Source organism: Peromyscus eremicus, chromosome X (genome assembly GCF_949786415.1).
Source record: "Peromyscus eremicus chromosome X, PerEre_H2_v1, whole genome shotgun sequence".
NCBI classification, from domain to species: Eukaryota; Metazoa; Chordata; class Mammalia; order Rodentia; family Cricetidae; genus Peromyscus; species Peromyscus eremicus.
In genome coordinates this window covers 119,717,333-119,789,421 of record NC_081439.1, presented here as the reverse complement: position 1 = coordinate 119,789,421, position 72,089 = coordinate 119,717,333, and positions in this window count along the sequence as shown.

The window sequence follows — 72,089 nt, the reverse complement described above, 5'->3', positions numbered from 1 at the left end:
TCAACTCTACCTCTGTGTTTGTACTTGACTATTTCAGAAGGGTTCCCAAGACTTGAGAGCATCAATATCACTTGGCACCTGCTTGAAGTCTACAATCCCAGCCCCAACACCAAACCCACAAATGAAGAAGAATCAGCTATTTTTTAAGGTCTTTGGGTGGTTTATATGTGCATTGAAATTTAAGAAACATTGGAATTTAGATGTAGTTCAATGGTAACGTACTTACCTACATATGTGAAATCCTGGCTTTGATTACCAACAGCACCAAATAACATTGAAAAGCTGTGTTAAGCTTAGATCTCTAGGGATATTACATCCAATATGCCTTTCTCTAATGTGTTTTTCTAATGGTTACCTTGCTAATCTCTCAAAGGTAGGACATATATAATTTCTTCTATGGAAACTCAATTGTGTCCCTGTTTCTTCCAAAAATAATGATACATATCTATTCCCAGTTATCTTTACTCTTGGTGTATTATGACATGATTGTAGCAACCATCAAATCAAAAAAATAGTAAATGGAAAAATAAAGTCAATGTAGATAAATATGTGGAAATACTTGCATATTAATTAGTTTTCTTAAGTGTATTGACATCCTAAACTCTTTCTGTGATACCTGGTTATTAGATCAAAATGCAATTCTGTTGAAATTGTATAGGTCTTGCTTCCACACACAGTACTGTTCATCCCAAATCCTGAATTTCTTCACTGGAAAATCAGTATGTTTTGATTTATTAAATGCTTTTATTATGAAAGTATCTGGTTATAAAGAACATAATTATGACTAACAATCTTGGAGTGAGTCTGTTTCCTTAGCTACTCTGCTAAATCCGTCCCATACTTTAAAATGTCATCTTCAACATAGCATTTTGTAAGGATTTTAGAAAGAGCTGTGACATATTTTAAATCATCAATTACTGCTGGAACATTAAAGGAAAGGGTAGCTGAGAGCTTTCTTCTGATTTTCTAGCATATTAACTGTACTCAGAAATGATCAGTTATGTCTCACAAATCTGTTCTACTTGTGGTTTATTATCTATTTTCCTCCTGGATTCAGATTCTGTGAATTCTGGAATCATTTTTGCAAAGCTATAACATTATTCCATTCATTTTAATATAATATATTAATTTTTGAGAATTTCACACAATATATTTTGACTGTATCCTCATCCCTCCTATGCCCTAATTTCTTTTATGTCCACCACAACCTCCATACCTTCTCACAATTTCATGTCCTTTTAGTTTTCTGTTGTTACTTTATTTTTTTTAAAAAAAAGTTATAATGCAATTATATCATTTCTCCTTCCCTTTCCTCCCTCCAAAGCCTCTCATATACCCTTCCTCACTCTTTCAAATTCAGGGCCTCTTTTTTCATTAGATGTTTCTGCATACAATTATGTATGGGTATACACACATACAACATATATGTATACATATATATATATATATATATATATATATATACATACACATAAATACAACCTGTTCAGTCTGTATAATGTTACCTGTATGCATATTTCCAGGGCTGACCATTTGACATTGGAAATTGGTGTGCTCTTCCCTGGGGAAGATTACTTTTACCACTCTCAGCATTCCCTCAATGCCTATAGTTCTTTATGTAGGATCGAGGTCTCATTTTAGTGGAATAATGACAATTTCATTCACCTGTTAGTCTATGATCAGTGTCAGTAAGCTTTTTGTCACAGTGACAAATACCTGAACAACAAAGGGTAGAAGGGTTTAGTTTGGCCTAGTTTCAGTCCAGGTGAACTTGTTCCATGTTTCCAGGCCTGTAATGTGGCAGTACATCATGGCAGAAGAATGTGATGGAGTAGAAATGTTCAAGTCATGCATACAGGAAACAGAGACACAGAAAGAGTATTTGTCTACGGGGTTTCTTTCCCTTTCATTCCATCATGGCATCTAACCCATTGGATAGTGCCAACCATATTCAGCACATTCAGTACAGGTTTTTCTGTTTTTGTCTTTTGTTAATCCTCTCAAAAAAATCATCTTTACAAACACAGCCAAGGGTATATTTTATTACTCCCTAGTGTTTCACAATCCAATCAAGTTGATAATTAAAAGCTGAGGATGCATGCAAATGAGTTAACATTATATGCCTTGCTCATTTTGTCTGTTGTGACAGCAAAAGACAACTACTGGTCAGACTAGGAAACCACCTTCAATAGAATGGGTGCATCAATAGAGTGTATGCTGGTAGAAAACATTGCTGCCTTAATTAGGATTTTATTGCTGTGAAGAGACACCATGTGCTGTGGGATGGTCTGTATGTCAAGTGTGTTGCTGATTGGTCAATAAATAAATCACTGATTGGCCAGTGGCCAGGCAGGAAGTATAGGCGGGACAAGGAGGAGAATAAAGCTGGGAAGTGGAAGGCTGAGTCAGAGAGACACTGCCCGTCGCCATGATGACAAACAGCATGTAAAGATGCCGGTAAGCCATGAGCCATGTGGCAAGGTATAGATTAATGGAAATGGATTAATTTAAGCTGTAAGAACAGTTAGCAAGAAGCCTGCCACAGCCATACAGTTTGTAAGCAATATAAGTCTCTGTGTTTACTTGGTTGGGTCTGAGCGGCTGTGGGACTGGCAGGTGAGAGAGATTTGTCCTGACCGTGGGCCAGGCAGGAAAACTCTAGCTACAACCATAACCATGGCAACTCTTATAAAGGAAAACACTCAATTGTGGCTGACTTACAGTTCAGAGGTTTAGTCCATTATCATCATGGTAGGAAGGATAGCAGCATGCAGGCAGACATGATGCTTGAGAGGCAGATGAGAGTTCTACATCTGGATCTGCAGGCAGCTGCAAGTGACAATGACACACTGGCAAGCCTGAGCACCTGAAACCTCAAAGCCCAGCTTCAGTGACACGTTTTCTCCATCAATACCACACCAACTCCAATAAGGACATACCTTCTAATAGTGCCACTCCCCATGGGCCTACGGGGGCCATTTTTTTCAAACCACCACTATTACCAAAACTAAATTCCCCCCACCTCATTCTTTTGATCATGTGTTTAAAATTTGAAGGCTTTTTTTTATAAGACTATGGCAAACAAAGAAAACTTCTTTCCTCAAATTTTAAATTTGGATTCAGTAAAATCAGCAGCTAACATAAACCATGGTTCTCTAAATTCTGGGGGAAAATAAGCAGATAAAAGGATATTAACTTTAATTCTCTACTTAGCAGTGTTTCTTCCCATTTTCTGTTGCTATAATTAGATAACTTATAAATAAAAGAAGTGGATTTGGACTCACAGTTATAGAGCTTGGGAAGTTCAAGATTCAGAAGCTTCATCTGCAAAGATCCTTATTTCTGTCAGGTGCTATATGCAGATTCCTATGGCAAAATAGTACATTATCAGGTGAGACAGCAAATAACAGAGACAGCTTGTTTTTTTTTATAACAAATCCACTTTGTCAACATTTGTGAATCCCCAATCCAATAATCTATGAATTCAATTTGCAACTTGTGAAATTTTAGTGTACACAAAAATTCAGAAGAAAAGTAAAGCTTCTTTTAGTTCATCACCAACAAAGAAGAAATTATCTCCTGATAATGTTAAAATACAAATTCCCAAAGTTCATCTGGGACAATTCCAATTCAATAACGTTGAATAAGTGTTAATGAAAATGATGAATGGGACTGAATTTGGGGTAACTGTGGAAGCCTTTTGAAGAAAGATTTTTGACCAAATTACTAAGTTAACAAAAAATAAGTGAAAAGTGAAGTGAAAAATAAAAGGAAAAGTATTAAGAGTTTAAAAATAAATACTTGCAAACAGAATACAGATATAAAACATCATCCCAAACCCAGATGCATAGATGCTAGCATAAAAACTTAATAACAGCAAGGGCACCATGTCTCAAGTAGAGTCCAGCAACTCTACCACAGCAGGCCCTGAGAACTGCAACTTAACATTAGCGCAAGACAAAGACCTTCAAATAGCCTTTATGAATATGATAGAGATTCTTAAGGAGGAAATGAATAAATCTCCTAAAAACATCTATGAAAACACAAACTGTGGGTAGAAATGAATAAAACATTTTTTTATTGTCGCTATCTGAAGAGTGGAGTGGTTGCTTTGATGGACACGGACCTAACCGTGTCTTTGGGAAGATTGTGAAAGAGTTTGGAGTTTTGAGCTGGGACAGCTGTTGAGTGCTCAGAGCTTGATGCCTGATGGGCTAGCTGTCCTGTGGGAGCTTGGAGCACATGAAAGTGGAGAGAAATACAGATAATGAGTGCCTGGCTTGTGAGGTCTTAGAGCAGTGGTTTTCAACCTTCCTAATGCTGTGACTTTTTAATACAGTTCCTCACTTGGGGTGAGCCCCAACCATAAAATTATTTTTGTTGCTACTTCATTACTGTAGTTTTGCTACTGCTATGAAACATAATGTACATATCTGTTATGCAGGATGGTCTTAGGCAACCCCCATGAAAGGGTCGTTCCATCCCCAAAGGGTTGTGACCCAGAATTGCTCTTTTAGAGGGAAGCAAAGACCATATCAGTGCTGTTTGTGTAATATTCTGGATTGAAAAGCCATCGAAGTGAAACCTTTTTGTTAGTGTGACAATAGATGCTGGTTAAGTGGAACTGAAAAGTCATTTGTGATTAATAAGAAACTATCATCACTGAAGTGAAATCTCCTGGGGAGTATTTCCATGAGGTTAGCACGTAGATACCACAGTCCGGTGCCAAGAGTACACATCAAGTTGACAGACAAACTTTCCAAATGATGTGTAAGACTCTCCAACATGGTACTGGCTTTGGAGGCATGAACAGGTCACGGAGAATATTTGGGCCTTGGCACTGTGTGTCAGGTTCAGAAGACAGACTGGAAGAGGCCACTGGCGAATGTGAAGCTCTAGTGTCAGTGAAGACTCCAGCATCTCAGAGATGGCAGGATCATAAGGATCTGTGAGGGGCAGTGGCAGATACGGAGTGGAGCTGTCCTGAACCTACAAGACAAATTGTGTGTACTGCAGATAGAAGAGCTGGAGAAATGGGGCTGCTCATGCTTTTTGTAGCCAGAAGATCATGAGTGAATTCCAGATGCTGGACATCCAACTATAGGTTTTGCTGGATATTGGGTGTTTTGCTTTGATCTGTAATGGTGTCCTGGTTCTTCCTTTCTGAAATAATATGTTTGTTTTGTGTTTTTATGGGGTTCCTGTGTGTTGTGTTCCTGAATGTTGTGTCTCTATGTCTATATGTGTTTCTTGTGCTTTTTTTTTTTTTGGCTCTTTTTCTTCTGTTTCCTTGGTTTTTACTATTCTGGATAGTTTGTTTTGATTTATCTTATTTTATTATTATTCTTTAGATGCCTGTTTTCTAAAGAGAGACAAAGGTTGAAGATGTGGATGGGACCAGATGTAGGGGAGATCTTGGAGGAGCTGAAGGAGGAGAAACTGCAATCAGAATATATTGTATGAAAAAAGAATCTATTTTCTTTTTTTTGATATTTTTTATTTTATACTTTAATTTTACTTATCAGCCACGGATTCCCTTGTCCTCCCCCCCCCCCGCCTTCCCCCCAGACCACCCTCCATTCCCATCTCCTCCAGGGCAAAGACTCCCCTGGGGATTGAGTTCAACCTGGTAGATTCAGTCCAGGCAGGTCCAGTCCCCTCCTCTCAGGCTGAGTTAAGTGTCCCTGCATAAGCCCCAGGGGGAAGAAGGGAAAGGGAGAGAACGCAGGGAGAGATAGCTGAAATTCAAGGCCACTTGGGAGGTCCTGTGGAAATCTAATACAGTAGAATCTAACCCAGATGCTATTTTTAATTGACAAGCACTTGCAAATGAAAAATTAAATCTTTATGGAGTCTCACTGAGGGAACAAATTACTCCTAAGGGTAGGCTGCATACCCAGCAGTGTATGGCCAACATCAAACGAATTCAAGAGCATCTTTGGAGGTTCCTTGTCTCATAATGCAGTGTCAGGGTTTTTCTTAATTTTATCTCATCTTTTACTTTTATTTTATTTTATTTTTCCCTCATTTTACCCTACAGGTCCTTTGGGTATATATTATGGCTTCCAGTTTAGTGGGTTTTTACAGGATTCCTGAGTGTGCAAATGAATGGGTTTCTGCATCTGCATGTTTCTTGTGCCTACCCAAATGTGTTAGTTTTTTATATTATACTGGACGATAGTATACTATATTGTATTGTATTGCATTGTATTATTACCCCTTAGAAGCCTGTTTGTTTTCTAATGAGAGACAGAAATGGGGTGGATTCAGATGGGAGGGAAGGGGAGAAGAAACTTGAAGAAGTGGAGGGAGGGAAAACTGTAATCAGGATATAGTACATGAGAAAAATTCAATAAAAGGAAAAAATGAGAAATTTGAAAAAGAGAAAAGACAACACTCAGAATATTCACACAATGTTCAATATGTTGTAAGTACTATATCATACATTTTTTTCATTTCCCTTTTTGAAATATGATGAGTGTGAATATGGAAACAGGAATTCGTAAAGTGTCACTGAGTGAAGGAGATTAACAGAATAAAATTGGAACAATAGGTTAAACTCTCAGTGTCACAATTACTAAACTCAGGACTTCTTCTTCATTCTCCCATCAAGCAACAAGAATCATGTAGGTTCCATTTCATTCAACCTACGACTAAATAATGATAACAAAAGTAGTGATGGCTAAGTTGCTTGGCAGAGGACCAGAAGAAACACAGTTAGCAGTGACCTATGTAGGATGCTCTTACGCTACCACAGGGTTGAAGGAACTGGGACAACCTTAAAAATTAAAAAAAAAAGTGTAAGATGATGTGTGATGTGTGCTCAGATAGCAAATACTCAGATCTAGCACTGATGCCAAGAAGATCTAGGCATCACATCTCACTCATACTACTCATGTCAGTAATGAACAAATGGAACCTTCTGAGAAGGGCAATATTTGAAAAACATTTTTGGAAAGGAGTGAGAGTTGTCTCTAAATCTATATGGAGAAATGTTATCTAGTTTTCAGTCCTACATAATCTTATTTATGGGGTTGAAATTTGTCCAATTTGTAAGAAGTCTGCATTTGCAAGGCTCACATAGGAATCCACACAATCTCAGTACAGTCCTCAAATGAGTATCCTGACAGATGATGTGTTATTATAAAGAGTCACACCTCAGCAGTCAACATGGCCCAGGGTAACAGAATCCCTTAGACACGTCAAACAGCAGAAACACAGCACTCCAATCAGCAAGATGATCAGCTGCCTCCTCACATTGTATCAAAAAATGTACCTAGCAGATAGCTGGTTGCTGTAAATAGACCAGCCCACCTGCTTTCATGAGCCATATATAGGAATGTGAGGAACTAAAACGCACAAGCTTACAAAAAGCACAAAGCTCCAGAGTTCAGCAGTTGCTTACAACATACTAATGTAAAAGGGAGTTTCTAAGAAAGAAATCTTGAATCCTATTAGTACTGAGAAAGAATTCCCCTACTGTTTCTCCTTATCCATTCTGTACTCCCAGATCCTTACTCAAATACAAAGATTTTGATACGGATAGTTGAAAATACTTAGGAAATAATATACTATTTGCAGGCCTGATACATTTCTAGAAACTACTTTTCCTTGTCCTTAGGAAAGTGGAATTGATTATGTCTTGTCTTGCTTTTTACTATATGAAGATTGTGTATATTTTTGCCAAGGCTCTTCATGATTAGCCATCGGACTTTGCTTTGCGGGAAGGTCGTTGTGTGGCATACATCAACATTTATATTGTCATAATTTTACAGAGAATTTTACCAATTCACTTCCCCCATTCAGATACTCTAAGCATCAAGATATAAATGTAAGGACAGGGGAATAAATTAAACTCCCCCAAATGTTGTATACCATCAGCCAATATGGAACTTCACTTCAAAAGTCTAAGCTTGTCAGTTTAAATCCAAACCTCAGAGAAGTAAAGGTTAATGCTGATATTTTAGATCATAAAAAAAAACAGTAAGAAATTGAACTTGACAAAGCATAAGGATACAAATAATACAGAGAATCATTCAAAATGTTAAAATGGTGAATGTCTTTTTGGACAAGACCTAAATAGCACAGAGTGGGGAAAGTGAGAAACCAAATATTGTATCAGATTTTGAAGTATCTGCACAGGAGAAGAAAGAGTAAAGCAACAACCTATACATCTGACAAAGGCTTAGCCAGAATACATAAAAAGTATTAAAAATCAATAATAAATAAATCAATTTATTTAAATATTGGCAGTATATACCCTGGCTATTCTTCAGTGAAATGTTATTCAATGCAATTATTTTTTACATTTTACTTAAGATGGGAAAGACTAAACAGACATCTCTTCTTACCCAAAAGCCTAAATGTAGCATCGGGGACTCAAGTTTGCTCCCAGCTCCCACACAGCAACTGACAACCATCTGTAGCTCCACCTCCAGAGGATATGACAGCCCTTCTGGCCTCCACAGGCACCAGGCATGCATGTGGCATACTTAATTGCTCAAGGTATTCACACACAAATACAAAATAAAAATCAATAAATTGTTTTTAAAATTATGAATATAACAAGTGCCATTGAGTATATGGAGAACAGAGGAAACTTGAACACTGTTGGAGGGAATGCACAGTCATTGTGGAATACAGTATGGGGATTCCTCAAGATTAAAAAGAGATCTATAATATGATCTAGCAGTCTCACTCTTAGATACATAGTGGAAGGAAATGAAGTCAGTATGTTGAAAAGACAACCACTCTCATGCTTCTACTATAGCAATATTCACAACAGTCAAAAATAAGATTAGCCTAGGTGTCCATCAACTAGTGAACAGATACAGACAACATGTTATACATAACCTGAGGATACTATTCAGTCTTAAAATCTTAAATCTTAGTTAGAGATGCAGCTCAACAGTAGATTGCTTACTTGCCAAGAATGGCCCTGGGCTCAACATACATTACCACAAGAAAAATAAATATAGAAATAGAGGGAGGAAGGAAAAATGTCTATACAAGTCATAAGGAATCATATAATTATTTACCTAAAACTGCATACAATACATTTAAGTCTATGTGTATACACATAATAGTTTAAATGATAGTCAACTTGCGCTGACAACACTCCTCTCCAGAGCCATAGATTATCTGATAAAACCCCCAATACCAGGCATGAGAAATCCCCTTTCAACTTGTTTGTCAGAGCTGTCCAAGAGACTCCCAAAGTAACACAGGCTATTGCTGTTTTACTTGGTTGCCTCTCAGAGGTTGAAGGCAAATCTCTATTGTTGAAGACACCATGCCTATCAGAGACAAGAAATACAGAACCCAACCTGGATCTGACCTAAAGCCATCTTCCTAAAGACTAGCTTTCATAGACCCAGAAAGTGTTATGAAAGTTTCCAAGGAAGGGAAACAACCAATAATCCTACCTGGAAATAATACCTATGGGCCAAAAGGCTGACTAGCATGGCACTATAACCCTAAGAGTAAAATGTTGACAAAAACCAACAGCGTGGAAGAGTTTGCATGCCTGGTACTGGAAACCTGCTCAAGTTCTCAGGACTAGTGAAGTCATGGATCCGAGAATCTATCACCATCATTTTATTAAAATAGCATAATTCCTAGCTGAATTCTAAATATTTATCCTTATATCTACTGATAAGTATAGCTCTCACCTGTCATCAAAGATACTTCTCTCTGAAACAAAGAGCATTTCAAAAAAAAAAAACATAACTGGTCAAGATGCAGGGAACAACTAATTGTGGAGTAAACAGGCCCAATTGATACATCTACAACTCAAGTACAAGTCTAAGACTCAGGAACATTACAGAAGAGAGATCAAAAGATTTTAAGAGCCAAAAAAACAAGGAAATTGTCTATGAGAATGCATCATCTATAAATGACAAGGAAACTATACCAAAGATACCTCAACACTACAGCTGTCTAAAGAAGACCAGAACAAGAACAGCACAAATAGACACACTAAAGTGGAGAAAGAAAATCTCATAGGTCTCCACCCCTAGACAAAGAACTATAGGTAATTAATGAATTCTGAGAGGAGAAATATTCTTCCCTACAGATGTGCTGCCTAATTGCAACTCTGAAATCATATACACAAAAGTAACACAAAATGGACTGAGCAGGTTATATTTGTATCTAACCATTTATATTTATAGAGACAGATTTATAGATTTGTATGTAATTTTATATGTATGTATATGTAACAATAACAAAGAAAAAGAAATCATGGTTTTAAGAGGGATCGAGGAGAGGTACAAGGAAAGGATGAGAGGGGAAAAATGATAGTTACATTTCAATTTTTAAAAAGCTTTGAAAAGAATATTAATATTTGTGACAACATGAGATCCTTATGGGAAACAAAGTAAGTCAAGCACAAAATGAAATGTTTCCACATGATCTACCTTATATGTGAAATTATCTAATGGAAGTTGAGAGCAGAAGGGTGTTATCAGAGGCTACAGATTCATGCCCCCCCATTTCACTGCTACTTCATGTTCTTAATATAACCTGTTCAGTCCAAATAATGTTACTTGTATGTGTGTTTTCCAGGCTGGCCATTTGGCACTGAACAATTGGTATCCTCTTCCCTGAAAAAGACTGCCTCTACACTCCCAGTTTTCATAAGTTGCCTGTAGTTCTTTATGTAGGATTGAGGTCTTAAGAGCTTTCCCTGTCCATGTTAGCATGTCTGTTGCTGTCCTGGTTCAGCTCACATTTGGGCAGTCACGTTGGTAAGATTTTATGGGTTTCTGACAATTCTAGGAGACACAATCTCACATCAAACTCCATGGTCCTCTGGCTCTTACAAGCTTTCTGCTCCCGCTTCTGCAATGTTCCCTGAGCCTTAGATGCAGGAGGTTTTGGGGTTTTTGTTGTTTTGTTTGCTTTTTGTATTTTGTATCCATTGAGACTGGACTCCACTACTCAGCATTTTGACTGGTTGTGGTTTTTTGTAGTGGTCTCTTCTGGTGCAAAGAAAAGTTTCCTGAATGAGGGGGTAGAATCTATATTTTTAATGTTATAACCATAAAAAATAAAGGTGTTCAAGGATATATATATATATATATATATATAATGTATACCACTGATATTTATTATTATATATACATAAAACGTTTCTCCTTTCCCTTTCCTCCCCCCAAATCCTGTCCTATACCCCTCCCCACTCTCCAGATTTATGGCCTCTTTTTTCACTAACAGCTATTGGGTGCATATTTGTATATGTATATGCATATATATTCCTAAATATAGCCTATTCAATCAATATGTTACTTGTGTATGATTTCACCTTTAAAAACTATAGATACTAAAGGAGATATATTTTTGACAAAGAAGCCAAAACAGTACCATGGAAAAAAGAAAGCATCTTCAACAAATGGTGCTGGCATAACTCGATGTCAACACGCAGAAGATTGCAAAAAGATCCATATCTGTCACCATGCACAAAACTCAAGTCCAAGTGGATCAAAGACCTCAACATAAATCCAGTTACACTAAACTTGATAGAAGAGAAAGTAGGAAGTAGTCTTGAATGCATCAGCAGAGGAGACCACTTCCTAAATATAACACCAGTAGCACAGACACTGAGAGCAACAATTAATAAATGGGATCTCCTGAAACTGAAAAGCTTCTGTAAGGCAAAGGACACTGCAAATAAGACAAAATGACAGCTTAAAGAATGGGAAAAGATGTTCACCAACCCCACATCTGACAGAGGGAAGATCTCCAAAATATATAAAGAACTCAAAAAGCTAGACTTCAAAATACTGAACAATCCAATTTAAAAATGGGCTACAGAGCTTAACAGAGAATTCTCAACAGAAGAATCTCAAATGGATGAAAGACATTTAAGGAATTGTTCAACATCCTTAGTCATCAGGGAAATGCAAATCAAAACAACTCTGAGATATCATCTTACATCTGTCAGAATGGCTAAGATTGTCAAAAACACTGAAGGCAGCTTATGTTGGAGAGGATGTGGAGCAAGGGGAACACTCCTCCACTGTTGGGGGGAATGCAAACTTGTACAGCCACTCTGGAAATCAGTATGGCAGTTTCTCAGAAAATTGGGAATAAGTCTTCCTCAAGACCCAGTTATACCACTCTTGGGCATATACCCAAGGAATGCTCAATCTTACCACAAGGACACATGCTCAGCTATGTTCATATCAGCATTATTCGTAATAGCAAGAACCTGGAAACAACCTAGATGCCGCTCAACTGAAGAATGGATAAAGAAAATGTGGCACGTATACACAATGGAGTACTACTCAGCAGTAAAAAACAATGACATCATGAAATTTGCAGGCAAATGGATGGAACTAGAAAATATCATCTTGAGTGAGGTAACCCAGACTCAGAAGGACAAACATAGTATGTACTCACTCATAAGTGGATACTAAATGGGAGGGAAGGGATGGCCAGACTCCAACCCACAGCTCCAGAGAGGCTAGCTAACAGGGAAAGACTCTAGGAGGGACACATAGATGGCTCAGCAAAGGAGAAGTGGATGAGATCTATATGAGTGGACTGGGAGTTGGGGTGGTGGTGGAGGGTGAGGAGTGGGGCATGAGAATATAGGGAAATGGGAGGGTAGAGCTGGAACAGGGACACAATGGGAGGGCAGGGAGGAAGATACCATGATAGATGAGGGCATCATGGGAATAGGAAGAGGCAGGGTTCTGGGGACACTCTCAGGAATCCATAAGGATGACCCCTCCTTGGAGTGCTGGCAGTGGTCTAGAGGGTGCCTGGACTGGTCTACTCTGGTGATCGGTCTAGTGAATAACCTAACTATCATCATACAATATATTTAGGACTAATGCACCATCTACGTGTCAGTGGAAGAGTTTCTAATGTGTATGCTTTAAATATTCATCCGTTGAATGAGAGGCTACATTTTTGTGGTGAGTGCATACTGTGTGAGCCTTTAGCAAGCACATACCTTCCTTGCTACATTCTCATCATACTGCTAGCTTTAGTTAATGCCACAAAAGCTAAAAATAAAACTGTTATGTAACCCAGATATATCACCCCTTGGCATACATGCCAAAGAATCTACACGGTCCAACAGTGATACCTGCACTTCCATGTTCACTGAGGCTCCAGTCACAATAGTTTTGCTTAATGACCATTCTGTAAAATTTCCTCCTAAATACTACTGTTTGTATCTGTAGATTAGTGCTACACCTGTCCTTCATCACAGAATCTTCTGACTGTAGTGGATAGTAGTTAATTAAAAAAAAAACATGACTGTCCAAAGAACCAAGTAAGTGTTAGTGTAGTGTTTGGCCCAAATGAAATAGTTATATTAGCCCCCATAAGGCTCAGAGAACATCTTAGCAGAGCGGACAAAAAGAATGCTAGATTCAGGGAGTGTGGAGATCTGCAGTAAAAAGACATCTTCTAGACATGGCATTGTTGCTGCGCTCATGAACTCACTGAAGCTATGGTTATCTGCACAAGTGTTGCATAAGACTGGACAATTCAGCATTTAATCATCTCTCCTAAGTGACTATTGGGAGTTAACAGTTGTCAGGAGGCAGGGCGGTGGTGGCACATACCTTTAATCCCACCACTTGGGAGGTAGAGCCAGGTGGATCTCTGTGAGTTGGAAGCCAGCCTGGGCTACAGAGCTAGATCCAGGACAGGCACCAAAACTACACAGAAAAGCCCTGTCTCAATAAACAAACAACAAAACAGTCATAAGGAAAGCATATGTAATACTTACTCTTCAGTGATATAGCCACTGATAATCTGCTACTGCCCCAATAATGTTCTTCCAGCCACATTTGGGCAAGAAACTTTAATTAACCTCAATGAGTCACATTTGTGATTCTTACATGAATAACCGTCAGACGCCATAGACCATTTCTGAATCAGGATTATTTTTCTTCTGATGCAAATTTTAGTTGTTTTATTATTATTATGTGTATGGGTGTTTTGTCTACATGTATGTGTGTGTATACCATCTGTGTTCTTAATGCCCATGGAGGTCCAAAGCAAGCATCAGATACCATAGAACTGGAGTTACAGATAGTAATTAATAACCGTGTAGGTGCTTGGATCCAAATAAGGGTCCTCTGCAAGAGCAACAAATGTGATTGACTACTGACCCATCTCTCCAGCCCATTGATGTTAGTTAGTTTGTTTGTTGTTTCTTTTTTCTTAAGATCTTCATATATTTTAGAAACTGATCTGTCAGATCTGGCAAAAAGTTTATCCCATTCTGCAGGCTACCTCTCACAGGACAGTTTCCTTTACAGTGCACAAGTTTTTAATTTCATAAGGTTCCATTTGTTGATTGTTGGCACTATTTCCTAAGCAATTAGAATCCATTGGATACTTCTAAAGCAATAGTCACACAGATGTCCCTGGTTAAACTAAATAGATCACAAAATGAAACAAAGAGTCTTAAGTCTAACAATGGGACTGATATAGATAAGGGAGAGTTGTTAGAAAGAGAAGTAGCAAAGGATGAAGGAGAGAGTAATAAGAATATATATCTACATATTTAAAACTGTCAACACAAACACACACACAAAAACCATAATAAAAATAAAAATAAAAAATCATCATGTAGCCAAAAAATCTTTTAACTGCTTTGCATCTTGCTTTTAAAAATCAGCATTAAGCTTCTCATTTTCAAGAGGTCCCATTGATTGATTGTTGCTCTCAGTGTCTGTGCTACTGGTGTTATATTTAGGAAGTGATCTCCTGTGCCAATGTGTTCAAGACTACTTCCTAATTTCTCTTCTATCAGGTTCAGAGTAACTGGATTTATGTTGAGGTCTTTGATCCACTTGGATTTAAGTTTTGTGCACGGTGACAGATATGGATCTATTTGCAGCCTTCTACATGTTGACATCGAGTTATGCCAGCACCATTTGTTGAAGATGCTTTCTTTGCTCCATTGTACACTTTTGGCTTCTTTGTCAAAAAATGTATGTTCATAGGTGTGCGGATTAATGTCAGGGTCTTCAATTTGATTCCATTGATCCACATGTCGGTTTTTATGCCAGTGCCAAGCTGTTTTTAATACTATAGCTCTATAGTAGAGCTTGAGGTCAGGGATCATGATGCCTCCAGAGTTTGTTTTATTGTACAGGATTCTTTTGGCTATCCTGGGTTTTTTGTTTTTCCATATGAAGTTGAGTATTGTTCTTTCCAGGTATGTGAAGAATTGTGTTGGTATTTTGATGGGGATTGCATTGAATCTGTAGATTGCTTTTGGTAAGATTGCCATTTTTACTACGTTAATCCTGCCTATCCATGAGCATGGGAGATCTTTCCATTTTCTGACATCTTCTTCAATTTCTTTTTTCAGGGACTTAAAGTTCTTGTCATATAGGTCCTTCACTTGCTTAGTTAGAGTTACCCCAAGGTATTTTATGTCATTTGTGGCTATAGCAAAGGGTGATGTATCTCTGATTTCCTTCTCAGCCTGTTCGTCAATTGTATATAAGAGGGCTACTGATTTTTTTTGAGTTAATCTTGTATCCTGCTATGTTGCTGAAAGTGTTTATAAGCTGTATCAGCTCCTTGGTCAAATTTTTGGGGTCACTCATGTATACTATCATGTCATCTGCAAATAGGGAAAGCTTGACTTCTTCCTTTCCAATTTGTATCCCCTTAATCTCCTTATGTTGTCTTATTGCTCTGGCTAGAACTTCAAGTACTATATTGAATAAGTATGGAGAGAGTGGACAGCCTTGCCTCGTTCCTGATTTTAGGGGAATTGCTTTGAGTTTCTCTCCATTTAATTTGATGTTGGCTGTTGGATTGCTGTAAATTGCCTTTCTTATGTTTAGGTATGTTCCCTGTATTCCTGATCTCTACAGGACCTTTATCATGAAGGGGTGTTGGATTTTGTCAAATGCCTTTTCAGCATCTAGTGAGATGATCATGTGTTTTTTTTCTTTCAGTTTGTTTATATGGTGTATTACATTGATGGACTTTCGTATGTTGAACCACCCTTGCATCCCTGGGATGAAGCCTACTTGATCATGGTTGATAATTGTTTTGATGTGTTCTTGAAGTCTGTTTGCCAGTATTTTATTGAGTATTTTTGCATCAATGTTCATGAGGGAGATCGGTCTGTAGTTCTCTTTCTTTGTTGCATCTTTGTTTGGCTTGGGAATCAGGGTAATTGTAGCCTCATAGAAGGAGTTTGGTAATGTCCCTTCTGTTTCTATTGTGTGGAAAAAGCACAGGGACAAATAGCCAAACTAGTGGAAACACATGAACTATGAACCAATAGCTAAGGAGCCCCCAACTGGATCAGGCCCTCTGGATAAGTGAGACAGTTGATTAACTTGAACTGTTTGAGAGGCCCCCAGGCTATGGGACCAGGACCTGTCCTTAGTGCATGAGTTGGCTGTTTGGAACTTGGGGCCTATGCAGGGATACTTTGCTCAACCTGGGCGAAGGGAGGAGGAAACTGGACCTGTCTAGACTGAATCTACCAGGCTGAGCTGAATCCTCAGGGGAGTCCTTGCCCTGGAGGAGATGGGAATGGTGGGTGGGCTGGGGGGAGAGCAGAGGGGGCTGGAGGAGAGAGGACAGGGGAATCCGTCGCTGATGCAAAATGTAAAATTAAATTAAATTATAAAATAAATTTTAAAAAATCAGCATTAAATCAAATGGACACACACACAATCTCTACTGTTAATGGGTTATCTACCACTATGATTCTTCAAAGAGACTTTTTCCAGAAATCAGAAAAAAGATAGATAAAGAGACATTAGATAATAGACACAGGATAGCTAAAGGATAGATGACAGAGATATGGAAGAGAAATGTAGGATAGCTGAGGATAGATGATAAATAGAGGAGCTAAACACAGGATGGCTACAGGATATCCAACAGAGAGATGGGACATAGACACAGGATAGCTAGAGGATAGGTGATAGAAAAATATAAGGTAGACATTAGATATTTGAGGACAGGTGATTGATAGCTAATAGAAAAATGATACATGGATGGTAGACAGACACAGAAAACTAGAGGATAAAAGAGATATAGATGGAAGATAGGCAAAGAAAAAATGAAAATGAGATCAAAGAAAGACACAGGAAAACTATAATTTATCTCAAACACAAATGGAAAATAAATAAATGGTAGCTGAAGATAAATGTTACATGGATAGTAGACACACCAGCTTGAGGATATGTGTGAGATAGATGGCAGACAGGCACAAGTTAGCTAGAGGATAAAGGATAGATAGATGAAAGACAGACACAGTATAACTAGTGGGCAGATGATAGATAATAGAGAGATAAAAGTTAGCTAGAGGATAATGATACATGGATAGTACAGAAACACAGGACAGCTAAAAGATAGATGACATAGAAGACAGACACAGCACAACTAGAGGATAGGTGATAGATAAATTGAAGACAGACACAGAAAGAGCTAAAGGATAAGACAGATAGATGGAAAATAGACAAAGGATAGACAGAGGAACAATGTAAATAGATGAAAGACTGACATACAATAGTTAGAGGTTTGATGAGAGATAGAAGAGAGGTAGCTAGAGGATAATAATGCATGGATGGTTAACAGACAGAATAACTAGAAGATATGGGACAGATAGAAGATAAACAGGATAGGTAAAGGAAAGATGATAATAATTAGATGTAATTATTGCTAGATGTTAGATGATAAATGGAAGAGAGATAAAGTGTAGCTACCTGATAATTGATATGTTGATGTTTGGCAGACATAGGACAGATAGTGGATGGAGAGTTGATAGATGACAGAGCAACACAGGATAGCTAGAGGATGGATGATAGATGGAAAACAGACATTGGATAGCTAGAGGATTGATAATAGGTAGATAACAGAGAGATATAGGGTAGCTAGAGGATAAATGATACCTGGATGGTACAGGGACACAGGACAGCTAGGGAAGAGGTGGTAGATAGATGGCATACAGGTACATGAGAGCTAGAAGATAGATGATAGATGAAAAGCAGACATGGGATAGCTAGAGGATTAATGGTAAAGCAATAATTGAGAGATACAGGAGAGCTAGAATATGAGTGATACATGGATGGTACAAAGAAACAAGATAGCTAGAAGATAAATGATAGACTGAAAGACAGACAGACAGACAGACAGATATATGACCAGAACAGGACAGCTGGAGGTTAGATGACAGATAAATGGAAGGCAGATATGGGATAACTAGAAGACTAATGGTAGATAACAGAGATACATATGGTAACTAAGAAATGATATGTGAGTATTACATAGACATAGGATATCTAGAAGATAGACAATAGATAAATAATAGACACAGCATAGGATCACTAGAATATAGATGATAGATTGAAGAGACACAGTATAGCTTGAGTACATAAGACAGAAAGATAGAAGAAACACAAAAGATATGTATAGGAAAGATGATAATTAGATGGAAGACAGGCGAAGAATGCTAGAGGATCGATCATATATAGATGGAAAATAGATGCAAAATAGAGATGTGATAATAGATAAAAGATGCAGGGTAGCTGTAAGGTACCAGTAAGCCATGAGCCATGTGGCAAAGTAAAGATTAATAGAAATGGGCTAAATATAAGAGTAAGAGCTAGACAATAACAGGCCTGAGCTAATGGCCAAGCAGTTTAAATAATATAAGAGTTTGTGTGTTTATTTTATAAGTGGGCTCTGAGACTGGCGGGACTTGGTGGTGGGAGCTGGAGAGAAATTCTCCAGCAACAAATGGCGTCCAACGTGGTGGCAAGAGTTTCCACCTAAAAACTTACAAAAAAGATTCTAAAACGGAACTAAAAACAGCTTCCTAATTGTCTCTCTCAAATAAGCGGCAGCTGCCGGTTTGAGCTACTGGCGGGTTCCTAGCGTGCGCTCTCGACCTGCAGTATGGTGGGAATGAGGCCTCTGCAAATAACACATTAAGCTATGTGGTGGATTTAGCCTTTGCTAGTACAAAACAAAAAAAAGAAGTTTCTGGGCTACATGCTACTTTGGTAAAAGTGTAGACCCACTATTTCTGAGAGTTACGGCTCCCAGAGCTGGCGGAAAGCGGACCGCCACCATGTTGGGAAGCTGAGGTGGGCGGAGCCAGCAGCCACAGCTGCTGCAGTTTAAGGCAAGAGATTCACAATAAGACAGATTCAGATGTAATAGTTTACAATGTATGTAAAAGATACGTAGGCTTGAAAGAGACAAAAAAAGTGATATATAGAGTTATAGAAACAAATACATAGTTTTAAAAAATAAAGTCTTTAAAGAGACAGTAAAGGAAGTATAAAAAATAAGCCACGTAAAGATGACTACCACACAGAGAATCTGGATTATGTTCTCTTTGATATTCGTAACTGCAGAAAAACATTTGATTGTAAAAGCTGTTGAGTTATGCCAAAATGTATATTTTAAAGGTACCTTGACTTCAAAATTTGGATATAAGGATATGTTGCTTTGGAAAAGAGTCTCTGCTCTTGTTTCCACAGAAAGCCAGAGACCATGGATTTGTTCCAGATTAAGATACATCATGTTTGACCAGCCAAGACCCCCTGAAAGGTCTCCAATGACACCATGGCCCAGATGATTCAACATCCAGAATGGTTTCAAGTCAACTGGCTCAGATATACAGCCTCACGGACTACTCCATGATCCTAAAATTTTCTTTCTGTCTCCAGAAGATACAGCGCCCCCCTCCAGCAGGAAGTAGTAAGAGAAGCTACGCCCAAATTCCCAAATATACCAAGCTGGCTTTAGAGATGGAATTGGCTCACTCCCCCTCTAAACCCAGACATATTGCTCAAAAAAAAAAAAAAATGGTTAAGAGATTCTTGTGTCCCAAATCAAAAGAGCCCTCTGGTGTGGGACAGAGAAAAAACAATATTTTTATTTAAATCAGGTTGATTATAAATACAATCTCTTTCTAAAACAAAAAGGGGGATAGTTTAGATATGATAGGATAAAAGGGTAGATTAATGAACCTACTTTTAAAGAGTAACAACTTGTTTAAAATGTTTTACATTGCTATAGATTTTAGTTTATTGATACAAATTTAAACTTAATTTTGTTATACTGTATATATATTTCTATTCTTGTTTGAGATATTATGTTTATGTAACTCATTTAAAATTGTAATGGATAATTAAAAAATAGATTAATAGTTAGTCATCTATGATAATATTTGTAGCCATGTTAGTTAAGTCTTCTAGGTATACATAGATATATTTCAGATAGATAGGTAGTCTTCAAACACTTCAAAGACCTACAAAATATGGCATTTAAAATGTTTTAAAAGTTTAGACTTTTTGGACAGTGAGACATGTCTGCTCCTGACAGCACCGATTTACTTCAGAGAGGAGGATGGGCATCGAAGACACTCCATATGGAGTTTATCTTCACCTTGACAAAAATAGCCATTTGGGCAAGAAACTGTTCTTGCCTGGACTGCTTGATCAACTGGACATGCAGGACCCATAGAAAGATGACCACTGAACTTTGCTTGACAAAACGGTCCTTCAGGTTCCTGCTTTGCAAAGAAAACTGCCAGACATTCTACAAGACACAAAAAAAAGTAAATAAGAGACTCTAGGCCTGTGGGCTGAAGACAGATGCCCCAACTTTACAAGAAAACTTTGCATGACTGTCCAGGCTCAGCTGTCTCTGTCTACCCTGCAAGACTCCCAAAAGTTGCTTGCATCCTTCTCCCATTTCTCAGGCAGTGTTATATCCTTCTGAGGTCTTTGATGTGGTTAAAGACTAGATACTTACAATTTTCCTTAGTTATAATAAAAGATAAGTTAGATATAAAACCTTAAACTTACAAATATAAGATAGATAGGATCTCTTCTTTAATATTGTAACTGTAATTCTTGCTTGATATTTGTTTTGTTATATGTAATTTTACTATGTTAAAGTTAAAACCTTCCTTTTTAAGAAAAGAAAAAGGGGAAGTGCTGTGGGATGGTCTGTATGTCAAGTGTGTTGCTGATTGGTCAGTAAATAAATCACTGATTGGCCATTGGCTAGGCAGAAAGTATAGGCGGGACAAGGAGAAGAATTCTGGGAAGTGGAAGGCTGAGAGAGAGACACTGCCAGCCGCCATCAGGACAAGGAAGATGTAAGGTACCAGTAAGCCATGAGCCATGTGGCAAAGTAAAGATTAATAGAAATGGGCTAAATATAAGAGTAAGAGCTAGACAATAACAGGCCTGAGCTAATGGCCAAGCAGTTTAAATAATATAAGAGTTTGTGTGTTTATTTTATAAGTGGGCTCTGAGACTGGCGGGACTTGGTGGTGGGAGCTGGAGAGAAATTCTCCAGCAACAGGTAGCTACCAAATAAAAGATGGTAGATAGACACAGGATAGATAAAAGTTAGACGAGGGAAGACAGATAGATGGAAGAGAATAAATAGGCAAAGGAATGAAGATGATTAGAAAGAAGATAACAGGGTAACTAGAATTTAAATGGACAAGTAGAAAAGAGATAAAAGGTATCTAAAAAAGAAAGGAAACATGGATGGTAGATAGACAGAGAACAGCTAGAGTATGGCAATAGATAGCTGTAAGACAGACACAGAATAGCTAGAGGTAGAAGATAGAGGGAAGATAAACAAAAGACTTATAAAGGAAAGATGATAATTAGATGGAAGATAGACATGAGATAGCTAGAAGTTTGATTGAAAATAAAGAGTTATACAGTGTAGCTAGTGAATAAATGATACATGAACCATAGACAGACAAGGCTAGCTAAAGGATAAATGATAGATGGAATACTGACACAGAATAGAGTATAGGAGACAGAGAGAAGAATAATGGAGAAACAATAGATAAATGTAAGATGATATATATTTAGATGGAAGATGGACAAAGGCTTGCTAGAAGTTATGTGAGTGATAGAGGGAAGAGAAATGTAGAGTAGATAGAGGATAAATCATACATGGATAGTAAACAGACACAGTAGAGCTACAGGATGTATGATAGATAGATGGACACAGAGACAGGAGAGCTACAGGATAGATGATATATAGAAGAGAGACCCAGAGTAGCTAGAGATCAGAAGACATTTAAATGGAAGACAGACACTGGATAACTTGGGGATAAACAACAGGTGGACTTAAGGAAAACACAGAATAACTAGAAACCAGAAAACAGAAAGATGGAAGATAGACAAATGATTTGTAAAGAAAATGTGATAATTAAATGGAATTAAATGGAATGTATAAACAGTATAGCTAGAAGTTAGACGATAGAAGGAAGTGAGATACAGGTAGCTCAGGATAATTGATACATTGGTATTAGACAAAATATTGCTAGAGAACAGATGATAGATTGATGGAAAGCAGACATAATATGGCTAGAGGGAAGATAATACTTAGATGGAAATTAGACATGAGATACCAAGAGGATTGATGATAGATAGCTAACTGAATGAAACAGAGTGGCTAGAAGACAGACATGGGATAATGAGAATATACATGACAGATGGAAGAGAGATGCAGGGCACCTAAAATAATTACGTGTGAATGGTAAACAGAACCTTGATAGCTAGAGGAGTGGTGGTAGATAGCTGAAAGACAGACACAGGACAGCTAGTTCATAGATCTTAGATGGAAAGTAGACATTGGTTACCTGGAAGATAGGTGACAGATATATGATGGTAGATACAGTATAACTAGAGGATAGATTAAAGATGGACAATAGACATATGATAAGTAAAGAAAAGATTATAGTGTGGAGGCCCACAAAGTTTTCCTAGTGAGATCTGAGCTTGCTTTACCCAGCAGGACTGCATTTAGAGGTTTGCTTGACCATGTGTGTGGTTACCAGGTGATTGGAAGGATCTACACTTGGCTGAGCTAGGGGGCAGTCTTTTGCTCCACCCCTTGGCATTCCTATAAAAGGCCCTTTAGAAGAGACAGAAGGGGCCAGTTGATAATGATCCAGGCCCTCCTGAGGCTATTCTGTGTTTCTATCTGTTTCTCTCGCTCTATCCTTCTATCTAAATATTTCTCACTTCTCCCTCTTCAAGAGTACCCTGGGGGAAAAATGCAAGGGGACCTCCCACAGACAAATGGGTAGGCCCCCAACATTATAGAAAGATAGACAGAGATACAGAGTAGCTAGATGATTATAGATGGTAGAACCAGGATAACTAAAGTATAGTTGATAGATGGAATGTAGATACAGGTTAGCTGGAGGATAAATGATAGAAAGATGGGAAATATCCCCAGCTGAGTTGTTAGATAGAAAGACAGGTAGATGGATAGATAGATAGATAGATAGATAGATAGATAGATAGATAGATAGATAAACAGACAGACAGACAGATGAGAAATTTGAGTAGCTAGAAGATGATAGATGTTAGAAAGACACAGAATATAGCTATAGGACAGATGATAGTTAAATAGGAGACAGATACAGGGAACCTAGAAGGTTGATGATAGAAGGCAGATAACCACAGGAGAACTATTGTATAGATGATAGATAGATGGAAGACAGACATGTGATAGCTATCAGATAGATGATACACAGATAGAAAATAGATACAGAATATGTAAAAGTGATAAACAGAAGCAAAAACAGGTTAACCAAATGAGATGAAATAGATTAAAAAATGGAAGAAAAGGAATGGAAAATACACATAGATCACTAGAGGATAAATAATAGGTAGAAGATATACACAGGATGGCGAATGAATAGGTGACAGACAGATGCAAGATAGTTCCAGAGTAGGCAGAGAATATTTGATTATAGATGGCATATAGACACAGGATGCCTAGAGGATAGACAATGGATGGATAAAAGATTGAAACAGAGCAGCAAGGGGATAGAAGATGTTTATGTGGAAGATAGACACAGGAAAGCTAAAGGATAGGTGATAGATACATTGAAGATAGACACAAGGTGACTATTGAATATATGATATACAGTTGCAAGATAGACACAGGATAGGTAGAACATTGTAACTGGAATTATCTCCAGTCCTGCCCAGGCCCACAGCCACTCAGACCCAAATAAACACACAGACACTTATATTATTTAAACTGTTTGGCCTAATGGCTCAGGCTTCTTTTTATCTAGATTTTATATCTTAAATTAACCATTTCTATAAATCTATACCTTGCCACATGGCTTGTGGCTTACCGGTATCTGTACATCTTGCTTCTCATGGCGGCGGCAGTGGCTGGCAGCGTCTCCTGACTCACCCTTCCACCTCCAAGAATTCTCCTCTCTGCTTATCCTGCCTACACTATACTTCCTGCCTGTCTACTGGCCAATCAGCATTTTATTTATCAACCAAATCAGAGCAACACATTCACAGCATACAAAACATATCAGAGCAGAATATAGATAATACATTGAAGACAATAGATGGAAGAGAGGCAGAGGATGACTAGAGGATGGATGAGAGATGGATGTTTCACACAGGATAGCTAGAGGATATATGATAGATGGGTGGAAGAGAGACACTGGGGGCTAGAGGAAAAGTGATATAAGAGACACAAGATAGCTAGAGTATAGATGACAGATAGATGGAAATAGGTAAAGGGCAGGTAGGGAATAGATGATAGATAGATAGATAGATAGATAGATAGATAGATAGATAGATAAATGGATGGATGGATATCTAGGTAATAGAGAGATAGAGAGATAGAGATAGAGAGATAGAGAGATGGAAGATAGATAGGGTTATCTAGAGGATACATGATAAATATATAGAATATATATACAGCATATATGGGGGATAAATGATGGATGAAAGATAGAAGATATCTTAAGGATAGATCACAGATGGATGGAAGAAAGACACTGGCTTGTTAAAGAATATTTATACAGAAGAGGAAGAGAGATGCAAAATATCTAAAGTATAGATGATGAGTAGATGGAAAGTAGACACTGGATAGTCTAGAGGATAAATGATAAATAGAAGAAAGTCAGATACATGATAGGCAAGATAATAGATGATAGACAGATGGATGATAGACACTGGAGATCTACACAATAGATGATAGCTAGATAGGAGACAGAAACCAAATATCTAGAGGATGAATAAATAGAAAAAAGACAAGATTTCTAGAGTATAAAATTTAGATAGATGGAAGATAGACATGGGGTGATTAGAATATATATGACAGAAGGATGAGAGACACATAGCATACCTGCAGTATAGAGGACAAATAAATGGAAGATAAATACACTATAGTTAGAGGATAGATGATAGGCAGGTGAAATATGATAGCAGGAAAACAGACACAGGGAGAGCTTGAAGACAAATGATATATGGAAAATACACTCAGGATACATAGAGAATATATGATAGATATTAGAATAAAGACAGAATAGCTAAAAGATAGATGATAGGTGGAAGACAAATATAGGATAGTGATAGGATATAGGATAGATAGTAGACAGGCTATATCCACTACCCTTTCCTTTTTTTCATCTAACTATCTCATTTCCTCTATATATCCTATAACTATCTTCCATCTGTAAATCATCTTCCACATAGCTACATTGTGTCTATCTTTGATCTATCATTTATCCTCTAACTCTCCTGTGGTTACTGTCTATCTTTCATCTATCTTCTAGCAATGTTGTGTATCTTCCATCTATCATTCACCTATCTTCTAGCCATCCTATCCAACATACATCTGTCAGTTATGTATACTGCAGCTCTACTGTATTTACCTTCCATCTAGATACCCTGTGCTTTTAATTGATCTATCATTTATCTCTTTTCAATCTATCTTTCATCTATCCTCTAGCTATCATTGTTAATCTTCTACCTAAAATCTATTCTCTATCTCCAACTTATTATCTTCAATCTATCCATCATATATCCTCTAACCATCTGTGTCTATCTTCCATTTATCTATCATCTATCTTCTAGATACCCTGTGTCTATTCCCCATTTATAATCTTTGTTCTACCTATCATATGTCTAACTTCCATGCACTAATAATCCCAAAATTCTCCTATGTCTACTTTACCTCTATTATCTTCCACCTACCAGTCATTTGTCCTCTAGATGATCCATGTCTGTCTTCAATATATCTATTGACTATCCTCTAACAATCTGGTGGCTGCCTTCTATCCAACTTCCAAAATGTTTAAATATTTCTAAATTCATGTTTCTTCAAATTATTTTAAAAATACTTCCATAGACCTGGTTCTTCTAACTACAAAGTGATATATTGCACACTCATACTGTATATTCAAGGTCAATCCAGTACACCTTATAAGTATGTAAAATTATATCAGATGCTAAATGCCTGAGGCCTGAGGTTCTTTGGGTTCTTATTCCTAATTATTATGATGGATTTCTTATAAATAAATTATTTGCCAAATACATAATTAAAGAACATTAATATTCGGTCTTACTTTGACATAGACTAGAGTCTAAGCCAAATTTGTCTATGAACAAGAATGTTAAATAGAAATGTCACTTAACACTCCAATATGCAAGGAATTCTGCAATGGACAGGTATTCAGGACTAATTTCTGTGAAAACCAGTAGCTATGTTCTTTGATGCCATGATTTTTGGCACTCAATTGATAATTTCCTTAGGTTTACAGAAGGTTTTTGGTTTTTATGAGGTCCTACTTGTCAGTTGTTGGCCTGAATCCCTGGGCAAACAGAATTCTATTCACAAAGTCCTTTCCTATACATAACCTGTATGGTATTGCCTAGTTTTCTTCCATCAGGTTCAGCATTAAGGTATTTGATCTATTTAAAAGGTAGATACAGGTCTACTTTCATTCTTCTCATGTTGACAACCAGTTTTTTCAGCACCATTTGTTGAAGATGCTGTCATTTCTACAGTTTGTTACTGGCACATCCATCTGATATTGGGTCTTTGATTTTATTCTATTTGTTTACATGTATGTTTTGGTGCTAGTACCATATAGTTTTATTATTATAGTTTTATTATTATAGCTCTGTAAGATGTCTTATAATCTGGAATGGTAATCCCTCTAGCATTGTTCATTTCGCTCAGGATTACTATCTGGGGTCCTTTTTTTTGATTCCATGTGAATTTTACGGATGGAGGACAATACTAAAAGAGAGAACCTCCCCCAAACAATATAAGGTATTGCTCTTGCCCTTAGTTGCCTCTTAGAACATGAAATTAAGCCTATATTGCTGAGGACACCACATGCTTTGAACACAGGATCTGGAGCAATCATTCTGGATCAAAGCCTCCTACCTGAGTGCTAGCTTTCATATACCAGGAGAGTTCAATCTGCCAAGGAAAGAGAGCAACCAACAGTCTTACCCAGTTACATGGTCTAAGAACCAGAACAATGAGCAGCCAGACAAAATATCCACTATGGTTCAATAGTAGCAGTTTTTCATGATGATAGCTAAAGCTAATTGAACTCAAGGCATGTATGACATCTGGTACTGTAAACCTAGCCACAGATCCTAAAGGAGAACACACTACTTCCACTTTCCTAAACCAGTAGAATTTCTAACTGCATTCTAAATATTTGTCTTTGTCCTCATAGAGTAGTATAGCTCTCACCTTTCATCAAAGAAGCTTCTTTTTGCCACAATTTTTGGAGACGATTACAGAAAGCTATACTGAGCGAAATGCAGAGAACAAGTGACCATGCAGTGTCTAGTCCCAATTGATAAAACTACAACATAATTCCAAATCTAAGGGCCAAGGAATATGAGGAAGAGAAAGCAGAATGATTGTAAGAGCTGAGTACCAAGAAGTCTGAAGTAAGAACATGTCTTCTAGATATGGCAGGGAAGCTACAATCCACAATAGCTCAACAATGGGGCTACTTACACAAGATGTGAGCAATGACACCACAAGTTGACATGTTTTGTGTGTGTGTGTGTGTATGTGTGTTTTACAATAATAATTTTTAAAAAAGAAGCCATGAATGTGAGATGGAGTGGGGAGAGTACAAGGGAGCGCTTGAAAAGAAGCTTATGGGGGAATGATGTAATTATACTTTAATTAAAAATAAATTAAATAAAACAAACATATCAAATGATTGCTCATCAAATTTTCAAAAGGAATACAATGGAGAAAGCATAATCCCTTTAGAAAACGTTTCAGGAACAATTGGATATAAATGTGGAAAATACAAATGTCAGCATTCCTATTGTTTATATATAAAATTAATACAAAATTACTCATAGACCTAATGATAAAAATTAAAAGTATAAATTTCTTTAAAGGAAACATTGTAGAGTATTTTGTGATTTCTGGTTAAATAATTATTTTTCTAGAAACCATACCAAAATATAATTATTGAAAAAGAAAACTGATATATTTGACTTCAAATTTAAGGCCTCTATTCTTGAAAGATAATCAAAAGAGGATCAGCTGTAAAGTAATATTGTATAACACAGATTTTAAAGTCACATAGATTATACTGAGACATTATTCAGAATACATGAAGAACTTCAAACTTTCAATAATGAGAAAACACAATTTAACGTGGAAAATGACGGAACAAACACTTCCAAAAAGAAGATGGACCAACAGAAATCACAGTGAAAGATGCTTAATATCAGTGATTTTCGGGGAAAAGAAATGTAAAACTGTAAGATAGCAGTGCATCCTTGCCAGAAAAATAAGAAAATACTGAGGAGAATATGAAAATGTCAAGTGCCAACAAGGACATGGAGCATCTCGCACTTGCACACCGCTGCTGGAATGGAAAATGGCAGCAGACACTTTTTAAAACCAGTTTTTCAATTCCTTAACATCTTGGGCACTTACCATACAACTTAGAATACCACTTCAAAGTGACTTAAGAATCCAACTCCAGGGGCTGGAGAGATGGCTCAGAGGTTAAGAGCACTGATTGCTCTTCAAGAGGTCCTGAGTTCAATTCCCAGCACCCACATGGTGGCTTACAACCATCTGTAATAAGATCTGGCGCCCTCTTCTGTGTAAATAATAAATAAATCTTTAAAAACAAAAAGAATCCAACTCCAAAGTATTTACTAGCATAAAATGAAAAATATATTCACTAAAAGACTCTAATAACCAAAAAAAAGGAAGAAAAGCTAATGTCCTTCCTTCATCTGGTAAAGAGACTGTATATATTTGAGTACAGAAAAGAAATTAAGGAGAAATCAAATAATGGCAATGAGTTGCAAACTGTATAAAGTGAAAAACCAGAAAAATACCTACATACCATATATTTCCATTTTCTTTTAAAAATAGTTCTGTTAATTATTTGAGAGGTTCATATAAGTTGATCATATTCACCACTGTCTCTTCTAAATCCTTCCAGATCCATTCCCCTTTCTCTACCCGCTTAATCTTTTTTCTTTTTTTTTTTAATTCATCCAGTATGATTTGTACTGTTCTTATACTCCTGGGTATAGGGTCATCCATTAGAATATAATTGACCTACCACAGGCCAAACCCTTAAACAAAACTGACTCTCCCTTTTCTAGCAGCTACCAATATCCAATAGCTCCTCAATTAGGTGTGGGAATCATGCCCACCTCTTCCCTCCATGGTGGAATTCTATTGGGCTTGAGGTTGACAGGTCTTTTGCATGCAGTGACCATGGATTTCTATATGAAACAACCCTGCTGTGTCCAGAAAGCATGGTTTCCTTGTACCCACCCATTTTCTCAAGTTCTAACACTCTCTTTAACTCCTTCTTTTGCAATGACCCCTGAGCCTTGGAAGGAGAGGTATGATACAGATATCCTACCTGGGGCTGAGCATTCTACAGTCTCTTATTCTCTGCATCTTGACTGATTGTGGGTGTCTGTATTTATCACCATCTTTTTAAAAAAGAAGCTTCTCTGATGAGGGTGATGAGGATTGAAATACACATAAATCTAGTGGCATAGTGCTAAGCCATTAAGAGTTCGTTAATATTGTGAATATTTAGAAGATAACAGTAGTAGGTACTCCTCTGGTGACTATGAGCTATCTAACCGGAGGTTCTTGGCCCCAGTAATGGTGCTAGGTATATGTTCTATCTTGTGGAACACGCCTTAAATTAAAAGAAAGTTGTTGATTACATTCCTAACATCTATGCCACTATTGCACAACTGGGTTTGGTTGGTGATGACTTTTCCATTCTGTTGGTATACAAAGCACTTTCCAGAAAAATTGAATCTATATAATAAGGATGAAGCTTCCATGTGGATGTCAGCTTGATTTCTTCATGTTCTATGACTCAAGTATGTGATGTCTTCAGCAATAAGCTCTTATTATCAAGTTCTGGAGGATAACTAAGGGAAATGGCAATAACATTTAATATTTAGAGATCTATGGGACCTTACTGGTCAACAGCTCCAAAAAGGCAATCATTTCCTGACACTGGGCATAATATTTGTTAGCCTGTGGTGTCTAGTATGAGCATTATTGACCTGCTACAGGAATAGAATTCCATATTACTTTTTAAAAAGATTTTTAGTTATCCTTTTAGTTATACTCTCCTCTAATCTGCCTTCCCATCTACCTCAATCTTTCATGTCCCATTATTCCCTTTCTAACTTTATATCACTGCATCGCTTTATTGATCCCTTAAAAGCCTCCCATGCCCCACCATAGACCCTTAACTAGTTTCCTGACCTCTGTGTGTATTCTGAATCACATATCTGAAGATTCAAAGCTAGCATCTGCAAATAAGTGAAAATATGCAATGTTTGTATTGGGGCGGGCTTGTTACATCATTCTGAATGATAGTTTTCCAATCTATACATGTACTTAAGAGATTCATACTTTATCTTTTAATGGGTGAACAATATTCCATTGTATAAATGTACCACATTTTTACTATCCATTCATTGGTTGATGGACATCTAAGCTGTTTCCATTTCCTAACTATTGTAAATACAGCAACAATGAACATGGATGAGAAAGTTTCTCTATAGTAGAATATAGTGTATATGTGGATCAAGTGGTAGCTTAATTTCCAAGTTTTTTTTTAGAAACTCTACACTAATTCCATAGTGACCACATTAATTTGTATTCCAATCAGTAGTGAACAAGTGTTTCCTTTCCCCACATCCACACAAGTACTTATCATCATTTGTTCTTTGTATACTAGTCATTCTGACTGGAGTAAGAAAGAATCTCAAAGTAGTTTTCATTTGTATTTCCCTAATGGCTAAGGATGTTGACAGTTTAAAATATATTTCTCAGCCATCCATATTTCATCTTTTGAGAACTCTTGTTTAGTTCCATGTCCTATTTTCTTTAGCTTGGGCTGTTTGTTTTCTTGATGTGTAGTTTCTTGTATAGTCTATATATTAACCCTCTGTCAGATATACAAGTGGTGAAGATTTTTCCCATTTTATAGGCTGCCTCTTCATTAAACAATGGTGCTTTTTGCTGTACAGAAGCTGTTTAGTTCATGAAGTCCCATGTACAAATTGGTCTTAATGTCTGGATTATTGAGGAAATTATTTCCCTGTGCCAGTAAGTTCAAGTATATTCCCTACATTCTTCTTTACAGATTCAGGGTATAAGGTCTTATGTTGAAGTCCTTGATCCACTTGTAGCTGAGTTTTGTACAGGGTAAGAGATAAGGATGTAGTTTCATCTGTCTAAGTGAATCAAGGAAAACTAGAAGGAATAATCATCAGCTCAGTGGCCTGCTATAACATGGGAAAATGCATGAAATTACAACTAGAAGGCACGATTCCTTTAGAAGTGAGAATGTTCTAAAGTTCAATTTTCCTTTTCATTGTACAATTTTGTAATTTTCTGATTTATGTTACATTTTTTACAATGAAGTCCAAAATTTTTAAAAGAATAATAGTTCAACAACTAAAACAATTGTTTGGAGCATCTCCTCACCTTCAAATCAGCTTACTATATTTATAAATATTTATAGTAGTTGGCGATAAATATCTCAAACATCTTTCCAATGTTCAGGGCAGTAATTTATGAGGACTTTACAACATCAAACTGCAAGATTACCACAAATTACTCTGTCCCTTTTCATTGTTGAGTAGATTGGTCTTTCAGTTTCAGAAGCATTATTTCAACAAAACAAACTCTGACCCTTCCATTTGCTCTAATACAATAGCAACACCAAGTACTGTGACTAATCATTGAGAAATTCATAGAACTGGCAGCAGTGACGCTTGGACTAAAGAACAGTTTGTAATTTTGGAATGCTTTCTCAGATGTCCTCCAACTCTCTTGTTCTGTATCTGACAAGAAAAAAACAAAACAAACAAACAAACAACAACAACAAAAAGAACGACTGAAAACCAAGCTTCCATAAAGTGGAACCAAAGAGCACAAAGCATATTGTGCTTTACTCTTAGACAAGAAAATGCTCCTAGAGCCCCAGATCATGCTCGCCTGGGAATCCTTTCTATCTGGAAATGACCTGTGCATGCACAGCATCCTGGGCTCTCTGACAAAATTTCCCTTACCATCTTCTCTTTATTCACCTAAGAAGACAGATTCAGAAAGACAGAGAACATGGGAACTCTTGAGGGATCTTTCTTTGTGCTCCATCTACCTCCAAAAGTACAAGCTATTCATAATGAATATCCACATCCTGGTCACATTCACAGTTTGTTTTTGTTTGTTTAGTTATGAAATATCATGCTTAGTATTTCAGCATGATAATAACAAAAATATTAAATTATTAATTCATTTTATTAAATTAATTTTCATTTTTTATGTTTTTAATTGAAATAGAATTATATTACTTCTTGCCTCCATTTTTCCCTCCATCCCCTCCTAGCTAACCTCTTATAAATGCCTCCATGCCCCCTACTCTCAAGTTGATACCTTCTTTTTTCTTTGTTTATAGTTGATGTTTGTGTGTGTGTGTGTGTGTGTGTGTGTGTGTGTGTGTGTGTGTGTGTATGAAAGGGAGAGAGAGAGAGAGAGAGAGAGAGAGAGAGAGAGTCTGTCTGATTGTCTGTCTTAAAGGAAGTTAAACCATTTGGGCTGACAATGCTCCCCACAAGAGCAACGCACTAACAAAAATTCCAGACACAAGAAACCTATCCAAAAAAAAAAAAAAAAAAAAAAGAAACCTGTCTTAGTTTATGTTGTAATGATATGAAGAGACATGTTACCAAAATATCTCTAATAAAAGGAAGCATTTAAATTGGAAAAAAAAAAAAAGAAAGAAACCTTTCCAAGGATGGGCCATGGCAGTCCACATGACGTCCAATATAATAGAGATTATCAATGCAGCCCTTGATTGCCTCTCGGAGATTGAGGGTAGTTTACTATTCCTGAAGGTATTACATACTTAGTAGCCACAATTTGGATAACATGAGCTGGGTATGACCTGAAGCCCTTTTCATGTGGTCAAGCTTCCACAGTTCTAGAAAATACTGTGCAAGCTGCCAAAGGAGGGAAATAGGCTCTGACATCTATGAACCATGACAACTGCCAGCATGGCAAGATATACATAAAAGCACAAGAAGTGGCACTCACAAGTAGGTAGCAACCAACTATCTAACTGAAAAAATGCCTAGTACTGGAAACCTGGCTAACTTCTGGGGGCTAGTGAGGTCATGGACCTTAGAAAAGAATCTGCTGCTGCCACTTTGCTAGGCCAGCATAATCCCTTTTTATATTCTTATACCCACACGTAAGTGTAGCCACCAATTTGTGGTGATATATTGCGTCCCCCAATATATTGTGCACCCTAATAAACTTATCTGGGGTCAGAGGACAGAACAGCTAGTGATAGTCATAGAGGCCAGAAATAGTGGCACACACACCTTTAATCCTAGCATTCCAGAGGCAGAGATTGTCTGGATCTCTGAGTTCAAAGCCACACTGTGTAGCTAGAGTTTTCCTGCCTGGCCTACAGTCAGGGCAAATCTCTCTCACCCGCCAGTCCCACAGCCACTCAGACCCAACCAAGTAAACACAGAGACTTATATAGGTTACAAACTGTATGGCCGTGGCAGGCTTCTTGCTAACTGTTCTTACAGCTTAAATTAATCCAGTTCTATTAATCTATACCTTGCCACATGGCTCGTGGCTTACCGGCATCTTCACATGTGGCTTGTCATGGTGGCGGCTGGCAGTGTCTCCCTCACCCAGCTTCCTGTTCTCTCAATTCTCCTCTCTGTTAGTCCCGCCTATACTTCCTGCCTGGCCACTGGCCAATCAGTCATTTACTTATTGACCAATCAACAACACATTTGACATACAGACCATCCCACAGCAACACTGGAAACAGCCAGGCATGGTAACAAGAGCCTTTAATCCCAAGAAGTGATAGCAGGAAGCAGAAAGGTATTTAAGGCATGAGGACAAGGAACTAGGCCTGGTTAAGCTTTTAGGCTTTTAGCAGCAGTTCAGCTGAGATTCATTCTGGATAATGACTCAGAAGCTTCCAGTCTGAGGAAACAGGATCAGCTGAGGAATTGGCAAGGTGAGGTGGCTGTGGCTTGTTCTGCTTCCCTGATCTTCCAGCATTCACCCCAATACCCGGCTCCAGGTTTGTTTTTATTAATAAGACATTTTAAGATTCGTGCTACACCACTTCTCATCAAAGAAGTTTCTCTTTACATCATATGGAGACTATCACAGAAAAACACAACTGGACACAATGCTGAGATCAACGATCATGGGTAGCCCAGCCCAAAGAGATACATTGTTTTGGTTTTTAAATGTTTGCTGAATAATTATATGACCCAAAAAGTAGCTATAGTCAACTGTAGTACATAAAATATCTCAAAACATTTCCTGAAACTTCAGTAGTTGAAAACTGGAAAGTAAGTGATCAGTGGAGATAAGAAGAGTTACATGGTTAAAGTTGCAAAGACAGTTTGAGGACATGACTGGCAAGTTAAAAAAATCTCCATTTCCTACTACCTTCTTCTGTCTCTGATATTATATGACATTTCATTTTCAGAGTTCACTGAATTCTGACATAAACTCATCCTTGTCCTGGGTTTTGAGGTACTGTTTTGTATACTAGAAATATAGTGATCAGTGGTACGGATCAAACTCTCTTGACAGAGTGAAGCTTATCTCTGACTGGGGCTCTAAAGTGATGCATAAAATAATGAAGGAATTCACATGTTAAAAACTTGTGTGTCACGTGTTACAAATAGTATGAAGAAAAAATTAGGCAAGAATATTGGGTAATATCAGGGGCTTATTTTAAGTTAATCATGAAAAATAATTACAAAACTATAACTTTTAAGCAGAGAAAAAACTGTAAAGGAGAAATCATGGAGCTCTCTGATAGCTGGGTGCTATCTAGCGAAATGTTTCCATGAGGAGAGAGGAATACAAAAGTCCTAAAGTGGACTTAAGGATCAGCAAGGAAGTCAGTGGGCCTGGAAGGAAGGTATACTATTTCTCAGAGATTCTATGACAAAAATACCACAAGTTGGGTGATTTAAAGCAAATGAATTCTCTTCTCTCACATCTCCAGAGGCCAGAAGTTCCAATCAGGATGTGAACAGGCAGAACCATGCACTCCATTGTAATTTGAGGGGAGGATCTTCCCTTTGCCTCTTCTACCTTCGGGGGCTACATGTATCCCATGCCTTGTCTTTAGCCTCTAGCTTCATACCTCTGCCTCTCTTCCCTATGTCTCTTTGCCTCTCTCTAATGATAGAAATTCTGTGATATGCTAAGACCATTCGTATCATCTGAGATAAACTCCTCCTCTTGAGACAATAAACTATTTGAATGTTTGTCATATAAACTATAGCTTCCAAATATTCATATGGATATCTTGAAATTTATGGACTATGATAGAAAGGAAGTGAAATAATAAATGAAGTCAGAGATGTAGTCAACTCACTAGTAATAGAAGAACTGTATGCCACCACAAGTCACTGAGATGTTTAGGGTTTTTTCTGACTAAAATTGGAAATCCTATGACATTATCTAACTTATTGCATATTTTGAGCTATTGGGTAAAATCTCATAAGTGCAATATATGAATGGTCACAATAAGGGAAATTTTGAGCCACTTTTAGTCAACTGGCATCCCTCACTGACTTATTTCACTACAAAGTATAAATTGTTCATCCTTCACACTGCAGCCTCATTGATGTCTTAAAAAAAAAAACAGTGACCATATTCAGAGACAAAACTTAGATGTAGCTACTGAACATGCATGTCTGGATCTTATTTTTCTCAAATAAAACAGTACAAATAGGATTAGAAAAGGTAAGTGTCCTACTTTCCTTTCTGTAGTTTGATAAAATGCCATGACATAATGCAACTTAGGGGAGAAAGGGTTTGTTTCAGTTAAAAGTTTTATAGTCCATCATTTTAGGGAAGTCCAATCTGCAAGAACTTGAAGCAGCAAGTCAAGACAGAAATGAAGCATGAGTATATGTTAGGTACTCAACTACCTTTCTCTACTCTTATACAATCCAGGACCCCAGCCTAGCAGTGGTGGTGTACGCCTTTAATCCCTGCACTCGGGAGGCAGAGACAGGCAGATCTCTGTGAGTTCAAGGCCATCCTGGTCTACAGAGCAAGTTCCAGGACAGGCAGGCTCCAAAGCTACAGAGAAATCCTGTCTTGAAAAATAAAACAACAACAAACAAACAATCCAGGGCCCCAAACCAAGGAATGGTCCCATCCACTTTCATCCTGTCTTTCCACATCAATTAAGGCAATTAAGACAATTCCCCACAGACACTCACAGGCAGACCTGATTTAGATAATCAATCCCTCACTGAGGCTCTCTTCTCAAGTTATTCTAGATTACCTAAAGTTGACAGCTACAAGTACTCATTACAGTAAAGGAATCTCAAAGGAGAAAGACAAATGGGCACTGGAGGAAGTTCTCACAACAAAAATAATATAGATTCTAGATCATTCCCCGCTCCCATACCATCAGCCCTAACTCTATCCATATTATACATCTAAAGTTAGCTGTGATTTCTGCATAATCAGTCAAGTATTCCAAGCAAGAGAGAAGCCGTTATACTGCACAATGATAAATGCTGCTGTGGCAGAAGGGTCAGAAGATGCAAAACATCTTAACAGTCATAGTAATTGTTGTTATAGGAAATAACAATACAGTAAAACAGTGTGGTTATAATTATTGTATTCAGTGGGTAATATGAGTTTATCCCTGTTTCTATATGTAAATTCATGAATCCCAATAAATGGGAGCACTAGTAAATTCATGGAACTAGGAAAAAAAATGTTTGCTTCATATGAATCAATGTGGAATACTTCAAAAAGGAAAGGCATGAATAAGTAGGTATATAAATTTCAGACTATGCTGGCAATATGTATGTACTTAAATGATTACTGCTCTTTCTGCTTTTTCAGGCAAGTTTAGAAATAAGAGAATGATTTTAACTATTATTGCTTTTCTCAAAGAAACCTAGAAGGAAAAAATGGCCAATGAAGAGGCTCATTGAGGATTGTACTCTTGTACTTCTCAAGACATCAACAGATTTACAATTGTTAAGGAGATGAAATTATTCATTATCATAGGAGCCCTTTCAAACTTAAGTGTCCTATTCAGATTAATTTTTGTATGATACTCCTGAATATTACTTCAAGATATAGAAAGTGTGTATACCATAACTTCTGAAACCTTGAAAGGGCACTTTGCAGCTTCCGAAGAAGCCTATTATAGGGCTTTTAAAAATCTTTATAGCTCTCAAGCTGTCTCCAGAGGCCCTATAATCCAAATTAGAGAAAACATCGATGATTTCATTGAAGAAAAATGATGAATACTATAATATTCCCAAGTTCTGGTTACTTTGCTCACATTGTATGACTTAATGTCTCTGAGTAAAACTCGAGGTTAGGTTTGAAGTGATAGTGAGGGGGACAGCAGCATGAAAGTTAAGACTCATACAAAGACCATACGTTTCAATAAAGAAAAAAAATGACAGTGGACTCAGTAGAATCCAATATCACAAGGACTCATCACATAGTGACAGAAGAATTAAGAATTCTTCTTAGTCAACAAAGTCAACAGAATTCTACATAGTCCATAGAGAAGGCAAGATACAAAATGTGTGACACCTAGAATTAAGAGGCAATGCAGTACTCTTGCTCATACATTTAAAACATCAAGATAAGATAGGCAACTGCCTAGGAACTGTGAGGACCTAAGTTCAATACAGTGTAAAACACACTCATGCATGCATACACACACACACACACACACACACACACACACACACACACAAACACACAAACACACACACACAAATATAATCATGGCAACATCAACACATTAAAGCAAGTGTAGAACCTTTACAAGTTTAGTATTCTGAGAAACTACATAAAGCCAGACCTGCTCAGATCTTTATCTTTTAAATATTTTTATTAATACTTTGAAAATTTAATTCAAGGTGCTTTATCATATACACTCCAAACTCCTTCCCTTAATTCTCCCCAGATCCAGTCCCACCTCCCCATTCTTCATACTTTCTGTCTTCTTTTCTATTTAATAGCCCATTAACTCCAATCAAGTGAAGTTCTCCAGGTCTACTTATTCTAAAATATTGGCATATATTCATTGAATAAAGTGATTAGTTTCATAAATGCAAACATGTAGCATTTCACTGTATTCACCCTTATCTTCTGTCATTTGTTAACCCTTCCAATAAATCATTAAATGTATGTATGTGTGTGTATGTATGCATGTATGTATGCACACAAAATCTAGGTTCTGAAAATTAGAGAAAACATGTGATATTTGTTTATCTAAGGGTTATTTCATTTAATATGATGATGATCATAGCTGAAGTTTTCCTGTGTCCCAGCCTGCGGGTGATTGGGACAAATCTCTCCCATTTGCATCCCCCAAGTAAACACACAACACAAAGGCTTATATTAATTAAAACTGCTCAGCCATTAGCTCAAGCTTACTACTAACTAGCTCTTACACTTAAACTCAGCACATTTCTGTTAATCTATATATGTCGCCATGTTTTCCCTAGCTTTACCTGTGTGCCAAAACATGCTGCTCCCTGGACAGCGGGCTGGCATCTCCTGACTCAGCCTTCCTCTTCTCAGAATTCTCCTTATCTGCTTATCCTGCCTATACTTTCTGCCTGGCTACTGGCCAATCAGCATTTTATTTATCATCCAATCAGAGCAACACATATTCACAGCATACAGAATGACATCACCCATCAGATGATCTTCAGTTTTTTTTTTTTTTAATTTGAAAATGAAGATTTATATCATGTCCACTTTACTGGCGAACTCAAAGGCCTCCATCCCCTGACTTGTTCCTCCAATTGCTTTTAGAATATATGCAAAAATCAATGAAGAGAAAAAAATCAGGATAAAGAAAAAAATACTATTTAAGAACTTTATCTTTGGTTAGAAAGTACTACAAATCCCACCATTTGTATTCCATTGGAGAAAACTATGATAGCATTTATCTCACAAACAGCAGAAAAGTGAAAGTCCAGTGTGAGTTCTAGAGGTACACAATATTTGCCAACTTTCATGCTCCTGATCTTCAGATTTAAAGGAGCCCATGTCTTCTCTGATATTCCTAATAAAGGAGCATATTTGTATCAGCTAAAAGAACTATAAATTATTGCCGAGAAACTAAGGGATCATAAAAATGTCTGAGTAATATGAGGAAAATCTGGAGAAAGCCTTCTCCACTTTTAAAAAACATTTGGTATAACCATTTTTAAAATTCTTATCAGTCTTTTATCTTCCCTAAATGTCATAAAAGGAAAAACGAAGCACCTTATTCTGTTAATCATAATTATAATATCATTGTTTGTTTACCATATATTCATATACTCAAAAAATATTATACTATTAAAAGATATAGGATCTGGATACATTTTTGCATATATATGTATACATACATATATATTATATAATTATATCTTGTATATGTACATATATATTTATGTATATGTAGGATTTTAAATGAGTATATGAATATATGGTAAGCAAACAATGATACTATAATTATGATCTTCAGTTTTATCCATATTGCTGAAATGATTAATTTTATTCATTACTGCTGAATAAAACATTGTTGTTTATATGTATCATATTGTCTTTATCTCTGCTAATGAGAACCTATGCTGATTCTTTTATGAACTAGATTTTGCCTCAGAGCAACTCTACTCTTCCACCACTGTCCTTCCATTTCCACCTTCAAAACTCATTTTCACCAGTCCTAAATAGAACACTTTATAAATTCAGACATACTTCTTTTTGCCTTAGAACATAAATATGATTTTTATTACACTCATATGCTAAGAATCAAAATTATCAAATATTATTATCAAACACTTTCCGATAAACTAGCTAATTATAATTCATGTTAACTTAGAATTTCAGTTTTAATTGCAAGTGTTTTGCTAACTATACTTCATGCCGAAGCTTTTTAAATTAATTTTACATCCCGACTGCAGCCTCCCTTCCTTCCTCTCCTCCTACTCTCTCTCTCCACCTCTCCTCTACCACCCACTCAATCCACCCTCCTCCGATATATTCCCTCAGAAAGGGGCAGGCCTCCCATGGGCATCATCAAAGCATGGTATATCAAGCTGCCATAAGACCAAGCACATCCCCCTGTATTCAGACTGGACAAAGCAATCCAGCATGAGAAATAAGATCCCAAGAGCCAATCAAAGCACCAGTGACAGCCTCTGCTCCTGTTGCTGGGAATCCTACAAATAGACCAAGCTACACAATTGTCATACATATGTAGAGGGCCTAAGTTGGCCCCATGAAGGCTCCCTGGTTGTTGATTCACTTGCTACCACAACACAGACTAACCTGAAAATATCTCAGAGACTATTGAGTACAGTGAGTAAAAATTCACCTGTTCGATCTTCACCAGCCCCACTTGAATCTGTTTTGTTTTGGGAGTTTCTATGTAAGTCTTCCTCTTGGATAAAATAAATAGTATCACTGTAAAAGAAAGTTTACAAACAAGGAATTATTTACCTTGATTATACCATTAGCCAGGAAGCAGAGATACAGGATAGAAGAGAGTCCCCTTCTGGGTCACAATTCCAATAGCCTTTATCTCTTCAAAGTTCCAACAACTCCCAATAGTTACCACCACAGGGACCATGTCATCCACATGTAGACCTTTTAAGGGCATTCACCTTCTAAACTAAAGTAAATAGTTGAGATGTTATTAAGTGCCTATAGCATTTTAGATAAAATGTGAAAAAAATGTTGTAGTGCTTAACTTCCACAACATACTCCTGAATAATATTTTCATTTCTTACATTAAAACACTGAGGGAGTAAATAAGCACACAGAAAAATCCACCCAATAAATAGCAGAACATCAACTTGAGCTCTGGCCAGTGCATGACACATCCAGTTCCCCACCCATGTTAAACTATAAATCTGCAAGCATTTTGCCACATAATTCACTAGGTGGTTGGGGTCATAGTCTTGGCCACAAGCTCATCTCTTTGCCTTATGGAGTCAACAGAATGTTTGGGAAGATGTGGACTGGAATAGGCAGAAGCTGGGTTTATAATCACTCAGGCAAGAATTAAGCCTTGTATGGTCATGGAGACCTGAGTAATGAACCTGAAGACACTGGATTTCCTTTTCCTGTGACAAGTGAGTAGTTCATGGTCTCAGCTTTGCAGAACTACAATCACATCTGCAGTTTTCAGGATCAAAAGTTCTTCACATGTTTTAGACAGAAAGGGTCAAAATTAGTTCCACATAATGGACTCCATCAGTTCCAGCTGATGTCTGTGAGATGAATGAATCCTAAGTAGCCTTTTACGATGCATAGCATTTTTGCATATGTAATGGTACCTAGCACTTCCATACTAGATGGAAAGTTTGGAACAAAAATACAAAGCTCCTTAGTACCTTCAGAAAAAGTAGTATGTAAATAGAAAGGCACTGAAACACAAATCAGACATTGTAATAAACAACTGTGGATTTATGAGATTTAAAGATATATTTTGTGTGTCAACAAGAATGAAGAAACCAATTCCAATGCCAACAGAGGCTGTGCTGAAGTTGATGGATTTAAATATATAATATACACCTAACTTCCCACTGGTAATATGCACATTTTTTTCACAAAAATAGAGATAAGCTGTTTTTCTAAAATATTTTTAGATTAAATAGTCAAGATTAAATTCAAAGTAATGTAGTCTTATCTCAAGTGGAAGAGTAAGTATTTTGGACATGTTCACATATATCTGAGACAGTATGTTATAAAGCTGTTTCTGAGTCCAATCACCATCGTTCATGAGACTTCTAATTCCATCAAAACAAAAAAATATTGTACCTTTCCCAAACTCTTACCTTTTATTTCCAAATGAAAAGACTGTCAATAAAACATAGCCTCTTTCCTCTTAATGCCAACAACTGCACTTCTCAAATTTGTCCCATATGAACTCTGATTGCAGCGAGTGTTGTTACACCACGTATTTTCACTGTAGGAAAAGCTACTGGTTTTACCCAAAGTGTACCCCTCAGACTGATTATAATATAGTTGAGAAGCAACAGTAAAGTGCTGTGGGATATTCTGTATGGCAAATGTGTTGCTAATTAGTCAATAAATAAAACACTGATTGGCCATTGGCTAGGCAGGAAGTGTAGGCGGGACAAGGAGGAGAATAAAGCTGGGAAGTGGAAAGCTGAGTCAGAGAGACACTGCCAGCCGCCACGATGAGAAACAGCATGTGAAGATGCCGGTAAGCTATGAGCCACGTGGCAAGGTATAGATTTATAGAGATGGATTAATTTGAGCTGTAAGAACAGTTAGCAAGAAGCCTGCCACGGCCATACAGTTTGTAACCAATATAAGTCTCTGTGTTTACTTGGTCGGGTCTGAGAGGCTGTGGGACTGGCAGGTGAGAGAGATTTGTCCTGACTGTGGGCCAGGCAGGAAAACTCCAGCTACAGTAAAGAGTTTAATATGCCAAATGATCTTGTGCAAATCCTCACTGTTGGGCAATAATTCCATAATATATGTCTTTTCCTCATAGGGAAGTGGTCATATATGGACAATTTAAAAGTGAGGTGAGTCCATTCCTTGTTATATGAACAGGCTGTGGCAAGATACATTAAAACCAAAAAGTTTAAAGGTTCATACTTCAGATGACAGGAAGAACTCGATTTCTGTTTAATACCAGCAAAGCTTCTGTTGAAGTTTCTAAAATGTTCCCATGTAACCAGTTCTTTGGTACTGAAGCAAAGAAGAAAGTGCTGTGTTAGAGGCCCTGACATCTTCTTCTTTTTCAAATAATGTATTTTGATCATGTTTTTCCCTCCCTCAACTCCTGCCACCCTCTATTCACCCAACTTTATATCCTTTCACTCTTTCAAAAACAAAAACAAAAATACCACAAAAACAAATAAGCAGAACACCAATAAGACAAAAAATGACAAAAAAGAAAAGGCACATACAGAAACACAAACAGATAAATAAATTATAGATAGATAGATAGATAGATAGATAGATAGATAGATAGATAGACAGACAGCATTGAATTTGTTGGCCAACTATTCCTGGGCCTGGGGCTTGCCCTGCAGAATGGTTGATATACCCAGTAACACTCCATTGGAGAACACTGATTTTCCCTTTTCCAGTAAGCATAAATTGAAAATATCTTATTGGATATGGGTGGGCCCCATGTGCACTTACCCCTCTTGGTGCTGGAACCCCAACTGGCTTGAATATAAGCAGGTCTTGTCCATGCTAACAGTCTCTGTCAGTCCATACATGCATCAGTCCTTTTGTGTTTGGAAGATGCTTTCCTTGGAGTCATCTATCACTTTGACTCTTACTTTCAGTCTCCTCTTCCATATAGCTTCCTTAGCCTTGAGGAAAAGGGTTTGATGAAGACATACCATTTATGACTTAGTGCTCCAAAGTCTTTCACTCTCTGCACATTTTCCATTTGTGGTTTTCTGTGTTAATTGCCATTTACTGCAAAAAGAAGTTTCTCTGATGTGGACTGAGTGTGGTACTTATCTATGAGTGTAGCAGTATATCATTGCTATGTTCCTTTAGCAGAATAATAGTACTAGGATTTTCCCTAGGCCCATGGATACCTAATCTCAGGTTCTTGGCCATTTTGGCACTGTCTCATGTAGGTTCTATGTCATGGATTAATCCTTAAATTCACTTAAAAAGTGATTGGTTATTGCCATAGCATTTGTATCATTATTTCACCAGTATATCTTGCAGGCAGATCTCTGTTGTAGGTCTCAGACTTCATAGCTTGGTGATATTGATGAGTAACTTTCTCTTCCAGCAGCATGCAGAGAGGCCCCATCTTCTGACCTCTCACTGAATAGGGTCCTACTGTAAGAGTAAGGGAGTTTCTTAATTTTCTTCGGGGACAGCGGTAATTGTTTCCAACTCTTTCCTCTTTAAAACATTAGGTAAGACTATGATGCAAAATTCTTAGCATTCTACTATTATTATCATCATTAGCATCACTGTCATTATTAAAGGAGAGAGTAAATGTCACAGTACAGCCAGCAACAGTGCTGGTCTCACAGATACTTCCAGAATAGAAAAAGAGAAAGTATATAATGTCAGAACTACAAAGAAGGCAGGAGATTAAAGACCGATTCTCAACATACTGATTGAGCAGCTGTGGAACTCTGACCTTCTGAAAACAGCATCCTCTGACACTATTCCCCTGTGACAGTACAAGCTCAGAAATGTTCCTCCATCACTTAAAAATCGCCACATTAGAAGAGGAAGTTGATAGGCATGTTCATATCAGCTTCTCTTTTATTTTTTATAGTATACATTAACAGGTCTCTACCCAATTCCTCTTTCTTTAATGGGGACTTCACCTTCTTTCATGACATTGTTGTTTTGCTACTTGACACGTAAAGGCTTTTACTGAAAGCAAAGTACAATTTACAACATAGAACATTTCTAAATTATAGGTTGTGTGAAACTCCTTTCACCGTTTTGGAAAGACAAATTTCTGAACCAGAGAGAAATAGCAGCAAATAATAGTAGTTGGTGACACAGATGCCAAACAAACTGGAGGTGATATTAGGATCTCCATTTTAATTTTCTTTTCCTGAATAGATAATCACTTCCAACTCTCTGTAACTTGGTAGGCAGCCTTCATGCTGGGAATCTGCCTAGCATTCTTCAGAGCACACCTCCATATATTAGAGTGAAGACTAATCTGTTTTCCTGCAGAAAGGTATGCTAGCATCCTGTAGGCACGTATCAGAGATGAAGGGCAGAATATTTTACCAAACACCTTGTCCAATATTTTCCTCTGTTTATTCACATACTATGCCATGATTTTCAGCAAAGGCTAAGGAAGCATTGCACTTAGAAAAGAAACAAAAGGACTTGGCCACACAAATAGTGTTTTCTTCCCTCCCTTCCTCAGAAGAGAGAGACTGCTCTTACTGAGGAGGGGCTCCCAAGGAAGACAAGCTTTGTAAATGATTAATAGAAGATTATTCTCCAGCTTAGACTTGTCTAGGTGATTCTTATGAATCTGCAGTAGCTCCACACTCTTGCTGAGGACTGTTGCTGCTGGCTTCTGTAAACTTATCTTCTTTCATCTTCTCACTACATTTTCTTTTGGTCCTGTTGTTTCTCAAACACATGTGCATTATTCCAGTCTTAGGGCATTTTTACTACCTGGGCACTGTCTCTCTGAAAGGTCAAACTATCACATAACTAGTTTCTTATCATTCAAGCCAGCTCCAGTTCACCACTGAACAATACCTTTCCTGACATGAAATAAAGCTGCCTCAACAAACTACAATATCACTCTCATATTTTTCTATCTGCTCAGAAGTTACTACTTTATGATTTTTTTTACTTGTTTTCATGTTAGCTCCTACTTTTAGAGCAGTGGTTCTCAACCTGTGGGTAAGAACATCTTTGGGGTTGGGGTTAACAACATCGCATATCAGATATCCTGTGCATCAGATATTTACATTAAAATTCCTAACAGTAGCAAAATTACAGTTATGAAGTAGTATTGATATAATTTTATAATTGGAGGGTCACCAAACATGAGGAACTGTATTAAATGGTCACAGCATCAGGAAGGTTGAGAACCACTGCTTTAAAATATAAGCTTTCTTCTGTCTGTCTTTTGTCCCACTGTAACTTCAATACCCAGAAGTGTTTAGCAGTCCTAAGGGGTACAGAGTATAAAATCTCAGGAACTATATAGCTTTAAATACCATATGCTTGGAATATTTCTTAGAGGTAGAATACATTTGTGATACACAAGAATAATTGTGGATGTTTAAATTGAATATAATGAAAGAAAATATGACTTGATAATCACACAAACCCACTTAGTAAATAGAACAGCAGGCAAACAACTCCTTATCCTCGACCTGCTCAAGCCTTCTTGGATTTTTGTTTGTTTTGAAAGTTGTCCTGGGGAACAATTATGCCCACCTCTTTACATATGCTTAATGCATTTCTTTTAAAAATAAATTTTAAAGCACGAGGACAAGGAAAATTGCAAGACAAATACAATATGTATAGACAATAGGTAATGAGAAGACAATAAGTATGATTGAGATAATATTTTTTAAAACCTGTGCTTTTCCTTCCTCACAGAGTACATTTTTTTTTTTACTGTAAGGGGTCTTCCATTTGCCAGAAAGGAAATGGAGATATGTGATACAGGGAATGAACTAAGAGTATGTCACGTAGCCTCCCACACAATGAGTCAGCATCTTTATGAGCCAAACTGTTATTTTAAATCACTATTTCTAAGTTTCTTTTCATGGATTAGCTGGTGTCAAAAAGGCAGGTGTGGTATGGAAAAAGAATAATAGATAAGGCAGAAAGAGGAAGAAAGAGAGTCATGTGTCCTGGCTGTGGACAGTAACATTGAGCCTTGAGATGATTTCCTGTCCTCACTTTCTGTGTGACAAGCTACAGTTAGACATCCTGGGGTCTATGTACATCAAAATATCCTGGGTCATTCAAAGTGGTCATATGTAGATGTAACCAACCGTCTTATTAAATAAGATACACAGAGCCGATTCAGAGAAGAAAGCCAAGAGGTCAGAGCTAAGAGCCTCACCCTTCCTGCTTCAGTGATCCTCTTCAGTCAAGAGAGCTCTCCGAAAGGGACCTACTTCCTGTGTGTATGTCTTTATATAGTCTAGCTGTTCTGCCTTCTCATTGGTTGTAAACCTAAACACGTGACTGCCTTGTCACTGCCTGTATGTACCGCCCTCCAGGTCCTTAAAGGCGTGTGCCACCTCCGCCACGCACTTGCTATGGCTCTAATAGCTCTGACCCCCAGGCAACTTTATTTATTAACATACAATTAAAATCACATTTCAGTACAAGTAAAATACCACCACAGTCATAAATAAAGAGAGTCCTTATTTATGAATCTCCCAAACGTTCCTTGATTCATACATATCAAGAGACCTGGGTTGAAGTAAAGAAGGCAATGAGGGCTACATATAGGAAATAGCAGGTATCTCAGGCTTCTGTACCCAAGGGGGGGGTGGTAAAAAATATCTAGCCCACTGAACAAGCCAAAGAGAATGTTCAGACTTTGCTCAAGCCAAGAAAGAACAGGATGAAAGCTGCAGACTTCAGCATAGATGCCAGCTGAGCAAGCAGCTTCAAGAGATATCACCAAGTGACAGGAACACCAGAGGATTGCAATGTTCTCTCTCCCACGTAAGTCACATGAAATCATAGCATACTCACACAGCACAGTCATCATTATAATTATAATCTCTGGAGAGAAAATGAAGGATGCACATTTTCCCTGCATGTGACATTTGTCACGAAAGATTCTTGAGATTCTTCTGTACAAATTGCTAACTGGAATTAAACACTGGGATAGCATTAGATAAAATCCAGCTGGCAGGTGAACATTGTGGCTTCCTGATACAGATCCTCACTCAACCATAGATTGTCTATAGTTCAGATAGAAGCTTTCCTTTACTGAAAGTACAATTCAGCAAAAGTCAGAATATCTGACAAAATTTGAACTTGCTATGCTGAGACCTTCTCACTTCTAAGACATACCTAGTTACAGTTTAGGGCTTTCTCCTATTCTGGATCTATTGTGAAATAAAATTCAAGACATGGTGAAGTCCGTAAACTATAAGAGAAACCTCCAGGTTCTCCCACACTTCATTACAGGAAGAACAAAAACATCAATACTAAAATTTCATATACCCACCCAGCATTTCCCAAAGAAAAGCCTGTGAAATATAAGTCCTATGAGATTTTCTTTGAAAAAAAAAAAAACAGGGGCTATGAAAAATCTTAAAGCAAAACTCTTTTATTAGTTTCTCCTGCTGAGGAGTTAAATGCATAGCAAAGGCTCTAAGAATATTAATTTTCTTTAGCATGACTCTCCTAACTTATTTGGCTCCAGAACATGCTTAATGTACAACTAGTCATCAGCGTGTAATATAATTAGCATTATATTAAGGTATACTGCAGCATACCTCAAATCCAAGCACCCAGCAGGTAGAAGCAAGAAAGGGAGAAAGAAGGGATAAGGAACACTAATGATGCTTCAAAAAACCATAGAAAACATTGTTTTATAAGTGCTCTGTCTCTCTCTCTCTCTCTCTCTCTCTCTCTCTCTCTCTCTCTCTCTCTCTCTCCCTGTCTACATGTACACATACACAAAATGTATGCGTAGTGCCTATGTGTGATAATTCACCTCTATCTAACAAAAACCTCTGTTGGGGATGTAGAAATGGCTCAGTAGTTATGAGCAGTTATTGCTGTTGAGAAGGGCCTGGATTTGATTCCCTGAACCTACATGGTAGGTCACAAGTGCCTATAACTCGATTGATAGTGGTCTGAGGACATTTTCTGGCCTCCTCGGCCACTTGTGTGCATTTGGTGCACATAAACTCACACGTGTTCATTCACATAAATTAGATAGATAGATAGATAGATAGATAGATAGATAGATAGATAGATAGATAGATAGAAAGAAAGAATCCAAGCCCCAGGAAAGGGAAACTTCCTTTTGAGTTATTGGTCAGAGCAGGGGTATGGTATCCAAGAGATTCCCAAAACAATACAGATTATGGCCATTGCTCTTGATTTTCTCCCAGAACTTGAAGGTACGACCCTATTACTGAAGACACCTGTGGTGGTTCAAATGTGAATGACTCTTCCATATGCTCATATACTTAAATACTTGGTCTCCAGTTGGTGAGACTGTTTGGGAATGATTAAGGGGTATGGCTAGGTTAGATAAGGTGTGTCACTGAAGTGGGCTTTGAGATTTAAAAAGCCAACACTATTCAGTTATCTCTCTCTGCCTCCTCCTTGTATGGATTAAGATGTGAGCTCTCAGCTACTGCTCCAGCACTATGCCTGCCTGCCTGCTGTCATGCTTCCCACAATGATGATCATAACTCACCCTCTGAAACTGTAAGCCCCCAGTAAACTATTTCTTCTATAAGTTTCCTTGATCAAGGTGTCTCTTTACATCAATAGAAAAGTAATTAAGTCAATATCCCCATATTTCCAAAACAGGGTTTGGAAGAATAAAGCTGGTGCTGACCTGGAAGCCTTGGCCTTGAGCTCTAGCTTTTCAGAGTATTGGAAGATGTTATGCAAGCTGCCAAAAGAGAAAAATAATAAACACTACTATCCAACTATTAAGCCTGTGAAGCACAATGACAGGTCTGGAAAGATATCCTCAGTGGTACAACAGTCACACATTTACATTGGGAATAAGCAACAACTACTGAACTTAAAGTCTACTTAATAAGAGGAGATTTATGCCTGGTACTGTAAACCTAGCCAAGTGCCCATGGCTTGAGAGATCTAGACCCTAGAGGAGTACCTACTACTGCTGTATTCCTAAGTCAATGTGCTTTCTAACTGTATTCTAAATAGTTCTCTTTATACACACAGATTAGCATAGCTTTTACTCTTCATTAAAGATGATTCTTTTGGAGCAGATGGTGGCTACCACTAGTCAAAACATTGAAATTAAATGACTAAGGAGTTCCAAGCTTCAACTGTTACATTGATAATACAATTCCTACACTTAAGATTCTCAAAACATTGTGGAAGAGAATTTGACAAGATTGTAAAATTAGGAGGACCAGGATACCTGCTGCAAGATAGTGTCTTCTAGACATGACAAGGTGGCTACACAAATGAAATCTCAGTAATATAGTTGCCACAGCAAGATCTGCATAATGGTGATACTAGTCCACCAGTTGACATTTCAGTATTGATTGGGGGAAATCTCACAAGGCCCCACTCCTGTAAGCAATTAATGTCTGCTGACAGAGGAAGAATCATTTTTCTCGAGAGATGAGAGCCCTGATATGTTTTCCAAAAACAAGTCCTAAACATATCTACATATGAGCAACACCAAATAAAAGAGGAGGTCATAAATAAAGACAGAGTGGGTAAGTACATGGGAGAAATTGTAGGGAAAGGGGGAGGAGTAGAAATGATGTAAATATAGTAATCGTGCACATAAATCTCAAAATTAAAAAACAAATAAATAAACCATAAAATAAGTTGAATTCTAGATGTTTACAAATTTATTTGCTCCAAGAATGTAATGTGGTCATGCACCTGTTAACAAACAGGGGATACCTTCATGAATGTACTTTGCTTTACACACACAAAAAAAGTTATATATCACTTTTAGAAATTTTCTTTTAAATGTGTGAAACTTGCCACTAAGGAAATTATTCATGAGAAATTCTTTCTGAAAGGAATGACCTCACTGTACATATGGACATAATACAGTATCAATTGTATTACTACATTTAATAATAATTTCTATTTATTAAAAAGATTATAACAATAAAAATTATACAAGAAGTTATCATAAACTTGAGAGGGGAAGATGTGAGAGGTGTTGGAGAGGCAGATATGATGCAAATACAATGTACACACATATGAAAATTTCAAATAAAATTTTAATTAGCATTTAAAAAAAGAGTTCAAGACAAGTCTTGGTTACATAGCACATCTGAGACCAGCCTTAGTTACACAGACCCTATTGCACTAAAATAAGATTTAAAACATAGACATTGGAAAATACCACTGTTTCATGTTATATTTAACAGAGAAAACATGAGAATAATCCATGATTTCAGAATCAAGGTAACTCAAGAGCTTGAGAAATAATAGGAGCAACAAGAGCTAGCTGACAGATGAACTCTACCTTTCTGCCTTCCTCCATCAGCCACATCCCAAAGCACCCTAAACAAATCTACAATGCAAACAAAAATCACTGGGCTTGCTATATGCACATGTAGTTGGAGACAAACCACCCCAGACAAGTTTCCTCAGCCTAACACCCTGATATAGAAATTCTACAGCTTCTGCTGAATATATAAATAGTGAAATCATAAGTAAACATGAGAAGGAGAATGCAAAGTTATTGAAGGAGCCTGTGTAATTACCAAAGGATTTCTGAGATCATCTAAAGCCAGCCAAGAGTCTGTTTAACAAACCTGAGGGCAAGTGTCTCCTAACACAATATATATAGTGCACATCCAGTAAATATGGAGTAAATGGACTATAGTGTAAGAACAAATGCATTTGTTATAATAATGACATTTTTGTTTTTCAAAGATCTAGGGCCCATTGAGTACTATTAATAACCCCATGTGATATCTCTTTCTGCTCTTCCTCCCCGCTCTTTTTCTTCCCCCAGTGATAACAGACAGACATAACTTACTAGAAGACTAGGAAGAGATAATAGATGTCTTGAGCTCAGAAAAGAGAAAGATGAGTTAAAAAGGTAGTGAGACTAGTTCCCAAGTCCCATGAAGCATCCTACTGATGGAAGTATCTTAAAATTAGTACAGCTGAATTGATCCCCCTAGATATCACATACTAAATGCCTTATACCATTCTTACTGGAGGAAGTGAAGCACTGGCAACAATGCTTAAGTTCCAGAGAACTTACAATTAGACAAGGAACCTAGTACCCACTGGTTACAATGGAATGTTTCATGGAGGCCTCCATGCTGTTGCCCTGTTATTCAATATTGGTACAACCAAGGGGGAAAAGAACATCGGAATTTAATGAACTGTTCATGATGGTCTTGTCTTGAAGCTGATTTGATTTGACTGGTGTGTGTGTGTGTGTGTGTGTGTGTGTGTGTGTGTGTGTGTGTGTTACTAAGCATCAAACTTAGGGTCTTAAGCATTTTAGGCAAGTTCTGCATTACTGAACCACATCCCCAGCTCTCATTTAATTTCAAGAAATAAAAAAAGTTACTTTACCTCAGCTATTATGAGAAAACCAATCTTTTTCTTCAATATATCTTCATAATGAATTCCAGAAATGTTATTTATGTGTCAGATATATATGTGCATAAGCATATACACACCTATATATGTATACCTTCATATATCATATTCTCCACTGGTAAATTTAAAAGCCTCTTCCAAGGCTCCCTGAGCTGTAGGTTCAGTTGATGTCATCACCTCTGTTTAAAGAATAAATACTGTCACCACTGTCATTCAGTTTCTTATCTCTCACTCAAAAAAATATGCTAAATAGGCTCTTGATCTCTAACTCTTACAATTAAATTCAATTGAGTGTAATATGACTTGGAAAATGTAGGTAATGGGGGATGTTAATTCCTGATTCAGCATCATGCAGCAAGGAGGGGAATGGGAAGCAGAATCAGTCTCCTTAGTGTCACCTTCACCCACATTCAGGAACAAAGCACTCATAAATTATCTAAAGAGATTTGACAGTTTTTCCCTTTCAAGAGGCTAAGACCTTTGGACTGTGTGTGTGTGTGTGTGTGTGTGTGTGTGTGTGTGTGTGTGTATGTGTGTGTGTACATGTGTGTATAGATACAAGGAATAGAGAAGCATTTAAAAGACACTGAAGCAGTAAGACAGGTTGCCTATGACAACAATGATCTGTCACAATCTGTCTCTCATATCTTACCATCAAAATGTCCACAGAAATGCACTTGCCTTAGAAAAATTCCTTCTTTTTTATATAAAGTGTTTATCTCAGTTAGACAGCTGAGTAGTTGATTGTGACTATCAGTAACACTAAGTATCACAGCTCTACAGATAATCTAACTTCCATTGGTTCTGATAGAGATATGAATTAAACAAGGATTAAATTAGACTGTAATTATAGCTGGGTAATGAGGATAAAGGTAATTTTAATTTCTTCTTTTTGCCTACCTGTACTTTTCCTATATGAAAATATTTATTTGTTAAATCAGAAAAAAAAGAATTTAAGAAATTAGAAAATTGTTCATAATGTTGGTATTAGAGTGCAGCTTTCAGCATAGTGAAGCAGCAGAAAACAAGCCTTGTCACTCTGCCATAAACAACTAAAAAACTGAAAACTATAAATACATGAACTATCAAAGAACTGTTTAGGCATGAGGCATTACAGAAAGAACTGTGCTTAGGTCCATTTTTTCAGGCAGTTACACAGCATGGAAGACAACAATCCCAGCACATTTTTTTTTGTTGAAAATAAATATATATGATTTTGGAGAAAGTGAAACATGTGGTGTTTGCAGGATATGAAGACAATGAGTTTCAGATATCTTCACAGAAGTCTTGCTTAGAAATACATTGGAAAAATGTTTATGTATAAGGTAATACTCAGTGGTGGGTGATGTAAACAATGCTACAACAGCTCTGGAAGCAGATTGGATTTTGATCACCTCAAGTATGGATATCATGTTGAAATGTAAAGCACACAATAGTAACTTTTGCAATGCCCCATCACAATGTAGGTGGAACTAACTACCTGTACTTTAGATTACCCTTGACCAAATTGACCTACAAGTTATCTGTTTCACAAAATTAGGTTGATTTCTTAAAAGCTACCAATGTGAGGTAGATAGTTTACACTACCCAATCAAGCATTACTTGACATAGAAAGTACTTAGAGAATATGAAACATAACCGAGAAAAATAATCCAATTGAAATAACTCATAAATGACAAAAATGATGAAAATAGACAGACTTTGTAATAGCCATATGTATGTAACATGAAGTGACAAATGAATGACTTAAATTGGAAACAGCATTGTAAAATTCAAAATAAAGTATTTACAAGATGAATTTAACAGCAGTGCAATCACTGAAAAATGAATGATGAACCAGGAATTGACAAGTCTAAAGAGCATTTGGGAGAGAAAAGGGACATACAGAGAATTCTAACATCTGGTGAATAGCATAATGCACCATTACTATGCTTATGGTGAATAGAACTGAAAAGAAAAATACTTAAATAAAACATGATTTATTTTTAAAATATTTTTCTAAATTATAAACCCACAGAATAATGAAATTTAACAAACCTCAAAGAATATAAATAATAACAAATCACATCAAGACCCCCAGGATAAGGTAGTTAGAAACCAAAGATAGGAAGAAAATCCATAAGGCTTTCAGATGGGAGAAATAGGGAGTTTACAAAGAGAATAAAGATTAAAATGGACAGACTACACATCACTCCCTGTTGCTAGAGTTTTCCTGCCTGGCCCACGGTCAGGGCAAATCTCTCTCACCTGCCAGTCCCACAGCCACTCAGACCCGACCAAGTAAACACGGAGATTTATACTGGTTACAAACTGTATGGCTGTGGCAGGCTTCTTGCTAACTGTTCTTACAACTTAAATTAATCCATTTCTATTAATCTATACTTTGCTACATGGCTCGTGGCTTACCTGCATCTTCACATGCTGTTTGTCATCATGGCGACTGGCAGTGTCTCTGACTCAGCCTTCCACTTCCCAGCTTTATTCTCCTCCTTGTCCTGCCTATACTTCCTGCCTAGCCACTGGCCAATCAGTGATTTATTTACTGACCAATCAGCAACACACTTGACATACAGACCATCCCACAGCACTTCCCCCTTTCTTTTTTCAAAAAGGAAGGTTTTTAACCTTAACAAAGTAAAATTACATATAATTTGGGAATTTGGGCATAGCTTCTCTTACTACTTCCTGCTGGAGGGGGGTGCTGTATCTTATGAGGACACAAAGAAAATTTTAGGATTATGGAATAGTCCATGAGGCTGTATTGTCTGAGCCAGTTGCCTTCAAACCATTCTGGATGTTGGATCATCTGGGCCATGGTGTCATCGGAGACCTTTCAGGGGGTCTTGGCTGGTCAAACCTGATGTATCTTAATCTGGAATAAATCCACAGCCTCTGGCTTTCTGTGGGAACAAAAGCAGAGTCTCCTTTCCAAAGCAACATATCCTTATATCTAAATTTTGAAGTCAAGGTATCTTTAAAATATACATTTTGACATAACTCAACAGCTTTTACAATCAAATGTTTTTCTGCAGTTAAAAATCCCAAAGACAACACAATCCAGATTCTCTGTGTAATATTCATCTTTACGTGGCTTATTTTTATATTAATTTTACTGTCTCTTTAAAGACTTTATTTTTTAAAACTATGTATGTGTTTATATAACTGTATATATCACCTTTTTTGTCTCTTTCAAGCCTATGTATATTTTACACACATTGTAAACTGAATCTGTCTTATTGTGAATCTACTGCTTTAAACTGCAGCAGCTGTGGCTGCTGGCTCCGCCCACCTCAGCTTCCCAACATGGCGGTGGCACGCCTTCCACCAGCTCTGGGAGCCATCGTGGGTCTCTATGCTTTCATCCAAGCAGTGTGCAGCCCAGAAACCTCTTCTGCTTTGTACTAGCAAAGGCCAAATCCACCACGCAGCTCAATGTGCCACTCGCAGAGGCCTCATTCCCGCCATAGGCAGGTCGAGCACTAGGAACCCACCAGTAGCTCAAACCAGCAGCTGCCACTCATTTGAGAGAGACAACTAGGAAGCTGTTTTTAGCTCCGTTTTAGAATCTTTTTTCTCAGTTTTTAGGTGGAAACTCTTGCCACCACGTTGGATGCCATTTGTTGCTAGAGTTTTCCTGCCTGGCCCACAGGTCAGGGCAAATCTCTCTCACCTGCCAGTCCCACAGCCACTCAGACCTGACCAAGTAAATGCAGAGACTTATATTGGTTACAAACTGTATGGCCATGGCAGGCTTCTTGCTAACTGTTCTTACAACTTAAATTAATCCATTTCTATTAATGTATACCTTGCCACATGGCTCGTGGCTTACCTGCATCTTCACATGCTGTTTGTCATCATGGCAGCTGGCAGTGCCTCTCTGACTCAGCCTTCCACTTCCCAGCTTTATTCTCCTCCTTGTCCTGCCTATACTTCCTGCCTAGCCACTGGCCAATCAGTGATTTATTTACTGACCAATCAGCAACACACTTGACGTACAGACCATCCCACAGCAACTCCCACATAAACCGAGTGATGATATAAAATCTATACATTAATGACCAGAAAATAGAAATTTAGAATTCTACACATAGAAAGAATATTCCTCAAAAACAGACAAAATGGACTTTTTCAGACAAACAGACTGAGATATTCTGTCCAGTGAAATTTTAATACTTGAAATATAAAAAGATGTTTTTGAGATATAAGAGACAGTGATCCCAGAGAAAACCCTACACTAACATAAAAGAAGAAAAACAGAAGTATTGGTGAAATTATTAAGGCCACTCCACGTAGTTAAAAGGAGATTTATTTAATGGCGTAACTTACAAATTAAGGGATAGGTAGGTCGCGGGGTCTGGGGAAGGTGTATCACAGGCCAGCGGTGTTCTCTGGAGCTCTGCTTGGCCCACCTCCACTGTCCAGGGTCCCAGACCAGAGCGAGTGCTGGCCCATCCAGATCTGGGGTCTCCAGGCGCCTCCCTTGGCCCCGCCTTGTAGGCGTGACAGTTGCCAAAGTCTCAATGGGGGTTGGAATTTCCTGATCAAAGCTGGAATGGCTACCCACTACACAGAAGTGCTAAGTATTTGTGCAAATAGACAACGTTGTTTCTCACTTAAAAAAACTTTACAGTTAAATTTATTTCAAAATAATTGTACAAATATATCTTAGGCATTAACAAGTATAACTACAAAATAAATACCCCAAAATATTTTTAAATGGAGGGAATAACCAGAAGTATAGGTTTCAAGCACACACACACACACACACACACACACACACACACACACACACAGTGGGATAGATTGGCATAAATTTAAGGGGTCATACTTTAAATTCTAGTACAACTAGTGGGGAAAAATAAAATGTATAGCTATAGCTATATGGGAACAGTAAATGACTTTTTTGAATAGGATCCCAGACAATCAGGAATTAAGGCCAACATTTGATAAATGAGACCTCATGCAATAAATTTAAAAGTTTCTGTTCAGCAAAGGAAATAGTCAAGTGAAGAGACACTCTATAGAATGAAATAAAAACCTTTGCCAGCTGTATATCTAACAGAGGGTTAATTCATTAAGAACTAAAAAGAAAACTGAACAAGAAGTAAACAAATTCTCCAGTCCATGAATAGCCTAGTGAATGAACTGATAGTGCACAAAGGAACAGATACTAATGCATAGTAAATATGTTTAAAAATACCATTCAACCTCAGTAACCCTCTTATTCCAGTGAGAATACCAGATGAGCATGGATGTGTGTGAAAGAGAGCCTCTATACACTTCCGAAGGCAAGGTAAACTAGTCCAAGCTCTTTGGAACCAGCATGATCAAAAAAAATTTAGAAGGGTTCATTAGATAATCTGAATCTAAGTGTCACACTGAAGATCCCAGTTAAACTAAATGCATCACAAAACAAAACCAAAAGTCATTAATCTAGGCAAGCAAAAGACTGGTAGGAATGGGGGTGTTCACAGGTGTGGGAAGGAGATAAGAGGGGAGTAATCACAACATATTATATATATATATATATATATATATATATATATATATATGCATGAAATTACAAAATAACAAAAATAATTTTTAAGAAACACTAGAAATAGACCTACCATACAACCCAGCTATACAATCCCTGGCTATTTACTTGAAAGACTAACTCCAAGTCCACAAAGCACAGAGATATATACACATCAATGTATACTGCAGTGCTGTTTTCAGTAGCCATGCTACGGAATCAACCTAGGTAGGCATGAAAACTTATCTCTCAAATCTCTACAGCACACATGATTGGAGAAAAGCCCCAGTTCTTGTGCTGTGGAATATATCATATTTATGCCATACTTCCTAGAGTGCTCCCAGATTATGACTCAATGCAGGAACATTACAAAACTAGCCTCCTTCTTGGCAGACACATGAATCCTCCATCATACAATCTTGACTGAAGAACTGCGCATTGGCTGCTTAAGAACTTTCTTAGAACTGCACACCAGTGTAAGTCTCTTTCATACAACCCCTCTTTGCTTCTTTATTCTCAAGAGCCAGATCTGCATCATGCTCTTACGTTTTCTTATTCTGATTCCCTGCCTAGTACATCTATTGAATATCTAATCCTATCCTGGCATGTGCTTTTCCAAGGACATGTACTAATTCCTAGACACTAAATACAAAAATATGTATAGATTAAACCTTAAAAAGTAGGAAAGTATGCCATAACAATACAAGTCATTAAACTAAGTACCCACATTAATATTAAAGAAGTAATTGAGATAATGAATGTAAGCACAAACAGGAGTATTTGTGTTTCAAGAGGTCCATGTCATGGTGAACAAAGAACCGAGGTCTCACACATATGAGGAAAGTACTCTACTATTGATCTATATTCCCAGTGGTTTTGAAAATTCCATACATGTATACAATTTACCTTGATCATTTCCAACCCCACTCTCCAACCTGGCCTGTCAAACATACGTCCCTCCCAACTCAATATCTTTTTTCAATATTTTATTTAATATTTGAAATTTTCATGTTTAAAACATATTTTGACTACATCTATCCACCCCTACCTCCTTCTAATTCCCACTAGTGTCCCCACCATGCCTCTCTATCAACTTACTGTTTTCCGTTTCTTTATTTTAATAATCCCTTGAGTCCAACAGTGCTGCCTGAATGTATATGGTTATGGTAACATCCAGGAATCAAGCTAGATGTCCATCAACAGAGGAATAGATCAGGAAAATGCAATATATATATATATATATATATATATATATATATATATATATATATATATATATATATATATATGACTATTACTCAGATTTAAAAAATAAAACCACAAAATTTATAGATAAATAACATAGATTTTTTTCAACATATAATAATCCACTGAGTCCAATTAGTGCTTCCACTATGTACATGGGTATAACAACTGGTACATAGACATGCAAGTAGAAGGCACATCTTTAAGAGAAAATGACTCTATCTACCCATTTCTAGCCATCAATTTACCATTCTCTAGCTAGAGGTGGGTACTCAAAATCCTCTCCCCCATTCTTTTGAAATTTTAACTGGCATATAGTATATAGGTCCCATGTAGTTAAAAATATAAGTATATTGGTATATGGTATATAGTATATAGGTACAGTGTATAGGTCTTATGAAGCTAAAAATAGAGGCTATACGTTGATGTATGCAATAAACACACATGCCCAAAAGACAGCAACTCAGAGCGCTCCTCTCCTCTCAATTCTCTGACTCTTACATCCTTCCCAGGCCTCTTATCAACAGCAAAAAAAGCTAAACTATTAATTATAGAAAAATGCTAAAAAAAATGCAAAGACACATAATAAAAAAGTCAATGATTTTTAAAATATACATATAAAATAATATATACATATATAATTTTATATATCTGTACATATGTTTATATTCACACATAAATATACCTGTGTATATAAAAAAATTCAAGTTTTGTCAAGAATATAGAGTGTTCTAGTTAGCTTCAGGTATCAGTGTAACACATCCCAGCATCATCTCAGGAACCTCAATTAAGGAATTCCTTAGATCAGATTGGCTTATGGCTGGCCATGTCTGTCAAACTGTCTTGAAGGATGGTTGATGTGAGAGAGCCCAGCACACTGTTGGTGCCAGAATCCTTTGGCAAGTGGACCTGTATTATATAAGAAAGCTAGCTTAACATGAGCCAGAGACTGAGCCAGTAAGCAGCATACCTTCATCATTCCTGCCTCGGATTTCTGCCCTCACTAACTTCCCTCATGATGTAGTATGGCATGGAAACAGGCCAAATAAACCCTTTCTTTCCCAAATTGATTTTGGTTATGATGTTTTATCACAGAAACAGAAAAAAAGAAAACTACAACATGGAATATCTGTTACATTCATGTATTTATAATGAGAATGCAAAATATACAGCCAGTTTAAAACAGTTTGGCAATTCTTCAACATGCTAAACAGTTAATCAAATGAGCCAGCAATTCTACCAGCAGTATCTACCCAAGATAAATGAAAGCTTAAGTCTACAAGGTCTTACATGCCAATGCTTATGGCAGCACCATGGAAAACAGGTAGAAGGTGGAAACAACATGAAGCCCATAAGCTGATGAGCAGGCAAACATATGTATCCACAGTACTCAGCACTATTCGGTAATACAAACATGTGAGCTACTGCTACACAGAACAACAGAATGAAATCCCAGTATGAAATAAGAGAAACTCAAAAGGCTACATCCTTCATGAGACTATTTACAAGACATTCTGCAAAAAGCAAACTAGATTCATCAGTGGTTCTGTGATGTTTTCTCTACAAGGTATTTTTAAGTGACAGAACTCTCTCACATTTTAATTATAGTCATCTTTACCAGTCATTTGTCAAAAATTCTTATAAATTTATACTGAGCAAGGTAAACTGCACTGAATGTGTACATACACATACACTATATATGTATATCTGCATACATAACTTATCTTTAAAACTGAGTGATATTATATTGTATAAGAAAGTAAAAGATCTTAATACAAAGTTTATTAAAAAATGTCAATAATTTAAAGAGAAAACAGGTTTTCTGAAAAGTCTTCCATTTAGTATAATTTAAATTCCTATTCCTGGAGTTGGACAGCAGGTGGTCTCATCAAGAAGTCATCAAAGTAACAAGCCCATCCAGATGACTGATGGCACTGCTAGGCCCTCAGATAGCAGGCCTGCTGGGAGTGAACTGCTTTTATTATAAAAGCAGTTCATTCCAAAGATGTGTTCTTTCTTGTAGAAATTTCTCAAGATAGCAGTAGGCACAGCATCTCTTCAAAGCCTGGGAGTAACAACAGGTCTCTTTGAAAAAAATAAAATGAATGTATTCAAAGTACTAATAATAATGCAGACACATCAAAGCAAAAGTATTAAAACATATTTATTAGGCCTAAGATAGACATGACAAATAAAAATAGAAATTAGGATTATCAGACTACAACCCATAGCTCCAGAGAAGGGGCTTGGGGACGCATGGATCACCCTGGGAAGGGGAAACAGATGAGATCTCCACGAGTGAACTGGGGATGAGGAAGCAGCAACAGAGGGGAGGGCATGGGGGATGAGAATATGAGGGAATAGGATGGTTGAGCTGGGGGAGGATGGAGTGGGAGAGCAATGAAAGAGATATCTTGATAGAGGGAGACATCATGGGGTAAGGGAGAAAGCTAGTGCTAGGGAAATTCTCAGGAATCCACAAGGACGACCCCATCTTAGACTACTAGCAATAGTCGAGAGGTGCCTGAACTGGCTTACCTCAGCAATCAGATAAGTGAGTACTCTGTCATCCTAGATCCTTCATCCAGAAACTGATGGAAGCAGATGCAGAGATCCACAACCAAGCACAGAGCGAGCTCTGGGAGTTAAGTCGTAGAGATGGAAAGAAATTATATGAGCAAGAATAGTTGTTAGTGTCTGAGAGAAGCCCCCAAGACAGACCAACAGTCACAGTCACGTACGCAATTTAGCAAGAGCGTTTATTGTTTCCAACAGTTGGGGTAGCAAATAGCGACCCCAAAGTGGGGGTCACAAGCTCCTTTTAAGCAGAGGTAGGGGAATTCCAGAGAGGAGGGATCAATCTGGTACTGACTGGTGGAGGAAAGATTAGTCTGGGAGTTGACTAGTGGGAGGCTATAGTGGTTAGGGGCTCCTTGGTGGTGGTGGGAGATCTAGTGTCTAGGGGCTTGTTGACAGGAGGGTAGGGAAAGCTATTTTTAGCTAGCAGAAGTCTGAGGGACATCTGCTGAGCCAGCAGAAGGGGCTTGCCAGCAGGAGGCTGGGGGGCACCTGTTGATTGGTTGCCTCTAAGTTGTGGTTTTCCTGAGAATTGTTTGCTCAGCTCCAGCCCATTCTAGTGAACGAAAACTAAAGACTGGTCCGTGTCAGGGCTGCTAGGGGAGCCTGTTAGGGCCTTGGCTTGGTCATCCAATCCTTTCAGGAGTCAAAATCATAATGGGGAAATCTACAGAGACAACTGAACCAAGCTCATAGGAACTCACGAACTTCAGAGTGATAGCTGTGGAACTTGTATGGGACTGAACTAGACCCTCTGCATACGGGAGACAGCTATGTAGCTGGGTCTGTTTGAGGGGCCCCTAGCAGTGTGATCAGGATCTATCCCTCGTGCATGAGCTGGCTTTCTGGATCCCATTACCTGTGGTCCAACACCTTGTTTACCCTTGATGTAGGAGGGAGGGGCTTGGTCCTGCCTCAACAGAATGTACCAGGCTTTGCTGTTTCCCCAGGGTAGGACTTACCTTTTTGAAGAAGGGGATTGGGGGGTAAGTCAGGGAGGAGAGGGGAAGGCAGGGTGGGGATGAGGGGAGAGCTGGAGGAGGCATGAGAGGCATCTGTTGTTGGTATGTAAAATGAATAAAAAATTTTAAATAAATTAAAAAATATATGATTATCAACATAGGGTTGTGTTCATTTTATTAAAACATTTGCAAAAAAGAGATAGGTTGGAGTGATAGTAAAAGTGGATTGCTCATAGAAGGATTCAGGTTATAGGATATCAATTACAATTCTACTATTCTGGATAAAGTATGAGGGAAGAAAATGATCACTTTTTCCACTACTGAAATTGGTGCCCCATGTTCATTTTCTCATTCACCTTGCACAGGATTTCTGATTTTATCATCACTTTTCACTGATGAGAAAAGAGAGGTACTAAGAAGTTGAGAAAATTATCTGATATCAGCAAAATAGAACTTATCCCTAGATTTAGTTCTGATAGTACACTGCCACTTTAAGGATGCATCATAAATAAAATAGAAAAGAGAACTCAAGAGGAAAAAAAGCAGTCTTATTGGTATTAATCTAATGAAATTTTTGAATGTAATCAGTAGGCCTGGGGACTTATAGAGGGAGAGCAATATATGGGGAATAAAAAGAAAATAGCAATACATTTTTAAAAAAATATTTAATCACAATCATTCATTACTTTTGGTGCTTATAGGCCCATGTTTTCTCCCGTGTGACTTAGAAAGATAAATTTTATTTCAAACATTTTTTTGCCCAAATGAACATATAACCTAGAAAAATAAACATAAAAAACATTGACATTGTTTTCAAAACAATGTAGATTTACATATTACTATAACATTTTTTTTAGTGTGGCAGTTCATGGCATAGTTTCAATTTTTCTTTAAGTTGCTGCTGTATTTGACTTTTTTTCATTCCGTTTTTGTTCTTGCCACACTAAGCTCACTTAACAAGTGCTTTTCATAAGAGCTGTTTGCAGAGAAGGGTTGATAACTTCCTGAGGATGTTTGTTCCTTACATCACAACCTGTGTTCTGGACTGTTTGTTGTTCTTGGTTTTGTTGCTTTTCTGTTATTTGTTGTTTTGCTTGTTTCAATCATAAGGCTGACTGAAATACTGGGCATGACAAGAACCTGCCGAGTTTATGCCCTAATCCTGCTGACAATCATTAGAAAAAGTCGGTTGAAAGGATTTCAGGATAAACTCAAAAGCCGGGAACAAGGTTTTAAAAGTTTATCTCAATGTGCATATTTATCTCCATATACACAAAATTATATACTAAAAAGGGAGTTTAAGGAGTTCTGCTGTAGATGGATCTGTTGGGGCTATCCACCCCATGATCAGTTGTTTTCTGACCATTTGTGAGGGTTTTTTAGTTGTTTATTGGTTTGGTTTGGGTTTGGATTTTTTATAATGGTCTCTGTCTCTTGCAAAAAAAAAAAAGCTTCATTGGTGAGGATTGAGAACACTACTTTTATTGCATATAAGTGTTTAGAATGCAGGTAGGAAATTATACTGGTTTAATGAAGTGGTGGTTGTAGGTTATCCTATCAAATTCATGACCTCACTAGCCCTGGTAGATGGCTAAGTTAAAAGTTACCAGGCATGATTTCCCTTCTGTTGAAAGGGCTTTACATCGAACTCCAGCACTCAAGGCTCAAGAAACATTGTGGAAGAGGGGAAGGAAAGATTGTAAGACAAAGGACTCAGAAATCTGCTGTGAGAATATTTATCCTAGAAATGACAGGGAAGCTTCTCCCATGATACTTCAACAATGTGGCTACGTGAACATGGCCTGAACAAAGACAACAACAACAAATATGCTGCTGTGGATGGCAGTGTGGCAGAAGGGATATCACAAGGCCTCAGCCCTACACAAAGAACTACAAGCAATTAAGGAATGCTGGGAGCAGGAAATAAAGTCTTCCTCAGAGAAGAGCATACCAATTGATTATCCAATACTAAATGGTCAGCCCTGAAATCATAAAAAGACAAGTAACATTATACAGACTGAACATGTTGTATTTATATATTGATGCAAATGTGTTTGTATATATGTAAGAAATGCAATTAAAGAAGAGGAGACCAGGAATTTGTGAGGGATCAGGGTAGGACAACATGAGAGGCGTTGGAGGTAGTTTCGGGAATGGAGGAAATGATGTAATTATATATTTATTTTATAAAGATTGAAACATTATTTAAGGTTTAATGTTCACATTGTTATATGTACAAAATATGGCTTTCAACAGAGCATAAGATACAAAATTAATACCATAATATAGCTTGGCATAATGGAAAAAAAGAGAAATGCCAGGAAGTTGATCTGTATCCTTTGGTGGAAGTGGAACAATGTCCTGTGATTCATTCATGTGACATCCTTATGGAATTATACTGTATTTTAATAAGAATTATTTAAAAGCAGCTTCATTTTAATAGTAATTTTAATCATGGAGGGGTAACAAATGGTTTGTCTTTTTAAGTGAACTGAATTTGTAAAAAGGAAGAGGTATATAAATGCCCTGAAATTTTTCCCTCCCATGTAAAAATGATAGTATATTTAAAACAAATAAACTTATTTTATAAGTCTCAAGTTTTTTTCTAAACAAAAATAAAACTATGTGACCCATATGAGTATGAGTCAGCTTTCATTCACAATCCTAAATAAACTCCCTCAATGTTGCCCTGACAAAATCTTATTTTAAGATAGCTGACTTATTGCCTATTGCAGCAGCATAATGCTAAAGAATTGAATCTTTCATAGTGTCCCATAAGTTTGGGTATGTTGTACTTTCATTTTCATTGAATTCTAGGAAATCTTTAATTTCTTTCTTTATTTCTTCCTTGACCAATTGGTGCTTCATGTGGGCATTATTCAGTTTCCATGAGATTGTAGGCTTTTGATAGTTTTTGTTGTTGTTGAAATCTAACTTTAAGCCATGGTGGTCTGTGGTGGTATTTTACTTGTACTGAAATGTGATTTTAATTGTATGTTAATAAATAAAGTTGCCTGGGGGTCAGAGTTATAGAGCCATAGCAAGTGCGTGGCGGTGGTGGTACACGCCTTTAAGGACCTGGAGGGCGGTACATACAGGCAATGACAAGGCAGCCACGTGTTTAGTTTACAACCAATGAGAAGGCAGAACATCTAGACTATTTAAAGACATACACACAGGAAGTAGGCCTCTTTTTCGGAGAGCTCTCTTGGCTGAAGCAGGATAGCTGAAGCAGGAAGGGTAAGGCTCTTAGTTCTGACCTCTTGGCTTTCTTCTCTGAATCGGCTCTGTGTTTCTTATTTAATAAGACGGTTGGTTACATCTACATTTGGTGCCCAACGTGACAAGAATCCATTAAAACCGCTTAACTTGGCTTGGCGGCAGGTCCGGGTTCCCACCAGGGCGGCCGGCAGGTCTGGTTTCCCGCCAGGGCGGCCGGCTCCCTAGCCCGGGCCCAGGTCGGCTTGGCCTCAGGCCGGACTAACCTTGAGCTACTTGCTTAAAGCCAGTGCTACAAACAACTCAGGCCTGCCCTGCCGAACAGGGCCCCTGCCTGTAAAACCAACGCACGTGGTTGGAGCTTAAGGTAGCCAGAGCCAAGGCTTGACTAGGCTCAAGAGGGAACACGTGGCTGGATTCAAGCTCTTAGGCAGAACTTGTGGCTACGCTTGCTTGCTCTTTCTTTCTCTCTCTCTCTCTCTCTCTCTCTCTCTCTCTCTCTCTCTCTCTCTCTCTCTGGACTCACACCTCGGACACTAGGTGGCTGTTTGAAATTCCCTCAGATTGGTACTGTTCTACAAGGACTTGGTAAGTCACTTAACATATCAGATATTTTAAAGGAAACTATTTAAAAGAAAAATTTTTTTTCCACATTAAAAAAAAATGGGTTTTCTGTGTACATTGGAAGAAAATTGGGCTTTGTTTGCAATTTTAGACAGTCTGACAATGGAACAGCTATATGAGAAGATTACTGTTGATCGAATTATGCATTTTATTACTATGTTTATCCTCATTTTACTATTTAAAAAGATAGTCAATTTAAGTGCCAGGATGACAGCTTTAGAAAAACCTATTAAACCTGTAAAAACTCAGACAGAAGAAACTAACAGTGAAGCTGCTTCAAGATTGGATCATAGGGTTACAGAAAGAAAGCCTGTTTTCACACAGTCACCCTTAGTTTGTCCAGTAACCGTACAGCAGTCGCCTGATCAAATGACTACACAAAATACTTGGGCTCCAATTGAAATGTTAGATTTACAAAGGTTTAAGGAGGCAATAGTATCTTATGGTATGCATTCCCCATATGTAAAGCAAATGTTAAACTCTTGGTCAACATATAATAGGATTGTACCACAGGACTGGCGGGAGCTGGCACAAGCTGTTCTTGAACCCAGTCAAAGGCTTCTGTGGCTAACTTGGTTCAAGGACGAAGCTAAAAACATAGAAAAGCAGTGGAGGGATAAAGGAATACAAGTCTGCCAGGATCAGCTTATTGGAGAAGGTCAATATGCTTCAGCACAAACACAATGTTTATATGATGTCACAACCCTAATTTTATGTGGAACAGCAGCCTTGAATGCATGGGACAGAGTTGAGGAACCAGGAAAAAAAACTGAGTCATTTACAAAGGTTGTACAAGGCCCAAAAGAATCTTTCACAGATTTTTTACAAAGACTGGCTTCAGCAGTAAAGAGAATGGTCCGGATTCAGAAGCTAGTAAGATAATAATTGAATCTTTGGCCTTTGAGAATGCGAATGCAGCATGCAAAACAATAATCAGGCCGTTAAAGGCAAGATCTGCACCTTTGGAAGATTGGATTAGAGATACGGTTAATGTTGAAGCTCATGAGCATGATGATACATGGGTAGGAGAAGCAATTTCAAAAGGTTTGAGGAATGTTAGATGTTTTGGATGTGGAAAGCAAGGACATTTGAAAAGGGACTGTAAACAGGTCATTCCTAGAAACAATGTTTCTTCAAGGAACAATGGCAACAGAATGCCCCTTCCTTCTGGAGTATGCAGAAGGTGTGGTAAGGGAAAACACTGGACCAACGAATGTAGATCAACAAGGGACAGACAGGGTAATCCTTTGCCTCAGTCTTCGGGAAACTCCCAGAGGGGCCTCATGCAGGCCCCAATAGCAAATCCAGTTCAAACCTTTCCTGAAGTCGTAGAGGAAACCCCTACCCAGAGCAATTAAATAACCAAATGCCTATTGGAATAAGTCATGCTGGTCAGGATGATGAAACAGAGAGAATAGAAAATTCAGGAGCAAATATAAAGAAAAATTTTTGGCAAACTTTTATTAATGAACAAAGACCAAAATTATCGATAGAAATAAATGGTGTTTTGTTGTCTGGTCTGGTAGACACAGGTGCGGACATTACCATAATTGCACCAGAATTTTGGCATCCAACTTGGCCTCTTCAGGAGGTAAATGTTCAACTGTTAGGAATTGGGACATTATCTCAGGTGAAACAGAGTGCAAGATGGCTTGAGTGTATAGGTCCAGAAGGACAGAGAGGAAAATTGAAACCATATGTAGCTAACATAGCTATGAACTTGTGGGGTCGAGACTTGTTGCAACAATGGAATACTCAGATTAACATCCCTCCAATCTCAGAAACAAATCATAAATTAGCACATGTTTCTGAGAGAAATATTAGAAGGCATTATTCTGAGTGGTCACCAGCCATCCATATTATACAAGAACAGGGCACAACAACTGATGATCTTCCAAAGACACCAACAGCTCTACCTTTAAAATGGTTAACAGACAAGCCTGTATGGGTCCAGCAATGGCCTTTAACAACAGAGAAACTCCAGGCTTTAGAAGAGCTGGTAGAAGAACAGTTAAATGCTCAGCATATTGAGGAATCAATCAGCCCTTGGAATTCTCCTGTATTTGTTATTAAAAAGAAATCTGGTAAATGGAGAATGGTAACAGACCTTAGAGCAATTAACAAAGTAATTCAGCCAATGGGCTCTCTACAATCTGGAATTCCTCTGCCTACTCTGTTACCAAAAGGATGGCCTCTCATAGTTATTGATTTAAAAGACTGTTTCTTTACAAGAAAAAGACAGAGAAAGATTTGCTTTCACAGTGCCTACTTATAATAATTCTCAACCGGTTAAAAGATTTCAATGGAGGGTCCTCCCACAGGGAATGTTGAATAGCCCAACTCTGTGCCAATATTTTGTACAACAGCCATTGGAAGTGATACGTAAAAAATTTCCTAAATCTATAATTTATCATTATATGGATGATATTTTACTAGCTGACTCAAATGCAGATACTTTAGAAAGAATGTTTGAAGACGTAAAGAAAATTTTGCCTTGCTGGGGATTACAAATTGCTCCTGAAAAGATACAAAGAGGAGATTCTATTAATTATTTAGGATATAAAATAGAGCTACAAAAAAATTAGACCCCAAAAGGTGCAAATTAGGAGAGATAGACTACAGACTCTTAATGACTTTCAAAGATTATTTGGAAATATTTCTCATCTACGAACTATTGTTAGGGTAAAAAATGATGAACTGCATAATTTGTTCAAAACCTTAGAAGGTGACAAGGACTTAAATAGTCCAAGAGAATTATCACCTGAAGCTGAGAAAGAATTGGCCTTGGTAGAAAAGAAAGTACATGAAGGGCACGTGGATCGTATTGATCCAAAGCTGGATTGCATTTTGGTTATTTTACCTTCTAGGCATTCTCCTACAGGAATATTAATGCAGAGGGAAGATATTATATTAGAATGGATATTTTTACCAAATAAACCAAACAAAAAATTAAAAACTTATGTGGAAAAAATCTCTGACTTGATTTGGAAAGGAAAATTGAGACTTCGTCAATTAGCAGGAATAGACCCAGCAGAAATTGTCATACCTTTAACTAAGGAGGACATTGAAAAACTATGGACAGAAAGTGAACCTTGGCAAAGAGCTTGCAGTAATTTTTTGGGAGAAATTAACAGCAAATATCCCAAAAGCGATAGAATTGATCTTATAAAGAGAGCTGATTGGATCTTGCCTCGAATTGTATGGGTAAAGCCCATATCTGGAGTTCGTACATTTTATACAGATGCCAACAAACAAGGAAAGGCAGGTTACAAATCAGAAAATTTAAGTAAAGTGGTTCAAAGTCCTTATAATTCAGTTCAAAAATCAGAATTATATGCTATTCTGTTGGTATTAATGGATTTTTCAGAACCTCTCAACATAGTAACTGACTCTCAGTATGCTGAAAGAGTAGTATTACATATTGAGACTGCAGAATTTATCCACGATACTTCAGAATTAACTTCATTATTTATTCAATTACAAGATGCAATCAGGAAAAGGAGTCATCCTTTATATATAACTCACATTCGATCCCATACTGGTCTGCCAGGCCCTCTAGCACAAGGCAATGATGAGATTGATAAGTTATTAATAGGAAATGTGCTGGAGGCCTCAGAATGTCATAAAAAACATCATGTCAATAGTAAAGGTTTAAAAAAGGATTTTTCCATAACCTGGCAACAAGCCAAAGAAATAGTAAAGAAATGTCCTACTTGTTCCTTCTACAATCAAACACCATTACCAGCAGGATGTAACCCAAAGGGTACTCAAAGGAATGAAATCTGGCAGATGGACGTGTTTCACTTTGCAGAATTTGGAAAACTGAAATATGTACACCACACTATCGATACTTATTCAGGATTTCAGTGGGCAACTGCTTTGAGTTCTGAAAAAGCTGATTCTGTAATCACTCATTTGCTAGAAGTTATGGCCATCATGGGTATACCTGCACAAATCAAAACTGACAATGCTCCATCATATGTCTCTGTTAAAATGAAACAGTTTTTTGCTTATTACAATATAAAGCATATTACAGGCATACCACATAATCCTACAGGTCAAGCAGTTATAGAAAGATCAAACAGAACTCTAAAGGATATGCTAAATAAACAGAAAGGGGCAACAAAAACCCCCAGAAATAGACTGCATAATGCTCTATTAACTTTGAAATTTCTTAATGCAAATGAGAAAGGAACAACAGCTGCAGAGAGACATTGGATAATACAAAAAACTACAGAATTAAATCAGCCTATATATTTTAAGGATGTGCTGACCTCAGAATGGAAATGTTCAGATTTGAGACTTCATCTTGGTGGATTTTCCCTATGATAAATATGTGATGTCCTTCCTGATCTCTTTCGACTGATTTTAGTTTGAAGTCTATTTTATTAGATATTAGGATAGTTACACCAGCTTGCTTCTTAAGTCCAGTTGACTGGAAAGACTTTTCCTAGCCCTTTACTCTGAGGTAGTGTCTGTCTTTGAAGTTTAGGTGTGTTTCTTGTATGCAGCAGATGGATAGAGGGGAAGCTAAAATCTTTTTAGATTATGGATTAGTCTATAGAAAAATGTCTGCTGTAAATCAAACAGTGAAGGGGAAGATGAATAGGAATCTCACTTACACAGGTTAAGTAAAACATAGCTCTCTGAACAGATGAAGATAGGTTTCTTCTGTATCCCAGAATCTAGTCAATATTTACATGTATAATTCAGCTATCATTTGACTTAAAAGGGCTTATTGGGAAATGTTATCATTTTTACTATTTTCTACAGAGAAAACATTTTCCTATTTAAAATAACCCTGGAATTTTGAATTATAACCTGTTTTTATGTTCAAATAAACAAATAAATAAAATGCATAATGGAAAAAAAAAAGGCCTGGAGATTAAACCCAAGTGCCATGCCACAAAATAAAGTACTTCAAGGAGTTTGAAAAAAAATGGCAGCTTTAAATACAAGGGAGCTGGGAACATCATTTGTCATGAATTATAACTGGTGTTGGACAAATTAATTGGGTTTCTTTTTTTTTTTTTTTGGTTTTTTTCGAGACAAGGTTTCTCTGTGTGGCTTTGTGCCTTTCCTGGAACTCGCTTTGTAGACCAGGCTGGCCTTGAACTCACAGAGATCTGCCTGGCTCTGCCTCCCGAGTGCTGGGATTAAAGGCGTGTGCCACCACCGCCCAGCTGGTTTCTTTTTTCTATATTGCTCAGAGGTTGGGTCCTGATCCAGAAGGATAGGTTGGTCTCAGTCTCTCCTCTTTAGAGATTAATAATGTTTCAATGGTCCACTCTGTGTTCTAAGATCTGATTTAAAATGGTGGCCAGCAGCCATTTTAAATGCCTCAAACACTACTAACTCTATTTCCCTCTCCCAACAGACATAATAAAAAACTTTTAGAAACACAAATGATGACAGTTAGAAATATGTTCCAAGCAGGGTGATGGTGGCACATTCCTTTAATCCCAGTACTCGGGAGGTAGAGGCAAGGAGATCTCTGTGAGTTTGAGGCCAGCTGGTCTACAGAGCAACTTCCAGAACAACAAGAGCTGTTATACAGAAAAATCCTGTCTCAGGGAGGGGGGGGGAGGACATGTTCCCAGTCACAGAGAATGAGGCCACTATTGGAGTAAATGGAAAGCAGCTGCCCATCATTCCCACCACAGTCTTCCAGTTCACCCTTTGTTATCTGTCTCAGTGTGCCTTTTACCCAGCTAGACTTCATTCAGCCTTCTCAGGCCCAAAAGGAACTGAATAAAAAAAGAAATAAAAAGGAAAAGGAAAAAAAAAATTGAATCTTT